We start from the raw sequence: 72,089 nt of genomic DNA, 5'->3' as shown, positions 1-72,089 counted from the left end.
ATAATACATGTTACACTGTTAACTTTTAGCAGACTTTACTTTTGTTGAAAACCTTGTAAGTTTGGGATTTTGATTATCCTTTGCTATTAATAAGACCTTGTTTAGTCCAAATTAACTTAGAATTGGTATAGATGGTTCCTTCCTGGTTCTTTAAGTACTTTAAGGCTTGACTGAGTGCAAACAGCTCACACGTTTGAGCAGACCAATTGTTAGGCAATTTTCCTAACTCTACTTTTATAAGAGTTTCCTTATCAATTACTGAATACTCATTGTGTCTTTTTTCCCTCTATCACAGGGGAGGAACCATCTATCTTCCTGTCCTGAAGGGAGTTCCTCCTAGGTCTGGTCGGACCTTTGTATGGTAATTAATTAAGATTTAGATCCCCTGTTAGGTTAACCTGCTGAGTTAAGGGAATTATCAGTGGCTAATGTTAAATCATCTTTTTCTAACACAATAGCCCCATATTTTAAGATTTTTGTGTTAGTAAGCTACCATTTGACTTTTTTTTTTTTTTTTTTTCTGACTTAGGATAGTTCTGAATTGGTGAGGTGTGCTCACAATGAGGTTTCCTCTAAAAGTTATTTTTCGACTTTCTTTTGCTAGCAAAGCAGTTGCTGCTACAGACTGAATGTATTTGGGCCATCCGCGGGTCACTGGGTTAAGGATTTTTGGTAGGAAGGCTATGGGTTGTCAGTGGCCTGAGTGCTTTCCGGCTACGCCCTTGTTGACACTGACAACAAGGTGGTATTGTAGTGTTAAAGCATCAGGATGACCTTCAATTATCAATTAAAGGTTTTAAATTTACCCTGGCTTTTAAAGGAATAGGGTACATTGTTTTCTCTTTACTACTTCTCTCTCTCTCTCTGTCTCTCTTTCTCTCTCTCTCTCTTTGACTCCCTCTTTGTCTCTGTCTCTTCCTCTCTCTCTCTCTCTTTCCTCTCCACTGGTCTTGCCCTGCCTCTGCCAGCCACTTATGCTGCCATTCTCCCCCATCTCCTTCCCCTTTTACCGTGGAGACTAAAAGTTCCTCTGAGGAGGAGACATTAGACCGGGGGAGGGGGGACAAAACAGAGGAGCAAGCAGCCCCTGAATCAACTAAAAAGGTGATATGCTCATGTTTAGGTCCCACCTCCAAATTTATCGGGGTCTCCTGATAAGACTCAAGATAAAAGATAGATCTCTTGACCGGCCTGTTCTTCCTCGAAAGTCGTGAGTGGACGGGCTCCTTTCTCCTTTCTTAGTTCAAGACATCCTCTCTCGAAGTGACCTGTTTTTCCACATCTATAGCACCTATCATGTCCTTCCTCCCTCTTAGTTCTGGGATTCTTTAACCCTGCTCCCCCATACTCTTTAGGGGGCCTGGTGGATGAGGACCTTGGTCCTCCAGATGGAGGCAGGGGTCCTTTTAGAGAGGGGTCTTTAGGATGGGAGGAAACCGGCTGGTGGGATGGTAATTCCCAAGAGTCAGGGTTATAAGCAGTAGAGATAATGTGAGTAGAAGGGGAATTTGGAATGGGACCTGAGGCGGCAGTGGCTGTCTGAGGGGAAAGATTAGGGACACTGAGTAGGGGAAGATAGTCTAGGGGATCCCATGCACTGGAGTCTTTAGGCATGAGAGCTGTCTCCTCTGACTTTTCATTTTGAGGTGCCAGATTGGGTTCCTCCCTATTTGATTTTAAGGGAAAAAGGAGGGCAGGTCCTTGCCTCCAACAAAGGGTATAGCCTAGTTCTTCTTGAGATACTGGACTTTTTATTAACATATCAGATTAGAAGCTGACACATTACATCCTCATTTAACCCAAACTTTGGCCAGAAGATTGAAAGTTTGAGGATGGGTCCCTGAATCCAAATAAAACAGCAATATTTTATGATTTGTTGATTTTTCCTACGTTTAGTCCTTTCATTAACTTTCCAGTGTTTTAGCATGAGACCTAGAGGCTATCTGGGGGGATATCTTTGTTACCGTCTTTATCCCCCTTGCTCCTTGTCTTGCTTGGGGGTATTTCCCATCTTGATGGTTTTGGGGTAAGGTTCAAGGTTCAATTTCCCTTACTGGAAATTTCTCATCTTTTGGGGTGAGGCTCAATTTCCCCACTGGAAATTTCTCACCTTTTGGTGTGAGGCTCAATTTCCCCCCACTGGAAATTTCTTGCCTTTTGGGGTGAGGCCCAATTTCCCCACTGGAAATGTCTTCCCTTTTGGAGTGAGGTTCAATTTCCCCACTGGAAATTTCTTGCCTTTTAGGGTGAGGCTCAATTTCCCCCACTGAAAATTTCTTGCCTTTTCTACTACTGGAGGTTTGTGTGAGGGTCAATCCCCCACAATGGTGATGTCTCACCTCTCTTTAACCTCTAAGTCACCCTGACCAAGGAGTACTTCACTGGCCCCCCGCCCCCCCATGGCTTCCTTACCTTGGTCCTGACCACCAAGGAAATACTTTACCAGCTCCCAGGGCTTCTCCTTCCTTGATCTGTGCACAGAGTCATTGCCACAGTATGTGACGATTCTTTAGGCTAGATTGCTGGCCAGTTCCCCCTACCTCCCCCGAGCCCCGCATTGCTGAGAGCTTAGGTTATTTCTTGCACTAGGTGGATCTTGACTTCTCACCCCTGAGGCCACCACAAGGGAGCGCGGTGCACCTCCTCATGAGAGAGAACCAGAGACTGTCCCCAGAGGGGAATGTAATCATGAAGGAGCCCCAAAATTGTTATGTATAAAGTTTTGGTGCTGCAAAAAAAATAACACTTGAATATAATGTTTTCTTTTTAACTCTCAGCAAGGCAAGTTACTTCTATAGAAGGGCGCACCCTTACAGATGGAGCAATGGTGAGCACGCAATTGGACTAGGGAAGGGAAGGGGTTCTTATCCATGATGCACATGGCCCCTGCTTCTGTGTCCTTCCCCTATTGGCTAGGATTACACCACACAGGCTAAACTAATTCCGATTGGCTAATTTAAAGAGACTGACAGGGTGAGTGCTTTGGCAGGAGTCAGGGCAGAGCGATAGCAGGTAATCGGAATGCATTAGGGTGGAGCAGGTGATCGGAATGAGTCAGGGTGCTTGCTTTACAATGAAGTGAAGTTTAAAAGTAGAAGGCAAATAATTGAACATACTGACATATTAATTCTTTGAAAAGAAATTTAGAACTCATGTCTAATACCTGCCTGGCATCACAGGGATCCATCAGGAGGGTGGCCAGAGAATCAGAGTGTAAACCTCCACAAGAAAAAGGAATTCTCTAGACGAACTTTGTAACAGTTTGAACAGGGCAAGAAGCCTCTTGGCCAGAACTAGGGGGAGGGGGCAAATAGGGCATGCAGACTTCATGGGCAGGGGAAGAACTAAAGCCCTTTTCTCTTGCAGCTGGGAGGTGGATAACCTTGGATAAATTTTCAAGCCTGTCTCACCCTCTGCCTGGAAATGGACTAGAGGCTCGGTGGGAGCAAGACCAACCCTTCGGTTTGTGTGTGACTGCTGACTTTCCCCCACTTCCCTGACAACCTACATATCTCAGCAGAGGCAGCCATAATCCTCCTAGGTACATAACTCCAGTGGCCTGGGAATCTCACCCCGATCCCCCACAGCAGCTGCAGTGAGACCCACCACAGGAGAGCCTAAGCTCAGACCTGCCAAGCTGGGAACCACCTGATGGTCCTTCCCTACCCACCCTGATGGAAGACAAAGGGCATAAAATCTTGGGAGTTCTAGGGCCCTGCCCACTGCTGGTCCCTCTCCACAGTACTACAACTGATGCTTTCTGGAAAGCGCCACTCCTGGCAGGAGGCCAACCAGCACAAAAATGCAGCATTAAACCACCAAAGCTGAGAACACTCACAGAGTCCATTGCACCCTCTGTCACCTCCACTGAAACAGGTGCTGATAATTTCCGGCTGAGAGACTCATAGAGGGTCCACATCACAGGACTCTGTGCAGAAACCCCTAGTACCAGTCCACAGCTGGGTAGACTCACTGGGTGGCTAGACCCAAAAGAAAGACAATTACTGAAGTTTGTCTCACAGGAAGCCATATCCACTGGAAAAGGGTGGGAGCACTACATCAAGGGAACACCCCATGGACAAAATAATCTGAACAACAGCCTTCAGCCCTAGACCTCCCCTCTGACAGAGCCTACCCAAACGAGAAGGAAACAGAAAACCAACCATGGTAATACGACAAAACAAGGCTCTTCAACACCCCCTAAAAATCACACTAGTTCACCAGCCATGGATCCAAACCAAGAAAAAATCCTGATTTACCTGAAAAAGAATTTAGTAGGTTAGTTATTAAGCTAATCAGGGAGGGACCAGAAAAAGGTGAAACTCAATGCAAGGAAACCCAAAAAATGATACAAGAAGTGAAGAGAGAACTATTCATGGAAATAGATAGCTTAAAGGAAAACAGTAAAATTCAGAAAACTTTGGACACACTTTTAGAAATGCAAAATGCTCTGGAAAGCCTTAGCAATAGAATTGGAGAAGTAGAAGAAAGAAATTCAGAGCTTGAAAACAAGGTCTTCGAATTAACCCAATCCAACAAAAAAAAAAAAAGAGAGAGAGAAAAAAGAATAAGAAAATATGAACAAAACCTCCAAGAAGTCTGGGATTATGTTAAATGACCAAACCTCAAGAAAAAATCAGTGTACCTGAGGAAGAAGAGAATCTAAAATCCTGGAAAATTATTTGGGGAAATAATCGAGGAAAACTTCCCTGGCCTTGTGAGAGACCTAGACAGCCAAATACAAGAAGCACAAAGAACACCTGGGAAATTCATCACACAAAGATCTTCACCTAGACACATTGTCATCAGATTATCCAAAGTTAAGATGAAGGAAAGAATCTTAAGAGCTATGAAACAGAAGCACCAGGTAACCTCTAAAGGAAAACCTATCAGATTAACAGCAGATTTCTCAGCAGAAACCCTACAAGCTAGAAGAGATTGGGGCCCTATCTTCAACCTCTTCAAATTAAACAATTATTAGCCAAGAATTTTATATCCAGTGAAAGTAAGCATCATATATGAAAGAAAGATACAGTCATTTTCAGACAAACAAATGCTGAGGTAATTCGTCATTACCAAACTACCACTACAAGAACTGCTAAAAGGAGTTCTAAATCTTGAACCATATCCTGGAAACACATCAAAACAGAACCTCCTTAAAGCATAAATCACACAGGACCCATGAAACAAAAGTACAAGTTAAAAGGCAAAACAAAAAAGCAAAACCAAAGTACACAGGCAACAAAGAGCACAATTAAAGCAATGGTACCTCACATTTTAATACTAACATTGAATGTAAATGGCCTAAATGTTCCACTTAAGAGATACAGAATGGCACAATGGATAAGAACTCACCAACCAACTATCTGCNCAAAGAACACCTGGGAAATTCATCACACAAAGATCTTCACCTAGACACATTGTCATCAGATTATCCAAAGTTAAGATGAAGGAAAGAATCTTAAGAGCTATGAAACAGAAGCACCAGGTAACCTCTAAAGGAAAACCTATCAGATTAACAGCAGATTTCTCAGCAGAAACCCTACAAGCTAGAAGAGATTGGGGCCCTATCTTCAACCTCTTCAAATTAAACAATTATTAGCCAAGAATTTTATATCCAGTGAAAGTAAGCATCATATATGAAAGAAAGATACAGTCATTTTCAGACAAACAAATGCTGAGGTAATTCGTCATTACCAAACCATCACTACAAGAACTGCTAAAAGGAGCTCTAAATCTTGAAATAAATCCTGGAAACCCATCAAAACAGAACCTCTTTAAAGCATAAATCACACAGGACCTATAAAACAAAATACAAGTTAAAAGCAAAACAAAAAACAAAGTACACATGCAACAAAGAGCATAATGAAAGCAATGGTACCTCACACTTTAATATTAACATTGAAGGTAAATGACCTAAATTCTCCATGTAAAAGATACAGAACTGCAGAATGGATAAGAACTCACCAACCAACTATCTGCTGCCTTCAGGAGACTCACCTAACATATGAGGACTCATAAACTTAAAGTAAAGGGGTGGAGAAAGGCATTTCATGCAAATGGACACCAAAGGTGAGCAGAGGTAGCTTTTCTTATATCAGACAAAACGGACTTTAAGGTAACAGTGGTTAAAAGAGACAAAGAAGGACAACTGGAAAATATCACAATCCTAAACATACATGCACCTAACACTGGAGCTCCCAAATTTATAAAACAATTACTAATAGGCCTAAGAAATGAGATAAACAGCAACACAATAATAGTGGGGGACTTAATACTCCACTGATGGTATTAGGTCATCAAAACAGAAAGTCAACAAAGAAACAATGGATTTAAACTACACCTTGGAACAAATGGACTTAACAGAACATTTCATCCAACAACTGCAGAATACACATTCTATTCAACAACGCATGGAATTTCTTCAAGATAGACCATATGATAGCCCATAAAATGAGCCTCAATAAATTTAAGAAATTTGAAATTATATCAAGCACTCTCTCAGACCACAGTGGAATAAAACTGGAATCCAAATTCAAAAAGAATCTTCAAAACCATTCAAATACATGGAAATAACCTGCTTCTGAATGAGCATTGGGCCAAAAACGAACTCAAGATGGAAATTTAAAAGTTCTTTGAACTGAATGACAATAATGACGCAACCTATCAAAACTTCTGGGATACAGCAAAGGCGGTGCTAAGTGGAAAGTTCATAGCCCTAAACATGTACATCAAAATGTCTGAAAGAGCACAGATAATCTAAGGTCACACCTCAAGGAACTAGAGAAACAAGAACAAACCAAATCCAAACCCAGCAGAAGAAAGGAAACAATCAATATCAGAGCAGAGCTAAAGGAAATTGAAACAAAACAAAAAATACAAAAGATAAATGAAACAAAAAGCTGGTTCTTTGAAAAGATAAATAAAATTGATAGGCCATTACCAAGATTAACCAAGAAAAGAAGAGAAAAAATACAAATAACCTCACTAAGAAACGAAACAGGAGATATTACAACTGACACCACTGAAATACAAAAGATCACTCAAGACTATAACGAATACCTTTAAGCACATAAACTAGAAAACCTAGAAGAGATGGATACATTCCTGGAAAAATACAACCCTCCTAGCTTCAATCAGGAAGAACTAGATACCCTGAGAAGACCAATAACAAGCAGCAAGATTGAAATGGTAATTTAAAAATGACCAACACAAAAAAAAGTCCAGGACCAGACAGATTCACAGCAGAATTCTACCAGACATCCAAAAAAGAATTGGTACCGATCCTATTGACACTATTTCACAAGATAGAGAAATAAGGAACCCCCACCCCGCAATTCATTATATGAAGCCAATATCACCCTAATACCAAAACCAGGAAAGGACATAAACAAAAAGAAAACTACAGATGATATGTTGATGAAGATAGATGCTAAAATCCTTAGCAGAAATACTAGCTAACTGAATCCAACAACATATCAAAAAGATAATCCACTGTGATAAAGTGGGTTTCTTACTGGAATGAAAGGATGGTTTAATATATACAAGTCAATAAATGTAATACACCACATAAACAGAACTAAAAACAAAAATCACATGATCATCTTAATAGATGCCGAAAAAGCATTCAACAAAATCCAGCATCCCTTTGTGATTAAAACTCCCAGCAAAATTAGCATACAAGGGACATACCTTAATGTAACAAAAGCCATCTATGACAAACCCATAGCCAACATAATATGAATGGGAAAATGTTGAAAGCATTTTCATGAGAACTGGAACAAAACAAGGATGCCCATTCTCACCACTCCTCCTCAACACAGTACTGGAAGTCCTAGCCAGACCAATCAGACAAGAGAAAAAAATAAAGGGCATCCAAATCGGTAAAGAGGAAGTCACTGTTTGCTGTCACTGTTTGCTGTCACTATTTGCTGATGATATGATCGTTTACCTTGAAAACCCTAAGGACTCCTCCAGAAAGCTCCTAGAACTGATAAAACAATTCAGCAAAGAGTCTAGATCCAAGATTGATGTACACAAATCAACAGCTCTTCTATACACCAACAGCAACCAAGAAGAGAATCAAATCAAGAACTCAACTGCTTTTACAAAAGATATAAAATACTTAGGAATATGCCTAACAAAGGAGTTGAAAGACCTCTACAAGGGAAACTACAAAACACTGCTAAAAGAAATCACAGATGACACAAACAAATGGAAAAACATCCCATGCTCATGGATGGGTAGAATCAATAACTGTGAAAATAACCATGCTGCCAAAAGCAATCTACAGATTCAACACAGTCTCCATCAGAATACCACCATCATTCTTCACGGAATTAGAAAAAACAATTCTAAAATTCATATGGAACTAAAAATGAGCCTGCATAGCCAAAGCAAGACTAAGCAAGAAAGAACATATCTGGAGGCATCATACTACCTGATTTCAAACTATTCTGTAAGGCCATAGTCACCAAAACAGCGTGGTACTGGTATAAAAATAGGCACATAGACCAATGGGACAGAATAGGGAACCCAGAAACAAACCCACAGCCAACTGATCTTGGACAAAGCAAACAACAACATAAAGTGGGGAAAGAACACCCTTTTCAACAAAAGGTGCTGGGATAATTGGCTAGCCACATGTAGGAGAATGAAACTGGATCCTCATCTCTTAGTTTATATAAAAATCAACTCAAGATGGATTAAGGACTTAAACCTAGGACCTGAAACTATAAAATTTTAGAAGATAATGTTGGAAAACTCTTCTAGACATTGGTTTAGGCAAGGAGTTTATGACCAAGAACCCAAAAGCAAATGCAATAAAACAAAGATAAATAGTTGCAACCTAATTAAAAGTTTTGCACGGCAAAAGGAACAGTCAGCAGAGTAAACAACCCACGGAGTGGAAGAAAATCTTCACAATCTATGCATCTGACAAAGGACAATATCCAGAATCTACAATGAACTCAAACAAATCAATAAGAAAAAAAACAAACAATCCCATCAAAAAGTGTGCTAAAGACATGAATAGACAATTCTCAAAAGAAGATATACAAATGGCTAACAAACATATGAAAAAATGCTCAACATCACTAATGATCAAGGAAATGCAAATCAAAACCACAATGTGATACCACCTTACTCCTGCAAGAATGGCCATAATCAAAAATTTAGAAAACAGATGTTGGCATGGATGTGGTGAACAGGGAATTCTTCTACACTGCTGCTGGAATGTAAACTAGTACAGCCACTATGGAAAACAGTGTGGAGATGCCTTAAAGAACTAAAAGTAGAACTACCATTTGATCCAGCAGTCCTACTACTGGGTATCTACTCAGAGGAAAATAAGTTATTATTCAAAAAAGATACTTGCACACACATGTTTACAGTGGCACAATTCACAATTGCAGAACCATGGAACCAACCCAAATTCCCATCAATCAATGAGTGGATAAAGAAACTGTGGTATATATACATGATGGAATACTATGCAGCCATAAAAAAGGAATGAACTGGCTGGGTGTGGTGACTCATGCCTGTAATCCCAGCATTTTGGGAGCCTGACGAGGGCCAATCACCCAGGTCAGGAGATCAAGACCATCCTGGCTAACATGGTGAAACCCCATCTCCACTAAAAATATAAAAAATTAGCCGGGCATAGTGGCATGCACGTGTAGTCCCAGCTACTCAGGATGCTGAGGCAGGAGAATTGCTTGAACTCGGGAGACAGAGGTTGCAGTGAGCCAAGATCATGCCACGGCACTCCAGCCTGGACAACAGAGCGAGACTCTGTCTCAAAAAAAAAAAAAAAAAAAAAAAGAAGGAATGAACTAACAGCATTTGCAGTGACCTGGATGAAATTGGAGACTATTATTCTAAGTGAAGTAACTCAGGAATGGAAAAACAAACATTGTATGTTCTCACTGATATATGAGAGCTAAGCTATGAAGATGCAAAGACATAGGAATGATATAATGGCCTTTGGGGACTTGGGGGAAAGAATGGGGAAGGGTAAAAGATAAAAGACTACAAATACAGTGCAGTGTATATATGGGTGATGGATGCACCAAAATCTCACAAATCACCACCAAAGAACTTCCTCATGTAACCAAATACAACCTGTACCCCAGAACCTTATGGAAAAATAAAATAAAATAAAAAAGTTTTCAAAAAGTTTTACTTCAGGTTCTCCTGTTCTCCATGTCAGTGTGTTTACAATGACCACTCTACAACAAATAAATCTATCAACAAATATTTGCCCTGTCTTTATTGATGCAGCAGAAATTTGGCCGTTACATGGAAGAATTGCAAATTTTAATTTATCCCAGCTTTATTTAGACTTTACTATATGCCAGGCACTGTGCTAAGCAGTTTACATGCATTCTTTCAGTTAATCCTCACCAATTGCACAAGGTTGAAAGGTACTAGAATTGTCCCTAATTTATATATAAAGAAACTGATGCTGAAGTGGGTTGAGTAAGTTACAGAAGGTCACATGATTTGTGAGCAGCAAAGGCCAGACCTAAACACAAATGATAACCCATGCTTTTAACCACTAAATTCTATGGCCACAAAATGGTTCTTACATTGATTCTATTCATTCCTCAGTAAGAGTTAAGAACCGATTTAAAAAAAAAAAAAAAAACCTTCCAGGATGTGTCGAAGTGCTTGTCTGCCCTGGTTGTGAAATATTTATTGAACATTCCATTTATACTGGATACTGTTCTAGATGCTGGGTGATGAACAAAAAGAATACATTATCTGCCCTCATGGAGCTTATATTGTAATGGGGAGACAGAATAAAACACATTTGTATTAAAATTTCAGCTAGTAATAAGTATTATGAAGGAAAAAAAAGCAGCAGCAAGTGATGGGAGGTGTTAGCCTGGCAGGAGCATCCCACGTGGGGTCATCAGGTGAGATGTGGGAGTGTCCCATATAGGTCTCTAAGGAGACAGCCCTTCATTAGAATCCTCAAGGGACCAAACCCCCAAATGCCTGGAGCAAGATAATTTTGAACAGAGAAATCAGTAAGGGTAAAGTCCTAAGCCAGAAAAAACTTGACTTTTGGAAGGATCAGCTGGAACAGAGTGAGGACGGGGATATCAGCAGAAAAGGCACTGGAGGAGTCAGGTGCCCAGTTCCAGGAATGCAAAGATCACGGAAAAGACGTTTGTGTGTTGTTCAGGGTGTGATGGGAAGCCATTGGAGGTTTCCAAGGAAAGGAATGATATGAACTGATCCTGTGTGTGTGTGTGTGTGTGTGTGTGTCTGTGTGTGTGTGTGTTAAAATACATAACATGGAGTACACCATTTTCACCATTTTTAGGTGTACAGCTTAGTGGCATTAAGTATATTCACATTGCTGTGTAACCATCACCACCATCCATCTCCAGAACCTTTTCATCTTCCCAAAGTAAAACTCCATACCCATTAAACACTAACTCCCTGTTCTTCCTCCTCCCAGTCCGTAGCAACCACCATTCTACTTTCTGATTCTATGGATCTGACTACTCTAGGTAGTCAGATTGCTCAAATTAGTGGAAACATACAACATTGGGTTTTGGGATCTGGCTTATTTCATTCAACCTAGTGTTTCCAAGATTCATCCCTGTTCTAGCATATACCAAAATTGCACTGATTTTAGGGCTGAATAATATTTCACTGTATGTATATGCCACATTTTGTATATCCATTGGATTAAATGAAATATATCATCAAAATTAATTTCACTTGCTTCTTCCTGCTTATAAAAAATCTGGCTCCTAGACAATAAAAAATTACACATGTAGCTCACATTTGTAGCTTGTATTATATGTCTCTTGGACAACATTGTTTTAAAGTTTTTACAGGAGCCTATGAAAAACTACCACAAGAATTTTTTTTACTGTCATCATGAAGAAAAAATGCAAACAGCTTGTAACTGACTATAAGAACCCCAAGAAAAGAATTATACCCTACAATCAGCTCAAAATGCCCCAGAAATAGCATTTTCATATTGAAGGTAAAGAATTTTATAGCCAAAGAAGAAATTTGTTATAGTGGATTGTTCACCAAAGAGGATTTATTGAAATCAAATCAACAACCCATTCTTTAGGGAAGGTGGAAGAATTGAATGGCAGTCAGAAACTATTTGCTCCCTGCCAGCCCAAGTGGACCATGAGGTCAGGAGTTCAAGACCAGTCTAGCCAAGATACTGAAACCCTGTCTTTACTAAAAACACAAAAATTAGCCAGGTTTGTTGGTGGGTGCCTGTAATCCCAGCTACTCAGGAGGCTGAGGCAGAGAATTGCTTGAACCCGGGAGGCAGAGGTTGCAGTGAGCTAAGATCACTCCACTGTACTCCAGCCTGGGTGACAGAGCATGACTCCATCTCAAAAAAAAAAAAAAAAAAAAATTAGCATCTAGTAATCAATAGAACAAAGAGCATCCAGTAATCAGTAGAACAAAATATTGATATTTATCTTTATAAGCAAGATATCGTAAGTAAAATATTTTGCTGAGGAATTTTTTAAGTCACAAATCTGGTTATAAAAAGTCCTGAAAGCTGAACTGAAACACACTAGCAGCTTGGGAAGTACTCGATGTGCCGGAGGCAGCCTCACTGGCCCTCAGGTTTCTATTTGGATGTGTATGGACAGACAAAATGCAGACCCTGAGAGGTTTTGAGCTGAAGTCTTACTAAAAAATGTAGTGGCCTCCAAATACCCAATTTAAAACTGGTGTATGCTTATATGGCAACATGCTGCACAGGTAAAACGCTATTCCATTTCTCTGTTCCAAAATCAATAGAGCTATGTCTGAGCTACTTTACCAGTAGTGATGCAAGTGTGTCATGAACCATCCTTTCCCTCATTTGACATAGGACAGCACAGTCCTCTTGAAGAGAAGTTGAAAAAGCCTGGTGGATAGAGGGCTTGGGAAATTAACCTTCATTTATTATTGTTTATGGCAAGGCCATTCAGGCCATTGGCATGCTTTTGAGATCTGAGTTCAGTAAATTGCATATCTTTGTGTGTGTGTGTGTGTGTGTGTGTGTGTTTACATTTCATGTAACCTCTTCAGTATTGTATCTATCTTTTTAAAAATATTTACAATTCAAAATTACTTAGTTCGTTTTACAACTACTTTCCTTATTTTGACTGCAAGGCATCCTCTCATGATTTCTTCTTTGTGAGTTCCAAGAGCTGGTGTAACCTGAAGACATACGTATCCTCACATCCTCTCCCACTCAACTGTCACTCCCCCAAGAAGAGATATGTGATAGACGATTGATTGATTGATTGATAATAGATAGATGATAGATAGACAGATGATAGATGACAGATAATGGATAGATAGATGATAGATAATAGATGATCGATAGATGGATGGATAATACATAGAGCAAATGCATATATGTAGCATTATAAAAGAAGAACTCTGCTGACAGAGTTTAAAAACAAACATTTTTAAATTCCCCTGAGAAACTTTCTCCAAGCAATTTACTATGTAGGAACGAGAGGACATAAAGGAGAGGAATAATATTATGGTTACGTAACTTGCATACGATCAGGCAACACTTCATGCCACAGAGAGCTAAAACATAATTATCTGAATTTAAGCCAAGCTCTGATGACTAAATTTCATGCTAGATGTGTGTCTCAGAACATTCATGTTCCAGGGTAAGCTACCTTGACCATCTGGACCCCGCCGATTCTCCCCATACGATCTTCTTCCTTACAAAAAGAGTTAGATCCTTTTGCCTTTCAGAAGCATTGCACTCCTTGCAGTGACGGGAGTTGGAGGGCAGGAACTGCTGCCGAAAAGATAGAAACTCCCCATCCTGCCACCCCTCCTGGTGGCGGCATTGATGAACATGTCTATTACTGAGCCTGTCATTCCAGAGAGCCAAAGGCCAAGATGACGAATGCACACAGCGTCTCCTGTGTGACAGGCAGCATGCTCCCACCAGCCCACGCTGGGCCCTGGTGTCACAGAAGAGCTGAGTATTGATAGGGATGCAGTGCTGCCCACCGGCGAGCCGGACTGAGGGACGAGGGAGCGGGCAGAGCACAGTGCCTGCAACAATGGCCTTTATACTTTCATTCCCTTCATGAAGACTCATTCCTCAGCTCTGAGAGCCTGCACATAGTCGGTATTCAGTGCTCAGTGGGTATTTCCTCCTGAATGAATTTCATCTTCTGTTCCTGGAAGGCCACACTTCATTGTGATGTGGAATAATTCTACTACACTTCTATACCCTGTGAAAAGCGGTCCCTGTACAAAGTGCTAGCCATTCCTATCACTCAAAATGGGAGCCCTTTTTCATGGTTGTTCTTGCTTGAGGTACACATTTTAAGGACGAAGCCCCTTTAGTTAGGTTTGTAAATCTCTAGACCAAAATATTAGCATTCAGATTGCACCTAGGAGAAGAGTGAAGACGTGATAAGAATCCAGGACACAACAATAAAATATTTCTCAACTGTCAAACAAATAATTCACCATGTGGAGGATGGGGATAAGGCAGGACTAGGATTTGGATTTTAAATGAAGCAAGTAGGCAACACCAGATTACTGTTTCAAACAGGAAAATCAATGGGAATTTGGAATTTCGAGGTCCCCTCGCAAACTTGTAAATAAAACATCGGTATCACATAGCAGATATTGGGTACGTGGGGGAAACACAAGGTTGGGAAAGTCGACTTTTGCTTTCCATCCACATTTCCTGGAGCTCAGGAGGAAGAACAACAGTGGAACTCTGCCAAGGGAGGAGGAGGGAGGAGGAGGGGGAGAGGTTTATTTCATTAAGATCCATCATCTTTGACCTGAAATCAGAACCCTTACCTCTCAAAAGACAGTAGTATAAATTTTTCTCCTACTGTAAGTAACTTTTACTCATTTCTCTCTAGATTTACGAGCAGTTGGAGCTTTTGAATTTTTTTCAGTTTGATGGGGAAAGGCAAAATGAAAATTTGTCTAAACTTGCTGACTCCTGGCAATTCTATGTAATTTAACAAGGACAATACAATATATCGGTATTTCATCAACCTTATGGCCAAGGCTTCAAGTCCACAGAAACCCATATGCAACCCATATGCATAGAAATGGAAACAAATATCAGTTCCATCATCAAGGCAGCAGCCTGCTGTTAAAATACATAGTATCAATGACACTAGGAGTTCCTGTCCTTCCTTCTTCCTTCCTTCCCCCCTTTCTTCCTTCTTCCTCTTTTCAACCACATATTTATTCTACAAACATTTATTGGACACTTAATACCCTTTACATAACCATTGCCAGCTCATCTTTTCAGATCAGGCACACATTTGCATTTTATTTTCGTATCCAAAAATCTGCCTAAAGTTGGGCAAACTTGGGCTGAAGACACGGGGTCCATTCTCTGCGCCTGGGTGTCCCAGCACCTGCCAGCTGTGCGTCCCTGGAATTGAGGACATCGTGTTTTCAATTTTCTTCAATAAAGCAATGAATCTGGCAATTTGCTGGCCTGCTTCAGCTAAACAGAAAGGACAATTTGAGAAAGATCATAGTTCAGGCCCAGTCAGACGGAAACGATTGAAAACAGAGAGCTGGCCGCTGCGTTTCCCCAATGCAGCTTGCTGTCGCAGTTTGACTGACAAACTGACTTTTTTGAGGTGCTCATGCCCATTTCAGTCAGAGTTTATTGAAGGTGATTTTGATCTTCTCCATGAGGCCACAGCAGTGGCCATGCCATCTGTCACCTTGATTGCATCGTGGATTCTCTGGAGAGAGCGCCATGGCTCCTGATCATTTACAGATTGTGCTGTTCTCCCCTCCATAAGGACCACATGCGCAGAGCCAGATGGTGAACATACACGCTTATTATAAGTCTTTATCTCCGTGCAGGAAGGAGAGGAACCATTAGGTCTCCCTCAGGAGCTCTGCTCCTCTCGACCAGCATGCTGCTCCTCAGCAAATACAGTCTTCTTCAGCTGTCATCGGCCCACCTCTGAAAATTAAAAAAATAAACAATAATTCCATCAGCGGAGGCCGGGAAACCAAGACAGTGCAGCAAAGCAATCCCCTGGCCTTGCCTTCCTTTCTTTTCTCTAACCCCTTGCTTGCCTGACTGTCAGCACTAGGTAAAAACAAGTTTGTTTGCAAATGCATCATTAATGTGTTGATTTTTTTAAGAGATCAAGAGGGGCTGCTGCTTGGAAATAAAGCAACATGATCCTATTTTTCGTCATTGAGATTATGTCTTCCATTGTATTGGCCTCATTCTTTTTCATTTAAGGATTTTCGGTTCATTTTACAAATTTTAAAATTCAGTGTTGTTTTTCTGAAATAATCCCAGGAGCAGGACCACCTGTGTGTCAAAGCATAAGGGTTCAGGGAAGGATTTAAATGCTGGGGACTCTGAAAGAGAATGGAAACACCCAATACAGTGGAACTTTGAAAAATTCCTTTTAGTAAACTCTCTGTTGGGAAAAAAGACATAATGGGGAGGGCTGGGAGTAGGCAGGAGAGCTGAGCACACATGGCTCAGAGCACGGACTGAACAGATCTGGGACTGCTTGTGAAAATGAGTGCTTTCTCCCAAACCACCACTGCCTCTCGCTGTCAGGGATTCATAAAGAGGTCTAAAAGAACCCGAAGTGGAACTGTAACATGTGCAAAAATAAATACTGCCAAAATAATACACATTCGTTGTAAAGAAAGTGATTCTTGACTTTTTGATTTTTAGGTATAATTTATATACAGTAAAGCATATACATTTTAAATACACATTTTGTTTTTTACATATAAATATTTCATCCAGACCAAGATATAGGACATTTCCAGAGCTCCAGCTGACTCATATGCAGACTCACGAAGAGGCCCACCTCCTCTGCCTCCAGGGCTCCATCTCCAAAATTAACAATACATCCAAGCTGAGAATTCGCTTCTCTCTCTCTCTCTCACACACACACACACACACACACACACACACACACACCCTGGCTGTATGGGAAAGCCCCCACCAGTGAGCAGCTGTATGTGGAAACCAGGGAAAGGTTTCCACTGACCCATAACCTTGAAGTCTCGCCTATTTGGGTCATTCATTTAGAATAACTGCCACATTAACCAATGATTGCAGTTACCTAAATCCAGTATCTTTGCTCAGACACTAAATCTGAGTGATCCTGGAACCTGCTAAGACAGTCACACAATCCCTTATGGTTTAGGTTAAAATGGAATAGGATTTCTCAATCCATGAAATGACCACGCCATAACCTCTTGCACACCAGTTCTCAAAGGCCTGACTCTTCAGAAGTATCAGCCTTTATTGAAAATGCAGGATAAGCTACAACAGAGTCGTTGTAAAAAAAAAAAAAAAAAAAGACAACTATGAGAAATCCCACTGTGAACACACACACAGACACACACACAATCACACATGCACATACACACACACACAGGAACAAGCATCTCACATAGCCATGTTTCCTCAAAAGGTTACTGAGCCAAGACACTTCCTAAACACAAGTCCAAAAGTTATTCCACATGTTTTGTGTACACATTAGGGACCTTTCCAGGAGATATTTTGATAGAAGCTAATAATGTGTTTAACAGGCTGATTTCATTTTTTTTTTTCAGTAAACCTCATTTAACTCATCAACTTCCACAATAGTACTGCTTTGTTAACATTTTCTATGAAATAAAACAACCACTCTTAACGGAATGAAAGTCACTACCAAATATTTTTAGAGGAAGAAATTTAGTGTTGCTTTAATCCAACACAAATGTGTTTTCAGAGGACAGATTTATGGTAAACTCCTTTTCTTAAACTTGCTCTTTTGTTCTGTGTTTTGTTTTGTTTTGTTTTGCCTTGCTTTGGGGCATCAGGGAATTTGTAGGGAGGAGAAGGAAATGCACATATTTGATAGGCTGTGTGCTAACTGTACTTAAGATATTTTGCAAATGATATGTAAAGATGCAAACAGGAAAAAATAGTCATGCCTATCTCAATTAACTCTCTGTCCCTGAACATTTGCCTATGATGGATTCCACCTAAGCACACAGATTTTTAAAATATCAACATTCTCCCTTCTGTATATCATTTTTCTACCCAGCACAGATAGGAATCAGTGTGGGATTAGCCCTACCTAGTTAAACAAATGATCCTGACCTTTGTAACTTCACACTGCTCTGTTCTGTTAGAATAAAAAACATCTATAGGGATACACATTGAAACCCAAATCAACAAACACAGCCATCCTCTCAAAAAAGATGAAAGATAATAAGATGTAATATAGTGCATTTGATTAAAAGTAAAATGTGACTTTATAAAATGAAAACAATTACTTAGGTCCAGGGAGAAAAAAAGGGAAACTGGGTTTCATTACTTCATGTTAATGAAATTTGCTAAGACACATGAAGATTTCCAGGCCCCCATATGGGGAGAAGATAATTCAGCAAATATGAAATGCTGAGCATCTTTATTTCCAGTTCTGGTTTGGTCACTTCTAGTGAGGCTAGGACAGGAAGCTTAGTGTAGTCCTCCCCGCCAGCTACCCTCCATGAGGTGTCAAGGTGCAGAGAAAGGCCAAACGGCATGGAATCAGGCTGGGGTTGAATCCAGCCTTTTTACTTGGCCTTGTACTTGGGTAGGTTACTTACTTTCTCTCAGCCTCATATTCTCTATCTGCCAATGAGCAAAACAATATCGGTCTCCCAAGTGAGGATTAACTTCAGCAAATGGGAAAACGTCTCATGTCTATCTGGCACATACTAAGCCCTTAAAGCATGATGAAAATGAAATTAAATCAGAACAAATGTCACCATTTCTGTTAAAAGATAATGCTGCAAATGCACCCACAACGTAATCATTAAGATTATTAGGTTTCAATATAGGAAGCATATTTTGTAAGGCAGCCAGAGTGTTAAACGCAAGCTGGACGGTAGGAAGGCAGGTCTGTAGTGATGGGGAACAAAGGCCCTGCCTTCAGCTCTAGGCTCCACCCACCCCTGGGTAGCGGTGTGACCTTGTGCTTGTTACTTAAAATTCTCTGTTTCAGTTTCTCTACCTGAAAAATGAGAGTGAGACTAAGGAACCTACCTCATAAGATGGCTGTCAAGATTGGATGAGATAATGTAGGTACCATGCCTGGTAAATTGTAAGTGCTATAAAAGTTAGGTAGCATTCAGAGTGCACTAAAGGCTGTGAAATGGCAGCTCGTGATTTCATCCTTTGCTAACTTTTGGCTCTAGTGTAGCAATAAAATCACATTGAAGCTCCAAAGATCAGAAAACTGACCAGACTTCATTGTTCACGTTTGTTTGCTATTTTTGGTTTTCAGTGTCTGCTAGGTGGGAACCATTGTTTATTTTATTTAATTGCTGTAAACCACACCTATAAACTTACTAAGCTATATCATATCTCTCTCTCTCTCTCTCTCTCTCTCTCTCTCTCTCTCTCTCTGACACACACACACAAAACATACACACACATAACTTTTTTTTGGTTATACTTTAAGTTCTAGAGTACATGTGCATAACGTGTAAGTTTGTTACATAGATATACACGTGCTATGGTGGTTTGCTGCACTCATCAACCAGTCACCTACATTAGGTATTTCTCCTAATACTATCCCTCCCCTAGCCCACCATGTGCCCCGGTGTGTGATGTTCCCCTCCCTGTGATCATGTGTTCTCATTGTTCAACTCCCACTTATGAGTGAGAACATGCGGTGTTTGGTTTTCTGTTCTTGACACACACAACTTTTTATGCAGGGTAAGTGTAGCTGGATCTATGCAACCTCACAACTGTAACTGGGAAAATGCCTCAAAGTACAACAGGAAAAGCAGTGTCATTATTTGGACTCAAAGTTAAAAGATTTGGATGCTGGTCCTAACCCTATCACTTAACCTTGAGTAAAGCACTTATTCTTTCTGTATCTATTTCCTCATCTGCAAAATACAAATTGAAATGCCTTTTAATTTCATGTGATTGCTGTAAGGATCAAATCTGCGAAAGGACCTTGAAGAATATAAAACACTAAACAAGTTCAAGTATTAGGTATTGCTCTTATATATTAAAGACAGCATTATTACCAGGCAAACATTAATGACTATATTAAACAGATTAATTAAGATTTTATAATAAATGTGTAACTTCCAGAAATAAATTAGACCCTAGCTGGAAAGCAACAACATCAAAGCCATTGCACTCTGAACCACAAAGCCAATATGGAGACAGATCTAAATTCTGCTCCCAAGGGTCTCAGAAGTTCCTGGATCAAATGATTCTGATTAATAGAGTGGACAAATAGGGCTCACACTTTAATTTTGCTTCTTCCTATCTTTGAGAATATTTTCAATATTACAATGCCTATCCTGCAAATAGCGTAAGACCCAAATAAAAGTAAATCCAACAAAATCTGCTTAACTCAGACTGCTTTAAAATAAGAGTTCATACAATGGGACAGTTGCTTCCAATCCTGATTTAATATGTCTGCAGTACAAAGGGTCTTTGCCGCCTCCTGTTTCTGTAGAAAAAAAGAGCTTATTAAAATAAATGTAGACTAGGATTTAAGCCTCTAATAAGAATGAAAAAGCAATAATTTGAAATAATAATATACATTCAAAAAACATATTTATTATTATTGCATTATAATTTAAATTAGTAATATTAACATGTCAGGGGTTACATCAAATGAATGTAAAAAGCAGAAGTATTTTTTTTTGAAAGTTCCAGAGATTCTGGAATAGTATGCCAACAAAAAGGCAGTTCTAAACATAAATTCAAATTATCTATACTGAACACAGTAGTTTAAATGTAACTTAACAGTAGCCAACATACAGGCACATAGCCTTTTCTTTCTCTGTCACTAGATAAGGTAGGCATTAGAAGGTAGGTCATGATGATATGATTATAATTATTATGAATAATAATATCATAATGCATATAAATCAATGTATGTGTATATGTGTGTGTGAGTGTGTGTGTGTATGTGTGTGGTCAAGTCAAATTCAACTTACAGGCAATGATCACACATCTCATCTTGTGAATGGCATTAGATATCTTGTTCAAAATCTCTGATTAATCTGATTAAGCTAGCAAGTGAATAATCCTTTAATCCTCTCAAGAATACAGTTTGTGTCTGCTGAGTGTCACATTTAAGACTGGTAAGTTGTAAATACGGAAATTTAAGTGAAAGGAAAGAGAAAAAGGCTAGAACCAGAGTCAAACTGTTTTCCTGTCTTTTCCAGATTCTGTCTTTTGTGGGTGACCTTCTCGGCTGAAATAGGAATGAGAAACATTAGGAAAAATAATAAATCATCCTCCGGTGGCGGCTCTGTGGCAGCGAGCATATCAGTCACCGAGGACCAATCTGCTAGCATGTGCTCCCCTTTTCCAAACCAGTTTAATTATAAATTAATGGATATTGCCTTTGCTTCTCATTTCATTTTGGAGCTGAAAATGTTGAAAACCAGATATTATTTATTTTATAGTTGGAAAACTATCTCAAAACCTAAAATTGCTAAATATTTTACAAAATTTACATAAGCAAGAAAATGAACATCTTCCCATTAAAATTTTAGGCAGCGGCTACACTTTAGACAGTGTTATTGCATTTAGAACAACGCAGGGCTTTGGCCAGGTTAAATGAATTGAGGTGCCTCGATGCTGATTTATCTTTATGCATCAGATTTAAATAATGACACTGAGCTAAAGCAATGTGGGGAGGTGGGTAGAGGAGAGTGGTGATGGTGATTTTGCTGTCCAAGAAAAACAAAAAGTTTAAAAAAAAACAACAACAACCTTTTAAACTGATTGGCTTGCTTGCTGGGGGCATTTGACCACCTACTTTGGCTGAAATATGGATATACATCATCCCAATCAGCAGTTTATAATATCTACAGCCCAAAATAGGCTGTGAATATGTTCACCTGAAATGACTCTTGTGTTGTTTGTTTACAAAAATCATCCCGTTCTTCTAAAAACCTTGACTAATATCTGCTATAAGGGTAAAACCATGAGAAGAGATTAATTTGCCACTCAACTACTTTTTTATTTCTTTATGTGGAATGAGTCAGAGAGATCTGAACTAATTAAAATACTGGCCAATCTTTAAAAGCAGAAAGTCGGCATTATCCCTTAATTCCTCAGGATGCGAGGAAACAAGGCAAAGGAGGAATCTTCCAGCCCTGAGCATAGCTCCCCGAGGCAGAGTCACAGCCTGGGAAGTGTAGCAGAGAAGAGCTCAGACCAACCTGCTCTTTGCTGGTTGGGCTGTGGTGTAGCCTCTACTTTTCTGTTACTTTTCCAGTGAAGCCTGAAGAAACTGCATTCCCAGTAACCAGACAATGGAGGAAAGCTCGTGAAGAAACCCCTTTCTTGGCTTTATTTCTGCCTGGATGGAGGTTTTGCACTTCTCAGCGTGCCCCCAAACATATAGGGGTAAAAGGAGGGGTGAGGAGCTTCTGACTAAGCCCCACCCTCAGCCCACTGCATCCCCGACCCCAGAATGTGCCATCCTCGTCAAGTAAACCTTTCAGTGGTACTAACTTGATTGTGTTCCTCTAATGTTCACACATTTGGCACAATCTAGTATTTTCAGTCCTTTATTTTTAATCAGGTTGGCAAACATCTCTCATCTCTGGCTCTTTCTTCCTGTCCACACAGTGGTAACGGCTTGTGTAATTATTACTTGCTACATGATCTGCTATCCCTGTGGATGTTCAGGCTCATATTATCTTTAACCCCATTCACCTTTGACAGTGAACTTTTCCCCCAGCATCCTCAGCTGGGGATCAGCTGGTGCCTGAGTTTGAAGGGCAGGACCATGCTCAGGCCCTGAGGACTATAGACCTCATTACGGCTTCGGGACTAGGAGTGATCAAAGCCTGGAGGGGAGGGTTAGGATTTCCTGCAGGCATTCGTAAGGCTTTACAGAACTGATCAGGGAAATAGAATAGTTTCCAGCCACCTCTGTGAGTAAGTCATCTTCCAGAGGGGTGAGTAAGTGGAGAGAAATCCCAATATTAGTAACAAACCGTGAAGTGACCTTGTTTTGCCTTTGCTCAAGGAGTAAGGACTCTCTTAAAACCCCACAGAGCAGTGTTTACCAACTGTGTAAAATCACTTCTGAAATTACTTTACAATGAACCTAATTCTGAAAGAATTAGAACCTAATTCTAAAAGAATATGTGGATAAATTGTGTCATTTGTAATTTTGTTTTTTTCTGATTATACATATCTACTAATTTGTTGTCTTTGGACTCAGTTCTCTTGTCTTCTCATAACCACTATTACTCACATTACAGAATAGCAGCCTCCCTCTTGTCTTTACATGGCATGAGTCAACATCCCTCTCTTCTGCCATTCATTTACTTATCCATTCATGCAACAAATGTTTGTGAAAGTTTGTTAAGTGCATGGACATAATGATGCTATTATTTAAAATGATGCAGAGATCCCCTTGGTACATTCCATGTAGAGTCCATAAAACAGCTTACACAATCATGGCTGAAGCCTGGCCAAAGAGCAACGTGAAGTCACTTGATCTCTATCCAGCTCATTCCATGAAATTCAAAAGGCCACTACCAAAGTGTACTTGGTCAGGACAATGTATAGGAGTCACAGTCGCCCGCCCCACTCTTCTCTTACTATAGTGGTGCTTGTTCACCTGGTTTTAGGTTCACCTCTTCCTTTTGAGAACCTTTTTAACTGTCTGCTGACTCTAAGAAAAACCCACCAGAAAAACCCACCTATGCAGGGACATGCTGATATAATCTAGAGAGTCCTTGGTGAGAGAAAGGAAAGTTTTAAAATATCAGAACTAACAGAAGTAAACAATGGACCTTTCAGGAAAATCTAAAGACTTTGGAATATATTTGCAAGGATTTTCAGAGCCAAATTGGGAATCCAGACAATGGGGCATTGAAGCTCATTGACTCTGAATCTCAGGAATTTCAATCAGTCTCTGTCTTCTCCAGCCCCTCAACTCTAGGCAATAGGAGTTTAGACCAGCAGGTGCACCCACATCCAGGCTCGCAGCTGCTTTGGCCAAGAGAGGATCTGTATTACTAGGTTTAGCTCTACCAGCCAGTGATGTGTAGTTTGGTAAAATCTTTGTGTTCATCACTCTGGGATCTGGGGTGGGCTCTGAGTCCTCTAAAGGTCTTTGGGTCCCAGATCTTCTCTAAGACCATTCACTTTTTTTCAGATTTTAAAACTAGACCTTACCTCAATTCTAGCAACCAGGTTCTCTGAGATCTAGTCCAATTGGCTGGGCCTTTAAGCCCTGCCTAGCTCTTGCCAGTATTGACTTAGATGGTCTGGAATTCTATTTTATGCCTTTAGTCAACAATTACATCTTCCTTCAAAATAGAAAGATTCCTCAGAGATGGTCATCCCTATGGCTTTTGGAATAGCCATCATCTGGAGAGTCCTACCATGCCTCTGCCACCAGACTAGACCCTCTCGAATATCTACACTGACCTAGATCTTGGTCCAGTCCACAGTGCCCCATTGCACACTGTTGTTTCATGTCGACCACTCTTGCAGTGCCTGAGAGACAGCTTACTATTTAGGTTCTTTCCTCGAGCCCATCAGGTTTCAACATTTTATTGTTTTTCTTTGACTCATCCTATCAATGTACTCATAGACAGTCTTTCCTGAGTTATCTAGGAATCCACGGGAGAAGGAAGAAAGCAAGTTGGTTTTAGACATTTTATCAGTATTGAGGTTCCCCTAGAATTGATTGATCCTCAGAAGTCTCCCAGGTTCCCAAGGCCAACCTAGACCAAGAACAGACTTCCTGGGACTGTTCAAATGTACTTGCTTGTGATGATATATTTCACTCTCTAGGCTGTTGTCCTTCTAAAGTATGACACTAGTGACTTTATTTCCTCTCTTACTATAGCAATCAGCATGAGGTCAAATGTTTTTTAAAGGGAATAGAAAACTTGGCTTTATCACCCAGTTTGGCCTCCCAGTTTTATGCTTTTACCATGTGCTTGAATACGACAGTAAGATAAAGTTCAAGAAACTCATTAGGTTGATTAAAATGGGAAAGCTGAATAATGTCATCATTTGGGGGCATATGAAGATATAGAAACCTTCTGTATGTGTCTGTTGATATATACATAGAATAGGATGGGTGCGGTACTTCATGCCTGTAATCCCAGCACTTTGGGAGGCCGAAGCGGGCAGATCACTTGAATCCAGGAGTTTGAGACCAGCCTGGGCAATGTGGCAAAACCCCATCTCTACTAAAAATACAAAAAATTAGCTGTGTGTGGTGGCATGTGCCAGTAGTCCCAGCTACTTGGGAGGCTGAGGTGGGAGAATCACCTGAGCCCAGGAGGTTGAGGTTGCAGTGAGCTGAGATTGTGCCACTACACTTCAGCATGGACAATGGGAGTGAGACACTGTTTCAGAAAAAAAGAAAGAAAGGAAAAAGAAACAATAAATATACACTGCTGCAGACATTCTGGGAACAACCTGGTAGTACTTAACAGAATTCATTGAATTACCTATTAACTAAGTACTGTGTCATATTCCCTATGCCACAGTAATCTCGTTCCTGGATATGATTCTCAAAAATATTCTTACACACTAGGAGACATGCTCCATAACATTTATCAGTTTGTGTTGCTGGGAAGTGGGAGGTGATCATGTTGTCTGTCACTTGTGAATAGGTAAAACATGGTAGATGCCACTATAAAGTATTCTTCAGCAACTGGAAACAAAGGACTGGATGTTCATACTGCTACGTGGATAGCACTTAGAAACAACAGGTCAGAACAATAAAAGAAAATAGAGCTTTCTTTTCCAAAATGGGCCAAGCAGAATGGCTCCCACAAAGAAACGTTGTGAGAAGGGCCATTCCACCATCAGAGGTGGTGACCCAAGAATACACCATCAACATTCACAAGTACATACAGGAAGTGGACTTCAAGAAGTGTGCCCCTTGGGCACTCAAAGAGATATGGAAATTTTCCATGAAAGAGATGGGGAACTCCAGATGTGTGCACTGATACCAGGCTCAACAAAGCTGCCTGAGCCAAAGGAATAAGGAATCTCCCATACCATATCCATGTTGGGTTCCCCAGAAAACTTAATGAGGATGAAGATTCACTAAACAAGCTCTGCACTTTAGTTATCTACATGCCTGTTATCACTTTCAAAATGTACAGAAAGTCAATGTGAATGAGAACTAGCCACTGATCATCAAATAAAGTTATAAAACTGCCAAAAAATAGAATGAGCTATCCAGCATAATTATAATTGTGGAAGTTAAAATACATGATCAAATGTTTTACAAGAACACATGAAAACAGAAGGATATCATCAAATAGATTAAAATGATGATGGTGGGAGGAAGAATGGAAATGGTAGTGAGAAATTGAGAAATGGGGATCAAATGAGATATGTAGAAAGATGGATGGATGGAAGAAATAATGGACAATGGAGATAGATGATAGATAGATAGATAGATAGATAGATAGATAGATAGATAGATACATAGATACATAGATACATAGATGATACATAGCTAGATGATAGAGAGTTATAGATAGATGATAGAGAGAGAGAGATAGATGATAGATAGTTATAGATAGACGATAGATATAGATAGGTAGATAGATAGATAGATAGATAGACATTAGGTACATAGATCCATAGATGATAGACAGATAGATAGATGGCATATAAATGAGCCAGTCAGTTAGTTGGTCAAGAAAGAAGTCTGTGCAGACCAATGATATGGTTCCATAAACTAGGAAGTATGATTAACAAATTTTTGCATTTGAAATCCAGAAGTAAAATTAAATTGTCCAAGAAAGCTGGTAAGTTTCTAGGGCAATAAGACAATATTGATGTGGCATATTCCAGATTGAGGTGAAAAACTGAAAACTGAGCTGTGTGGCTCAACCTACACTCTGTCTGTGAAACTTGAATTTGTCATGTCACATCTTGCTCCTTGAGATGTCTCTCTATTTACCAATCAACACAGAGAGCTGGGAATGGGACTACAATGGCTCAGCATCTTTGACCGGGAAGGCATAAGCAGCTGCTAAATGGCAAGCTGAATTGAGACAGTCACAAGCAAAGAGGGATGAACATCCTGTAAAGACATCTTAAAGTACCATCCAGTGGTCCAAAAGTACAGCAGAGCCTAGAACAAGGCAAACTTCTGTGTCTGACAACTCCACTTGGTAAAATGCAGCAACTGGACAAGTAATAACCACTCTGGAAGGGTTCAACCTTTGCAGTCTGGGCAAACCCAAGGGCACCCTTAACAAACATCAGTGGAGAGCAGGCTTCCCCATGCTCACTTCTGTTTCCAGACACTCATCACCTGCCAGACTGGCAGCGCCAAGCCCCAAAATCACAACATAAATGACAACGGTGCACTGCCTTTGAAAAAATTCATCCTTCAGAAGAGCTCCTCTTAAGGAACTCACATGCTGATGAAAGACTGATAGTCCAGGGTTATGTTGTCTAATATGGCAGCCACATGTGGCTACGGTGCACCTGAAATGTGACTAATTCAAATTGAGATGTGAAGATCTAATACAATAAAAAAGGACATTAAATATCTTGTTAATAATTTTTACATCGGTTACATGTTCAAATGATATTTTGGAAATATTAGGTAAAATAAAATATATTAAGTTGTTTTCATCTATTTCTTTTTATTTTTTTAAAAAATAGCTGGTACAATATTTAAAATTATGTCTGTGACTCACCTTCTATTTCTACTAGACAGTGTTGGTCTGGGGCTTTATATGTTGATTTGCAGCTTCTCTCTCAATTAGTAATGTAAAAGTGAAAGCTATTTTCCTATAAAGGTGGAAGATACTCTCTTCTCATATGGCTGTTCAACAGAAAGTTAAAATCATGTCCAGTCCTCTAGCATTTTTTGTTGGTGGTGATTCCCTCTAGAAGCTTCTGGCCTTTTCTATGTTCTCAATTCTACATTTTAGTCTAAATAGAGCATGACCAAATCACAACAGACTGAGAGGTCCATGCAGGCTGGAGACAGCCTGCAGATAACCCAACAAAGATCTGAATTACACTGGGGTCGTTTGGGTCTGTTGTGCCAACACATCCTGTAGCATCCAGAAGTCTCTTCTGGGCTTCTGCTTCTAATCCTGGTGTGAAATGTCCCTAACAATCTAGGCAGGAAAAGAAATCAAAATAATTCATACCTACATATTCACTTTTTGCTGAAAAAAGAAGCTGGAAATGAAAAAATGGAACACTCATTCACCTCTTATGTCCAGGAGTTAAAGTGATATGAATTCAAGATTTTTTGAAAAACAATATGCTCCTTTGAAATTAGAAAAAAAAATTCTTAGTTATAAAAAGCTATCTAAGTTACATTATAGCTTATATAATTTGGATATTGAAATGTCACCAAAGAGCTTTATAAACTTGGAGAAAGAGCATTTGTTAGTTTGAATATTACCACACAAATATATTACTGTTTTTTTTTCTTTGTTTGAGCCTGATCCCTGGAGTCAAACCCTAAGTATCCGGGGACTTGTTGTAAGTAATGGTCATTTGTGTTTCATAATTATCTTGAATCAACACAATTAGTTCCACATTCTGCTGTTTTCTTCCTAAGGCATCTGTAAACATTTTTACACAATTCCAGCAAATAGCTTTTGGCAACAATTAATTTTTTCATTAAAAAAGAGAAAATAATCCAGGATAACTATTTTATAAGTGTTTTACAGACCCCTCCAAGAGTATAAGAAAATATTCTTCAAGACGCCAGACAAGAGATTTTTTTTTCTTTCAAGTATCAGCCACTGTTCCACAGGATAGAATGTCTCTGGTCACAGTTTTAACAGTTTTAACATGGTTAAATCAACATAAAGCCTGAAGGACATTTAATAATAAAATAATGTACTTTATTTGATTTAATAATTTCATTTTATTCCCTTGGCTTTTTGTTCACTCAAAAAAATGTATTGAACACAGTACATTTAATGTGGCGGCTTCAGTTTTTTCATGTGTATTAGAACCACCCAGATTAAGCTTGTCCAAACTGCACCCCATGGGCCACCTGCAGCCCAGGACAGCTTTGAATGCAGCCCCACCCAAATTTTCTTGAAACATGAGTTTTTTTGTGAATTTTTTTTTTTTTTTTTTAGCTCATCAGCTATCATTAGTGTTAGTGTATTTTATGTGTGGCCCAAGACAATTCTTCTTCTTCCAATGTGGCTCAGGGAAGATAAAAGATTGGACCCCGGACCTAGATTGTACCTTAATGACTCTAATTCAGTGAGTTCAAAGTAGATCTCACAAATGTGCATTTATAATAACTATCCAAGACGTTTCTGAAGTAAGTGAGGCTCAGGCCCCAACTTTTGAGCAATACTGTGACAGAAGCTTCGGATTCTGTCTCTTAATCTTGAGACAGAGTTGTGGCATATAAACTCCCCCATCCCACCTTAAAAATAAGAGGTTGTGATATGTCTCACATACTTAATTCCAGTAAAACTGAAATGATCCAAATTCAGGGATCCTTACCTACCTGCAGCCAGGAAAGCACATCTGAGAAGGAGACAGAAAGTTCTGGCAACATCTCTGCAATGTCCACCTTGTACTTCAACGTTTCTGAGAAGGATTTCTTCAAAAACTGCTCCTGAAATATAATACTAGGTTCTTCAGAGACAGGTAAATCCCCTACCGTGTGGTAAAATCTGTAGGCAGGAGCAAAGCATGGAAAATGCCTTCTCCTCAGGTCACTTACCCTGAAGCACCTAGAAGTGTGGCCACCAAGATAGGGACTCTGAGCACACAGTCATTATGTTTTCCTCTGCCCAGATCCCCAAGTCCCTACACAGACGCCATATTCTGATACGGGTTTTGTTACGACTTGTTTTGTTGTGTTGCTTTCCCTGAGGACAAAGCTTGACAAATTTTGAGCAAGTATGATGACATGCTGACAAGGGAGGATTTCCTGGAGTCCTGAGGTGTGGAGACCAAGGTGGTGCTGCCTGCCTGTGTGGTACAAACATAACGAGAGAGAGAGAACCCAGCCTCCTCCCAAAGAAGTGGGCAAAGGGCTGTGACATTGAAGGCTCATCCTTGGGACATTGAATTTTGGAATTTCTATACTTGTTATGTCTTCTATACTTCTATACTTTTCTATGTTTTCGATTCTACATTTTAGTCTAAATACAGCATGACCAAATCACAACAGACTGAGAGGTCCATGCGGGCTGTCTCTAGCCCGCAGATAACCCAACAAAGATCTGAATGACATTGGGGTCATTTGGGTCTGTTGTGCTAACACATCTTGTAGCAAGTAGAAGTGTCCTAACTGGAGAGATGAAAATCAGAACATATCGATACATCAGTAAAATATCAAAGTATATCAATTCCCCTAATGGGATGCCACTAAGAAGGGTATATCAATAGAGTATATCAGTAAAATTTATAAGACTAAAATTGGTGAGCCCCACCCTTGTCATGATGGAGAACAGCACCAATTCCCCTCGGAAATAGATATTGGTGGCCTCAGTCCTATCCAAACACTTCTCCCACAGTGACTTTAGCATCCTATATTAAGTTACAGTATTTGCTCCCAAATTAATATGTAATAAAGGGTAATTTTCCTGCCCACACTGAACCATTGTAAGAACATTTAGCCACTTTAAAGTCAACTGGTAGCACTGCAAGGAAAAGGCACGAGGTAGTTAAAAATTTGAAGAATATGTCAATTGGTAAAATTAGATAAAAAGTTACGCTGTGTTCTGCCCTACATTTGGACTATCGCAAGTGAGGCAAACTTTTCTAGGCAAACTGCTGAGGACTGCCAATTTAACAAGCTGTTCCATGCTGCAAGGGACATATTTATGGACATACTTTCAACAAGACGTACCTAGTGCTACCAAGCTGTGCTGTACTAAAGAGCAGAAAGAATCAGAACGATAGATTAAAAAAAAATAAAGGATTTCACACATGGGTCCTATTAAAATCAGATCAAGTATTCTGCAATTTACAGGCAAAAATATTTAAAATAATGACAGGGTTGTTGCATGATCTAAGAAGAAAACACCCGGGAAATGTAAAAAAAAAAAAAATGAGATTGACACAGCATGTTTAGCTCAGGCTGTTGTACAACAAGGCTTTCGAAGGGAGAGAGGAAAAGCCAAACTATATTGTGAATATTCTCATTTTCAATCAGTTAGGTCAACACGAATCTAACACTATTTAAAACCCAGCCTTGTCTCACAAATGGTCTTCAATATAATGATTAGTGTCCACGGAACCATTCAAGAAGGACTGATTTCATTCTCTTTATCTTTTGAGAGTCCAAAAAGTCACCTGAAGTCACTACTAGTACTATTATTTATTATAAGAGGCCTTACGATTGGGTGTGCCCTATTATAGAGCTTCCTATCCTTGGGAGTGTGTTTTGGGATACTGGTGAGTCAGAACTCTTTTCTATTTAAAACTTGCTACCTATTTATATTTCTGGGAGTGAAGACATCAGGCCAACTTAGAGCTCATCCTTGCTCTAGAGGGAAAAAAAAAATCATTGCTCTAGGAAAAGAGTATAAAAGAATCTTTGTTGTTGGTTTGACAAGAACCCGGAGCATGGTTGCTTTTGATGATTGGAGTCACCCCTCCCACCTGCATTCATTTACATCTTTCCATTTATTTGACTATGGAATCTTTTAGGAGGAAGAGAAATAGGAACAAGAGGAACAAGAATATTTATCTTTGATAAGCAATATCATCATAGCATTTTTAAGGGCCATAGACATCTATTAATATACAAACATAAATGTTTTAGGCTTTGTGGGCCACAGGTACTCAACTCTGCTGTAAGAAAGCAGCCACAGACAATATGTAAAGCAATGAGCGTGGCTATGTTCTGATAAAACTTTATTTACCAAAACAGGTAGTAGGCTGGATGTGGCCCTCTGGCCATAGATTAATCCTGGACTAGTGAATCCAACAGATGCTGCCTGCAGGAGAGATGAAAGGACTCTCTAGAGGGAAAGTCATTTGAGGGAAAGCAGAGTCCAAAACCAGGCACACAACTCCAGGATCTGGGTTGTTGGAGAGGAGGACTGGCCCTAGGCCAGGTGGCTGAGGCTCAATCACCTTCTGACAGTCACTCCAGAATGAGGGCATGGCAGCAGGTGTGAGAACTGAGTCAGCTGCTCACCTGGGGAATCTAATGCTGCAGGTTCAGGCCTCCTGGAATATAGAGAACCTCAGATAAGTTGTCTTGCTTTCTTCCCCAAAGCACATGTTGAGAAACTACCACTGATTCCATAGAGTCTTGACAGAGCAGTCTGTCAATCAATGGGACTTCAGCTCCTAAACTTCTAGTGTTTACTGTTGATAGCAGCAACGGCAGCAGAGAAAGCGGCTCTTCTGCAGTCTGAACAAATGTTCCAGTTTCTTCCTCTGTAAGATAATATATATCTCGGATGACTAAGCACTTTGGGCTTCAGTTCCTGAGAGGCTTGGGTTTTTCATGGAACACCACAGGGAAGGAAGAAATTGGATGAAAATGTAGTTATTGTAATTTGGACACTGAAATCAATGTGACCTCATTCTATACCTTAACTTGATAGGGGAAGATATTGACCTCAAAATTAAACGAATGCCACAGAGAAAAATGTCTCCTCTTTGTTGCTTGGACAAATGTAAGAAGCTGATGACATCCATGGGTTAAGATTCTCTCCTAAGTCTAGGGTTGTGATACAGTCATTAAAACTCACTACTCAGGTGTTGGTGCAGATAACTCAATGGATTAAAAAGTTAATGTTGGTTAAAAGAAAGTTGGTCTCTAGAGATCTGGTCTGGGTTCAGTTATAGAAACAAATTATTCCCACTAGCCACTCTAGCCAATTAGGCAAATCAGGATTTATATTTCACATTAAAAATAGTTTGAGTCCTCTGGGTGACTCATATTTGTATATCCTTTAAAGTCTCCAAACTGCATATTTGCTCACTGCTTTATTTTATTCTTAGGACAATGTGTGAGGCAGGTGAAAAAAAATGTTGATATTGCCCCTATTTTTTCAGCTATTGTACCTAAAACCAAAAAGTTGCAGTGATTTGCTGTAGGTTCCAAAGGAGCAAGTGCCCAGCCCTACATGGTCTCCACCCTGGTCTGCTTATTGCAAATCTCACATTCCCCCCACCCTACCTGCCCCAGCACCTTAACTCCTGCAGCCTCTCAGCCACATCACTCCTGATCAGAGGGAGCCTGGGAATATGCTACAGTGTAGCAGCGAGTTGCCCTCTCCTTGCCAAGGGGAGCTTCCCAGTGTTGCAAGGACCTATTGACGACCTATCTGCCTCAGGCTGGTTCTTACTCAGTTTGGAACAAGGCAGAAGCCATCATATAAGGGAAACTGTAGAACACAGAGCAGAGCATACCCCGAGAGACATGCAATTTCGTGGGAAGAGTCTATCAGTGGTCCCACATGTGGGCTCCAGAGCCAGCCTAGCTGGGGTGGAATCCAGCTCTGCCTCTCACTGCTATGAAAACTTGTGCAAGTTACTTACCTTCTCTGTGCCTCAGTTCCCTCACTTGCAGGATAATGATTGGACTGACTTCAAGGAGATGCATGAGGATTAAATATCTTAACATTTACAAAGTGTTTGGAGCAATGCTTGGTACACTGTTAGTGCTAGATAAACATAAGTGACACAAAATGGGCTCAAGGAAAGAAGTCTTGAGCAGGAATGAGAAAAAAGAATGTAGCATGGCTACTAAGAGTATAATCAAGAGCAAGTTCTTTCATCTCTCAGGGCTCCTATTTTCTCTCCTATTCAGAGAAGATAACAACAACCTTCCAAGCCATCATAGAGAGACTTAAATGAAAAAATGACAGTGCTTTGTAAAATGCACCTGGTAGGGGAAATTAACTATCTTGGTTAAGGATCTTAACCCATGGATGTCGTCAGCGTAATACATTTGTCCAAACAACGAAGAGGAGACATTTTTCCCTGTTTGTGGCATTAGTTTAATTTTGAGGCCAATATCCTCCCCTGCCAGGTGTATTTTACAAAGTCAAATTAACTATCTTGGTAATGACCTGGTTTGCAAGAGGACTTGTATCACAATGCATTTTTAGAATATGAAGCTTAAATAGTTGGGTCTTCCCTTATCAGAATGCCATCTGTCCTATTTCTAGCAGTCAAAGTCCTCATGCATGGAGAGTCTTCCAATAATTGCTACCATTCATTGAGTGCTCACTCTGTGTTAGGCTCAGTAAGCTACACACATTATCTCATTTAATCCCCATGGAAATGCTGTATGTCTAACACACCTGTTTACAGATGAGGAATCTAAATCTCAAGGAAGTTAAATAACTTGTCCCAAGTCAGTAGCCAACAGATAGTGAGGCTGATTCAGCCCAGGTATCTGTGATGTAAAAGGCCACCTTTGGCCAACCACTCAAACATATTTCTTCCACCAAAAATAATCTCTCTTCTCTGAAATAATATAATGATTTGCTCATATTCTTTTCATAGGAATGCAATTCTACCTTTAATTATATTTTTTGTGTAGATATCATAGCTTATCTGTTGGTTTACAGGCTTCATAGAAACAGAAAACAGGTCTTATGCATCTGTGAACAAGCCCCACTTGCCAGCCAAATGCCTGGGGGTGGTGGAGAAGCAGGACTACCAAGAAGAAAGTAAAGTTCCAGTTGCCTGAGTAAAGCTGCCTTACCTGAGAACGATGCTGAGAATCCCTACCTCACAGGATTGCTGTGAGGTTCAATTAAGAGAACAAAGTTTAAATCTGAAACCAGTACTCTGAAAACCAGTGTACTGCCAAAGAGGTGACAGTTCAGTTTTACTAAGTTGTACTGAAATCAGAGTGGTTTGTGGAAAGATTGGCTCTTAATCAAGAAGAAGAGAGAGAGTCAGTGAGGATATGAGCACAGCCGGGTGAAAAGCTTGAATTTCCTGCTGAATTTCACCGGAAAGTGGAATTTTAAAAAAATGATTAGCAAATGAGTAATACGAATCAAGAGAGAAATGTGCAAAAGCAAGATAGAGAAGTTCAGAGAGAGGTGGATACAGGCTCAGTCCTGTACTTGAAATCTTAGCAGGGCAGCGGACTGGCTGCCTCCCACCTTATCTTCTTGTGCCTCCCCTGTGCTCTGCGTGCCCAAGCTACTGTCAGGGTTTTTGGTGAACCACTTGTGGTGGTTTGTGCAGAAGGACTTATGAACTACCCAATGCCACACAGTCGCAAGGTTTTGGGGCTTAGAACAGGATAGCCCAAAGTATGGCTCTTCAGTCTGCTGAGTACTCTACAAGGGGATCAGCAGGGCCTCAGAAGCACAAAATTCTCTCTGAACTTCTCTTGCCCTCCTTTCTCCTTCTCCCATTTTCCCCCCAAAGCAGATCATACAAACTAGAACTTCTCTCCCCCATAGCAAGCTGCAAAACCTACAGAGGTCACTCTCTAACCTACCTCCCATGAAAGTAGGCCATAAGACCCTCATTCCAAAAGGGTCTTACCCCATACCTTAGGGTAAGGGGTGGAGTGGCGGAGGAAGGCCACACAGGAAGGCCAAGATGAATCTGAACACACAGGCCTCGCTAAGTTCCCTCCAATGTGTCACCATCAGGTAAGACCCTTTTTTGTCCAATCACATTTCTTCATGGTCGTCCATCCTTCATGAAACCTAAGCATAAAAATATAGTTTTTTCTAGGCCTTGGGTCTTCATGTGTAAAGTCTCTTGTGTCACATAAAACTTTGATTAAACAAATTTGTTATGCTTTTCCCTTTTTCATCTGTCTTTTTTTTTTTGTTACAGAGATAGCAGCCATGGACCTTGAAATGGATGAGGAAAGGTGTCCTGCCTTTTCGCCCCTGTGGATGTCTGTGTTGTCCTCCTCCTGGAGAGACACAGTGGCATCCTCGCGTGGAGACGCGGCTTTGGTCAGTCCCCCTTGCCAGGCCTTTCAGAAAACCAGGGTCACTCACTAGAGCCGGCACTCACAATCACAGATTCAGCAAGCTCTCCCCTCAGCGTGTTGTTCTAGAAATGACTCCAGGTGACTTTTGTGAGAGACTGAATGTATTCATCAATTCTTAATAAAGTTTTCACCAGGCTTACCAAGGGAGTCTTAAATGGGGAGAACAGCTTGTTTCCTTGACAGCAGAAAATCGACAGTTTTTTTTTTATTTTAATTCTTTGTTGTCTGTCAAGAATTCCATAGAAATAATAGATGCCTGAAAACACAAGGAAAAGTGCATTTTTTCCCCACTTCAGAGGTGTGCCTCCAAGGAGACTGACATGAGGGAGAAGGAGGGATTCTGAAATGTAGATGGTGGGTGATAAAGTCCCTCAGAGTGAGTGGGGAACAAGGTTAGAACTCACAAATTGCCTGCTTCAAGAGTCAAGGACATCTTTGCAGCCTTGGGACCAGCAGGCTGCTTGGGAAGCAGGAAGGCAACATTTCAACAAACAAAAACAAACAGTAAACAGACAAACACTGTAAAAAGGGACGACTCCCTTTGCATAGCCAACTCAGGCCCAGGCAGAGCTACCAAAGACCAGGCCTGGTTTCTACCGGCCTTGGAATATAGGGCAGCTTCTCAGAGCAGTGCCCCAGCGTGCCCATCCAGAGCTGGGCAGAGGGGCTTCCTCCTCGCTGGCAACTTCCAAAGGTCTGCAGTGCCAGGCCCCCTCCAGGTCATGAACCCCTGCTATCTCCTGCCATGCCTGCCCCATCGAATATTAATGAACCATTGTTACAAAAAAAAGCCTTGCCAAAGGTGGCTGCGACAGCCTTCTTACTCTACAGAGAGGAAAAGAAAGGATGGGGGTGTTGCGGGGGAAGACACTGGGGGAGGAGGTGAACATGAGACTTTCAAGTTCAAAAGCTTATTTTGCATGAGAAAACACAGGAGGCTTGAGGATTGCTGGTAGGCATCCCTCATCCTCTATCTTCTCTGCAAAAAATCCGGATTAAAGCCGTTGGTCTCTGGGACACCTTAAAAAAAATCTTCCTTCTGTGTCCTTATGTACAAGGGTAAAGACCAGCTTTCTACATCCAAGTCGCGAGTGCTGAAGGGAGGACGAGCCGTGGGGCGCCCAGCCGGAGCCTCTGTCCTCTGCCTGTTCCCGATTCCATGGCCCGAGGCAATGGTTTGCATTTTTAGGACAACAGCCTGCTATCTGCAAGCAGGAGACCTCTCGTCAGGCTTCATTACTGCACACAAAATGACACGAGCGACTCTGCGGCCCACAACTACACTTATGGTGTGTAGCAAAGCCATTGTGTCTTCCTGCAACACCAGTCCCCTCCTTCCCACTGACCCACGCACCGAACTGCTCCAAACCTGAGCTTTGCTTATGTATGTGCCCTTCCTGTGACGCATGGCTTCTGCTGGAAACTGGCCTTTTCCACCTTGCTTGTTGTTTGGCTTATGAATTTCCGGGGAGACCAAGAAAAGAACTGTATTTGCCAGCTAACGAAGTTCAGATCCACCCTTTCTCTTCCTTCCCCGTATGCTCCCCAAGACTGAGTCTCCAGTGCACCATCTCCTGATCTAGACATGGTGATTTACACCATACTGGGAGGACAGATAGCTGGGAATACAGACCCCATGCCATACAAGGTAATTTAAACTTTTTAATTCACCTCCCTAATTGCAATAGTCTTACACTTCTGGCCTAAATTATAACTACTCTCTTAAAAAGAAATTTCACAGCCAACAGCTGCAGACATTGCCATCATCAAATCCTATCTATTATGAACTGTTGTCACACAATGCACCTTTCCAAACGAGGGTGCATCTGCTTGCATCAGCCAGAATAAGAGGGATTGTGCCTGTGTTTGCTCAATGCTGTTGAGCAAACCAATCATTCCGATTCAGTCTTTCAGAGTAAGGATATGTAAGTACAAGATTACTGAACAAATGTGTTTAGAAATTACTGGGCCGGGTGCGGTGGCTCATGCCTGTAATCCCAGCACTTTGGAAGGCCAATGGGGGCAGATCACCTTAGGTCAGGAGTTCAAGACCAGCCTGGCCAACATAGTGAAACCCCGTCTCTACTAAAAAAAAATTACAAAAATTAGCTGGGTGTGATGGCCCACACCTGTAATCCCAGCTACTCAGGAGGCTGAGGCAGGAGAATTGCTTGAACCCATGAGGCAGAGGTCGCAGTGAGCCGAGATCACGCCACTGCACTCCAGCCTAGGCGGCAGAGTGAGACTCCACCTCAAAATAAAAAATAATAAAAGAAATTATTTGGGTGGAAAACATAGAAGTGTAGTAGTCAGCTAGATAGATTCAATTTACCTTGAAGTTCCAGTAAGTGTTCTAAAACCTCTAGGGCTCAAAACGTATGGAGGACTATTAGATGAATCCAATATCTGTACCTTTAAAGAGAGTAATCAGGAGATACGTGATGCTGGAAACTAAAAGCAAACTTCAGACCATGAGCTGACAATAAGGTGTAGGAAGAGAGATCAACGTGTTGTAGAGCAGCTCCTTAACCTCTTACATTGGTCAGGATTTGGGCTCAGCTGCCATAACAGAGACCCCGTGTATGGAGGCTTACATAGGCTAGAAATTTATTTTTCTCTCCCTTAGCAGTTTTGGAGTGAGCAGGCCAAACTGACAGAACAGTTCTGCTCCACAGTTATTCATGTAATCACATACATTCTGTCTCTTTTGCTTCATTCATTCTATTGGCTAGACATAAGCTAAAGGTCTAGTAACACTTCAGTGGAGGACATAACACGAGGGCATGAACACTGGGATGTGGGGTTATGGAGGCCACCTGAAGAATCTGTCTACTACGATATATGTTTAACACTTTTGATTAAATACTACCATGCTTAACACTTTTGATTAAATACTACCAAAAGACAAATATATCTCTATTAGCACAGAATTTGTGGGCCCTCTTTCATATAAAATCTTGAAAAATTTGTGTATTACCATTTAATCTGCTAACTTAATAGGAAGAAAATCATACATTTTAATTTGAATTTATTTGTTTATTGACATATATGTATTCTTATTTATGCAAATTTATCTTTATTTTTTATTTCAATAGGTTTTGAGGGCATAGGTGGTGTTTGGTTACATGGATAAGAGGTTTAGCAGTGATTTCTTGAGAATTTACAATGTGCCAAGCACATGTGAAGAATTTGGAGTTCATTCATTCATTTAATCATGGGTTAAAGGAGCGTTAGATTTACCCCCTAGGTTTAGAGAGCAGCCTGTACTCCTAGGCATTCTACTATAGTACCTCCACTTTTATCCCTTGCTATCAGGCAGATGACCAGAGAGATACATCACGAGCAAGGAGCATGGTACTCACAGGTCACTGGTCTCAAATCCATCAACTGGTTTTCTATTGCACAATAACTCTCAAAATCTTGCAGTTTATGTTCCAAGAAGCCACCCTTGGGCTTCCCAGAGAGACTTTCTTTATTTGTTGTGGAGTCTACCACAAAAATAGAAGAGGCACTTACCGCACACTTTCTACTTGAATGACTGAAAACAACAGTTGCTCTTACAGATGCAGGAAAGAGCAAAGATATTTCAGTAGGCCTGAGGACAAGCTAAAAATTACCAGCTCCTCATAGTAATTACTCATTCCCCTGGAGAACAATTGAAGGTTAGCTTTTTCCAAAATCTAACTCACTTTGCAAATCCAACTTAATCTTGATGTAGTGGCCTTGAGCGAGTTGTATAATATCTTGGACCTTTGTTGTCTTTCCCTGTAAAGTGGTCTTGTTACCTTCTCTAAGTGGAAGCCACTCAGTGTGATCTCTTGAGATTCCCATCAAGTTGAAGGTATGTGATTCTGAAACAGGTTCCCTCCTCCAGGTGTTTTGTTAGGCAAAACTTTTAAAAAAGAAGTCCAAAGGACATATCTATAATACTGAATCATGAATGAGTAAAGCTTTCAGAAAGAGATGAATATAGAAACCTTGAGCTTACAAAAAGTCTCTCCAGAGGATTTTCTTTTAATTAACTCTACACACTTCTTGCAGATTACCCTCAACTGACCTTCTGGTAGAGTTCCATAGTCTTATGACATAAGGGAAGTGCCCTGCTTCTCCTTGAAAAGTAAGAGAACCACAAACACCTGTTCTTTGGTAGATTCACCACAGAGAATCACTTCTTGAAGGTCAATTATATTGCTAACTCAGTCTAAAGATTTTCCGTCTGGGAAAGTACAGCAATGGCATCTGTTCATTCTTCAATGGAGATCAGCCCTTTACCCATGATTTTTCAATATTTAAACCAACAGCTCAAACAAAGCTGTGCTTCACTGTTAACCTTGTGAACTTAAAAGCCTGCACCTGTACAATTAGTAATTAACATGTTCAGTAGCAAAGCTGGAAGGTAACGAGTGACATTCACACCTCTTAATTGGTGCGATTAGCAGTCCCTTTGTTGTCAACCATTAGCAGCTCTCCCCAAGTGTGAAATGCCACAGGTAGAAGGACATTGGCAATGGGTGGGGTAAAGGAGGGAAGGTGAGAGTGAAAAAAAGTTTATAAAGCAGGTTAGACTTATCTAGAGGAAAGAAAACAGATGGTTACTTCAAAAAACTGGCTAAAACTGTCGAAGGAGTAGAAGCATCAGTGATTGTATCTCTTTTTATTCTTTGCTGCTGCTGCGAATGAGTCTTAAAGTTTTAAAACTCCAGTATCCCCATTGCATTGCAATATGGGGAGACCCCACTTTCAGCAAAATTAATTATGAATGTGAAAGTCTATATCAATGTTTTTAAAAATGAAGGTATGCCTGTGAAGTTTTGCTTTCTTGACAATGTACCATAAGGGTTACTATGATATTCTAGATGACAAATATACTTGGGCTTTAAAAACAGATTCCAATTATATAGGAATTTTCAGGAATATATGAAGCAAGATGCACTTCTTGTTTTTTTCTTGTTTATTTCTTGTTTGATCCTCTTCTTTAAACCTCTTTTCTCTTTTTCAAAAAAGCAGTAGCAGGCTCCCCTCCATATGGATGAGAAACTTTCTTCTGTATCCAGTGTTGCAACCTCTCATCAATCGATAACAAACCTCTCAGAAGGCATGACCCTGTGTTAGCATCCTTTCATTTTTTTCAGATTTTAGCTTCCACACTTGGCTTTTCTATGTTTTCCTGACATATTTGTCTTCTTTTCTTAAAGATATGGCTTCATATTGACAATGTAGAGATGTTGCTATTCCTGTACAAACTAGAGGTGTCAGTATTTCTTTATAATGGGAGAGGTCATTGAGTTACCATTCTAGGACAAAAATTAGATAGAACATATTTGTGAGCTCCATGATAGCAGAATTATGTCTCCTCTATCAATATATTACCAACTTCTAGACCAAACATATGTTCAATAAATAGTTATTACATATGAAATGCGAATGCTAATGTCAATGAGATTTTCCTCCCCAAGTTTCTGTTAACGTTACTTTGGTTTTTACACAATTCTTCTGGGGTATTTGCAATGCTATTTGAGTTTTCTTTATTGCTGAGATTATTATTTTCATTTTGGGAGAGGCTGTCTTTATGTTGATATATTATTTCCTTAGACATGTTTTCCATTTTTACTTGATGGATTGACTCCCTATCACCTGGCTTTTTCATTCATTGAAATTCAGCTTTATACTGATGACTTCATAGTTTTACAGATCATTTTGAATCCTTCAACCCTATCTTACCTCTTGCTTATCTTTCATCCATATTTCCTACATTACATTCTCGTTCTAAACTACTTTTTTTATTATCTATGTATGCCAGACCTTAGGAGCTTAACGCCTATTTTATTTTACCCTTCATGTTTTGTAGGTTAGGAATTTGAGAAGGGGTCATCTTGATCCACATGGCCTCACCTGGAATGGGTGGGACAAAGGATCCATTTCTAAGATGGCTTCCTCATATATGTGGTCTCTCACTCGCCACATTGAATCTCTTCCTCCAGGGTCTCTGCACATGGCTTGGGCTTCCCATAGCATGGTGTTCACAGGATAGTTGCATTTCCTACAGAGCAGCTGGTTTCTCCCAGGTAAGCCTTCCAAAAGCAAGCATTACAAGAGACCCAAGTGGAAACTGCAAGACTTCATACTCATTGCTTAAGGAAATCCCTAATGCCATCTTGGATTCAAGAGGGAGGAGAGGACTAGACTCCACATCTCCATGGGGAAATGGTAGGTCCATATGAGGAGGGAAGGACTCGGTGGCAATTATCTTGATGACAAACTGCCATACCTACCATTTTCATTTTAATATTTTCTTTTTCTTCCCTATCTAAAATTTTTACAGTTGCCTACCTAATATATAGGTTGTTAATACACACAAGTTTGTGCCAAGACTATGTTCAGGCATGATAAGTGCCCCCACTAGGTCATCTCCATGTAAAACTATTTAAAGAGCACTAGGAGTCCCTGATGTTCCAAAGTCATCTCCCTTAACTAGCCTCTCCATTCACTCATTTGAGTCACTAAAAGCTTTCTAGGGGAAACAAGCTCTCATGTGACTTGGGAGAGAGGCATGACCAATCAACCATGAGTATTTCTCAATCCAGAACTGCAGGTTGGTTTATTAAGATTAGTTTTTGTTTTCCCCCGTGGGTAAATAGAGCATGAAGTGGGAAAAATGGTGCTGGAGCAGTGAGTGCCCCTTGGAGTGGACAAAGCTGGGTGTGACACTGAACCCCTGGGATGGCAGCAGAGTGCTATATGCATCAGTCTGGAAGGGGAAGAGAATTGGAGAGGGTCATAGTTAGGGGTCAGTATAGGTGAAGATGCATGGGTGATACAATAATATAAAATGTTTTCCTGCCTGATGCAAAGAACATATATCACCTATTATCTCTATTTTCTCCAAAGAACACATGTGATTTCAGAGCTTCCCCTCTGTATATGTAAAGAGAGAAGCTATCCTGGAGATAAACTACCACGCCTACCTTTCTAATTTTTTTTTTTTTTTTTGCACTATATACATGATACATGTGTATGTATATATGCGTGTGTGTGTATATGTATACACACATACACATACACACACACACACATTACATAAGAAACTAGAGTAGTCAAACTATTCCACTCCCATACTCCTAGTTGATATATCTCCTAGGCAGTTCACACCCGAGCTGCTGAGAATTGGTTTTAAATTGTGAAGCTGGTCACTGACCAGTCATTTAGATTACTATAGCAATTAATTTTGACCCCACTATCATTACCATACTTTGTCTAGTTCCTCCTCCTAGCAAAGACATCCAGTTTAGTTATCTTTTGATAGACATTCAGCTCTTCTTTGTTAGTTATAGATGCTCCCGTTATTAGCTAAAGTAATGCCACCTAGAATAATGAGTCTATTTTTCAGCCTCCCTTGCTGCCATGTAAATAGATTATTTCTACTTGTATGCAAGCAGAAATGTCACATATGAATTCCAAGAAGCCCTTAAAGAGGTGCAGCTGTCTGCATTCTTTCTTCTTTCCCCTCATATGTGAAGAAATGATGTCTTGGGCTGTCCCCGCCATCTTGAATCATGAGGTGGAAATTACGGCGTGGACAGCAGAGCTGCAAGATAGAAGGAGCCTCAGTTTCTGATGACGAGGACTTTCTGAATCTGCTTTACCAACTCCCAGCTCTGTGCTACAGATCATATTTATTTACCCAGGAGATAAACTTCTATTTTTATAGACATTGTTATTTGGATTTTTTATCACTTTTAGTGAAATCTAATTCTGACACACCTCTCTGCTGGTGAGGTTGGAGAATTTAGTCGGGTTAAAACAACCAGCTTGGTTTAAACCACCCTTCCAACACGCACAATATATAAACTTGCAAAGGCTAATTAAATTTCACTAGGGCAGATCTTTATAAAAAGAATAAGTAACATATGTATATATCACATCTGAATTTAAATACAGTATTTAACTGTCCTAGATTTTGCAATGTATTCATAGCTGTGAGAGGGGATAAGAAACTACTTCATAATCCGTTGGATCCTTGTAAATTCTGTTTAAATATGTTTTTAAAATGTGATTTTTTTTTGTGTGCTACCAGTGGTGATGATGGGGAGTTCTGTATTGTAAAATATGCCTCATTGCTCTTGAGAATGAGCTGAGACACAGTCAGTGCCATGGCAGCCCCTCCTGGGTTAGAGGGTGGTGCTTTGAGAAAGGATACTCAGTTATAAAAGCCAATGGATTCCTTTTCGGAAATGGCTGCAAACACCACTGCTTTTGTTTAGTGTTCATTATGTCTCAAAGTTTCCTCTCTCTTTTCCTTCCACCAAGCCTACCCAGCCCAGTCTGTATCCTTCCAGTACCTTTCAGGGCTAACTCTTCAAAAATAGCATCCAATCATGCTGTGTCACTGGGTAGAAACTTCAGTGGATTCCTTCTTGCTTAAATGGCCTTCACTTTTTCTTCCATGTACTTTCCCAGTCCTTTTTATCTCACTTGCTTTCTGTTTATATGTGATGAAATTCCCACCTTTTCCCAAACATGCCGTGCCTTTTACAACTCTGCATTTGGAACAGGCTGTGCTCTCTGCTTGGAATGCTTCCCTGACCCTGAACTTCCTCTTCAGAACTTTCAGGATGTATCTAATGGGTCACCAGCATTCAAAAGCATTTGCCATTACTACAGTGGCAGTTAATCACTTCCTCCTATGTGTGGATTCTACTTTTAATCTGTCACAGCACTTACCAGGTGATACTATGATTGATCTATTTTCAAGTCTGATTTGTCCTAATGTGTGAGACACTGCAGCCCACCCTGCTGCTGTTCAATGTCCGTAACCGAGTGGAAACTCCCTGTGTCTTGTGGGATGGAGAGCTAAATCCATGACTGAGACAAGTCTACCTTGACAAAAAGTAATTTGTATCTAAATTTAGTCCTTAGAGTTGTATGAAAAACTGTAGGACCTAGACACTTCCAGTTCTCTGGAGAAGCTATTCATGGGAGTATACAGGAATCTGCATAGCTATCCTATTTAGCCATCATAGCTTTCTTCCCACCTTGAAGAGAAATACATTTATCAGAACTGGATTTTCTTAGAATCAGAATTATGGAATCATAGAATTGTAGAGCTAAAAGGGACCTTAAAGATTACTGACTCCAACTTCATAATGAGAAGCTAAAAGATTTGTCAAAGAACACCCACCTAGTTAGTGTCAATCAGATCTGAAATCCTGGTCTCCTGACTCCAGCGTTCTTCAAATATTTGAGCCTTAAGTCCTTGGTTAAGGGGCATCCAACAGCTGTGAAGCACAGAATTTTTAATATTAAGTTAAATCAGTGCTGAACCACACATACACCTAAGGGTTTCAGCTGCAAGTTAAACAGATGAGAGAAGTCAAATTATTTGATGAAAATATTAAAATCAGAGACCTTGAGAGTTTAAAAGTCCCTTATATAGTAACCAGTCCAAGCACCTAGTTTTCATAAATAAAATTACTAAGAAGTGAAATAATTTTCTCCACCTGAGTCATAAAGCCAAAGAGAGAGACAAAAGTAAAACCTTGACTACAACTGTGAAATGGACTCCACAGGACTCCTGTGGATAAAATAGGATCCTAGAGAGAGCAGTAACTCTTGTTTGAAGCATATAAAGCCATAGTTGGTCAAAGAATTAAAAAGTCAGCTCAGTAGAAAATGATTTTTTAAAGGATGTATACATACTACAATTTTTTTAAAATTTTAATCTTAAACACATAAATGTATAGTTATTTTCCACATGGATAATCCAGGATTTTCTCCCCATCTCAATATCTTTTGCTTAATCACATCTGCAAAGTCATTTTTGCCATGCAGGCAATATGTTTATAGGATAAGGACATAAACATCTTTGGGGTCAGGCGCAATGGCTCACACCTGTAAGCCCAGCATTTTGGGAGACCAAGGCAGGTGGATCATTTGAGGTCAGGAGTTCAAGACCAGCCTGGCCAACATGGTGAAACCCCGTCTCCACTAAAAATACAAAAAATTAGCTGGACGTAGTGGCAAGAGCATGGTTACTCAGGAGGTTGAGGTACAAGAATTGCTTGAACCCAGGAGGTAGATGTTGCAGTGAGCCAAGATTATGTCATATACTTTAGCCTGGGCAACAGAGCAAGACTCTGTCTCAAAAAAAAAAAAAAAAATCTTTGGGCATGGAAGTGGAGGGGGGCATTACTCTGCCTACCATGCATGGTGGAAGATGAGGAAACACACACAAACTGTATTGTTTATGATTTATAGTTTGTGCCTTTAAAGTAAAATAACATTTTATAGACATTTAGAAAGCAACCCATGTGAATTCTTCCAAATTTGTTTCTCAGTTCTTTTTATAATGTCTGCCTTGCAACCAATTTGAAATTAATTTTTTTTGTGGTTCACCTTTTCTGATTCTTCTGAAATATTGGTGTTAGGTTTTATAGATACGATTCTCTTTCTTTTTGTACTCCAATGTTACTGGCTTACATGACATTTATTTAAATTACACAATTACAATAACAAGGACTTTAAACAACTTTAAGGACAAACATGACTTTGCAGAAATCTCTCCGTTGTTGGACACAAAGGTGACCAGGTTGTTGACAAAGGGCCTGAGAGCCGCTGGTCCTCATCGTGGCATGCAACAAATGAGAAGTTGCCATATCTGGTAGAGTGTGTTAGTTAGTAAATTTGGTTTAGGGGAGATTCTGCTGTTTAAAGTGCCGTGTGTACTCGAAGGCACTATACAGATATAAGGCATTGCTATTTTTGTTTGTATAATAGTTCAAGGCCTGGGGATAAGAATTATGCGAATAGACATTCATGATGGTATAGGGGAGATGCATGGCAGAAAACAAGCAGCCTATAAACTAGCCTGATGACAAGGGAAAGTCAGAAAAATTTGAAAAAAATGTTCTGCTGAAGCCTAGATAAAATCTAAAAGTATATTAAGTTGGTTAATAATAAAAGTTTCAATCAAAAAAGTTTTCAATTATAGTCAAGGACTTGCTTCCTTTATTAATCTGCTTTTAAGCACATCCAATGCATCTCTAAAATTTTGGTTTAGTTGTCCAACGAAAAGCTATTTTTTTAAATATTTAATTGTCTGGAAAAAGTATATTGATCCCTTTTCAAATGATCTCTCTTTAGGAAACTTGGCTGCTTGGCTTATTAAACTGTAAATGTATCCTTGTGAAAGCTTTTTTTTTTTTTTTTTTGAGACAGAGTCTCGCTCTGTTGTCAAGCCAGAGTGCAGTGGTGCAATCTTGGCTCACTGCAACTTCCACCTCTGGGGTTCAAGCAACTGTCAAGCCTCAGCCTCCCAAGTAGCTGAGACTACAGGCGTGCATGACCACACACAGCTAATTTTTGTATTTTTAGTGGAGATGGGGTTTCACCGTGTTGGTCAGGATGGTCTCAATCTCTTGACCTTGTGATCCGCCCACCTTGGCCTCCCGAAGTGCTGGAATTACAGGCGTGAGCCACTGTACCCGGCCATGAAAGCATATTTTTACTCAGGCTGAGTAGTATAGGGTAAAGGACACTTGCTAATATTCTGAGATTGCAAACACACGTGTAAAATGTGCCAGAACATGCAACACAAGAAAAGTGCTACATCTTGACTTGCAGGGCCTTCCCATATCTGTTATTTTGCCCTGAATAATAATAATAACTATTATTATTATCATTATTAAGACAGGGGTCTTGCTCTGTTGCTCAGGCTGGAGTGCAATGGCACAATTATAGCTCACTGTAACTTTTAACTCCTGGGCTCAAATGATCCTTCCACCTCAGCCTCCTGAGTAGCTGGGAGTACAGGCATGCACCACCATGCCCAGTTAATTTTTAAAATTTTTTGTAGCAACAGAGCCTTGCTGTGTTGCTTAGGCTGGTCTCAAACTACTTTGCCCTTGAATTCTGCTGTCTTTGACTACTTAGTCAGTAACTGTCTGTGTATACTAGCTTGTTGAAGGAGGGTAAGGGAGGTTAAATGTTCAGTATCAACTTCTGAACATAGAATGTACTTGTGGCCAAAGTCATGGATTTCCTTATCCCTGCCCAAAGGGGAAGCAAGTGAATACTCTGTCTGTTAGTTCCCTTGGGCTACCATAGCAAAGTACCATATAGTGGGTGGCTTAAACAACAGAAACTTACGTTCTGGAAGCTAGAAGCCCAAGATGAAGGTGTTGGCGGAGCCACGCTCCCTCTGAATGCAAGGGAAGAAATCTGTTCCAGGCCTGTCTCTTAACTTCTGGTCATCCCTTAATTACGGCAGCCAACTCCAAACTTCTTATGATGTTCTCCCTCTGTGTGTGTATGTAGGTCCACATTTCCCCCTTTTTATAAGGGCAACGGTCAAATTGGATTAAGGGCACACACTGCTCCTGTATGACCTCATCGGGTTTTGTTTGTTTTGTTTTGTTTTGTTTTGAGATGGAGTTTTGCACTTGTCACCCAGGCTGGGAGAGTGCAATGGCATGATCTCTGCTCACTGCAACCTCCACCTCCCAGGTTCAAGCAATTCTTTTGCCTCAGCCTCCCAAGTAGATGGGATTATAGGCACCTACCACCATACCTGGATAATTTTTGTATTTTTAGTAGAGACGAGCTTTCACCATGTTGGCCAGCCTGGTCTCAAACTCCTGACCTCAGGTGATCTTCCTGTCTTGGCCTGCCAAAGTGTTTATCTTAGTTATATCTGCAATGACCCTGTTTCCAAGTAAGCTCATATTCTGAGATACTGGGTGTTCAAATTTTAGCATCTAAAATTTTGGTGGACACAGTTCAACCCATTCAACCCATTACAATCTTTCTGGAGGAAGGCATAAACATTCTATGCCTCATACTAATCCTCCAAATATTTTTTAAGCATAATAACCAGTATATAGTCAAAGTTAACCAGGTACTTGATAATAGTCATAAAAATCATGGGGAGTGACAGAAGATATAACAAGCAAAGAAAATTAATAAAAATTGGTGAAGTTTGTTATTAGCTATGACTAGAAGCAGCATCACCAGTAAAAATAAACGGTCATCTGTAACTGTGAACAAGGAGAGAAGGGAAGCAGAGGAAAGATTTAAAAAAAAAAAAAAAAAAAAAACAAAGAAAGAAAGACAAAAGCAGAGAGGTGTACAGAAGTATAAAGAGCACATGCAGTCCCCTGTAGGTAAGCATGTTTATTAGGTAAGAAGAAATTTGTCCAAAAAGTCAGACCTCCAAAGAATGGTTTTCTATCATACCTCAAACATCTGAGCACCCTTAAGCTTATCTTTGGTGCTAGGAATGAACCAAATTGTAGCCTATTGTGGTGCTAGTTTAGAGAGAAAGTTGGGCATAGAAAACAAATTTCATTTGTCCAGTAGGATGTCTGTTTTATTGTAAACATTTAAATAAAGTACAAGTACCTACTTCATTCAATGATACCTGTGTCAAGAAAAAAACTGGACTAAAATGTTGAATACCTTTGCCCCGTGTATGAGATAAATACTAAACAAGAAGTAAAGTGCCTATAAAAGTTCCAAGGATTCCACAATTCTTCTTTCACGTCAGGTTTCCTTTTTCTTGCTTGAGAATCATTAAAAGTTATCTTTCCACAAGGTCTCAGTTATATGGAATTATTCAATAATTTTATGGATAGTTTAATTCACCAAAGTTTTTAATTTCCTGTTTTTACAGCAATATTTCCCAGATGCATAGTATACAGTTCCATGTATTAGCAAATGGAACTTACTGGACTTAAGATCAGCTGTGTTAGATAGGCAGATGGTTTGGGACATCAAGTTGACTAGTAAATATCCATGGCGAATCTTAGAGTGAATTCTGCTCATTTATCTTTTTCTTTGTAGAATATGCTGTTGCAGAGCCTCCTATGTCCTATAATTACAAAATCATTATTAATTTAAAGATGTGAAAATATTGTTTATTATTTTGCCTTCAGTGAAACTGTCATCAGCTCGAACCTATTTTTTTTTTAACTTTTATTTTAAATTCAGGGATACACATGCAAGTTTACTACATAGGTAAATTTGTGTCTCATGTTACTTGCTATATAGGTAAACTTGAGGGTTTGCTGTACAGATTATTTTGTCACCCAGATATTAAGCCTAGCATCATTAGTTATTTTTCCTGCTTCTCTTCCACTTCCTACACTCTACCCTCCAATAGCCCCAGTGTTTTAGGAATACATGTTGTTTCCCTCTATGTGTCCATGTGTTCTCATCATTTAGCTCCCATGTAGAAGTGAGAACATATGGTATTTGGTTTTCTGTTCCTGTGAGCTCTAACCTATTTTCTAATTCAATAGCTTTATATTCATAAGGAAATACTATCATCTTATCAAACTTTATAATATCACTGCTTAAGAGCATGAATATAAACAACATAATGTGGCTGGGCACAGTGGCTCATGCCTGTAATCACAGCATTTTGGGAGGCTGAGGTGGGCAGATCACTTGAGTCCAAGAGTTCAAGACCAGCCTGGGCAACATGGTGAAACCCTGTCTCTACTAAAAATATAAACATTAGCCAGGCATGGTGATGCACACCTGTAATCCCAGCTACTCAGGTAGCCGAGGCACAAGAATTGCTTGAGCCTGGGAGGCAGCAGTTGCAGTGAGCTGAGATCATGCCACCACACTCCAGCCTGGGCGACAGAACGAGACTCTGTTTCAAAAAATTAAATTAAATAAATAAATAACATAATGTTATGTTTTTATTCTCTCATAATCACAAAAATAATTCTGCATCATTGGTCGGTTTTTTCTTTTTTTTCTTTTTTGAGACGGAGTCTCCCTCTGTCGCCCAGGATGGAGTGCAGTGGTGTGATCTCCGCTCACTGCAAGCTCTGCCTCCCAGGTTCACGCCATTCTCCCGCCTCAGCCTCCCGACTAGCTGAGACTACAGGCGCCCACTACCATACCCGGCTAATTTTTTTGTATTTTTAGTAGACACAGGGTTTCACCGTGTTAGCCAGGATGGTCTTGATCTCCTAACCTCGTGATCCACCCTTCTCGGCCTTCCAAAGTGCTGGGATTACAAGCGTGAGCCACCGTGCCCACCCTCCATCATTGGTACTTTTCTTTAACATTTGATATATCAGGCAGGATTGGAGTAACTTAAATTTTTAAAAAGGAGTTTATGACTCATAAATTTGAAGAATTCAAAATTGAATATAGCATGGCTGGACCAGGAATTCAAATGATGTTATCAGGTCTCTGTCTCACCACTTTGTAATTAAGTCTTCTTTTCACTCATTGGCTTCATCCTTTCCTGCCTTAGACAAATAGTGTACTACCTAAGCACCCCCCAAATACCCAGTACTCATAAGTAGACAATGGTTTTGTTTTGCTTTTTACTTTTTTCCCAGGGGTTTTCCTTCTAAGAATCGCATCTTATCATGTTGATACTGTAGCATCTAACCCAGATATTATTCAGACAAAAGACTGTTAAACAAGGAAGAGAAGTGTGTTCATTTGCTTAGTAAAAGGGATTTTCTATGGCTATATCTTTTTGATGCAAAACATCTAAAAGAAAAGCAAAGAAACAAAACAAAAACCCTCAAGATAACCAAACAACCCAGCAATCTCAGTATTTTCAAGTGGCTAGGCTTTGAAACCAAAATATCCATTCGTTGATTGAGTTTTCAATTTTACTAAAGATATTGCAGTTTCATGTGGGCAGAACTCAAAATGCACTTATGAAAAACAAGTAACTAACTGTGTGAAAAGAAGACTCAGCTTAATGGTGATTGGGATCCCAGTCCAAAAATGCAAACTCAACCGAGTAACAAGTACTTTACAATGCATAGACATATAGAGTTGTGCTTTTAAGATGCTAGAAAATTATGGCAATATTGATCAATGTAATTCAGTCTCAAAGAGTTATTTTATAAATTTGATAGTTTTCTAAAATCCTGTCAAAATTAAATAATATATTACATAACAAGCCACTTGAGAAGAAAGCAAGAAATGGATTTACAAGAATAACGGAATCTTAAAATCCTGGCTGTTAGTGACATGAAAACTTTTCCATAGTGGACTATCAACCTGAAATGAAAATAACATAGATATTCAGCTAAATGCTATAAAGAATCACCTTATTGTTTTTATTCTATTGCCTTTGACATAGCATTTTTTACTAGACAGTATTTTAATCTCATCAGTTGAATTGATAAAATTCTAGTTTCTATACCAGCTTGGGAGCTGAAAGGATATCCAGTAAGACAAAACATTTTATTTCTGCTCTGTTATTTGAATCAACAAATCTCAGGCAGGACCGTGGTATTTAAAATGAAAATCTGTGACATATTTCAACAATAATTCTCATTTATAAGAGAAGCATTATAATGGCACTGTTTTACTAAATATTAAATCATCACACTGAAACAGTAATAATAGAAAACAAATAGAATAGAATCGATTCCTGTGAATGTAAGTGACAGAATATTTCCTGCATTGATCTATTCAAATTTTACATGAGAGAAATGACACAGGAAATCTTGAACTATTTGACTAAATTGCCATGGTCTGAAAGGCCTGTTCCAAACACGTAGCATCAACATTCATATCTACCTACATGATCTTGATGTTTGCCTTGGTAATTGCTGAAGAAAGCAAAATCAACAATCCCTTAGTTCTAGGAATTTGGTCTTTGATACCAGGAAATAGCTTCAGCTCTGTTTAAATAAACATTAGGGAGATCCGTAAAAGATAAACACAAGGGATGAGAATGTTACCCTTTCTCTTTCCACAGATTTCTTAAATGTACAGTTTATTTCCCTAGTCATGCTGTAATGAAGTATGGTCTATCTTAGACTAACCCTAAATTTTGTCACCTAGTACTGGAGGTTCGATTGTATCACATGCTTGGACAGACAAATGAATAAGCCCTCAAGGCTTTTCTGATGAGGCTAGGTCTTCTAATCACTCTCTCAGCATCCTACACATCTCCTTTGTAGTAAATATCATAGTTGTAATCATATGTCTAGATATTTCTTGTTTATTAACTGTATCCCTTATTACATCATAAATTTCTTGAATCCAGGTGCCATATGTGACTATTCTTCTCTGTATATTTACTGCCTGGAAGTAGGTTCTAAATCAGAATAAAAATAAAAGAAATATTAGTTAAATGGGTGAATAAGCAATTCTGAGTGACAGTTTCCCAATTCTGCATAAATTTATGTGACTTTTACAGTAGACAAGTAGGAATGCAGAGAAAGTCAATGTATGTTGCCTGTTGTTATAGTATAGGTTATTAGGCTCTTCCCACGAACATACTGATTAAGGAGGTTTGAAGTAGAACGTCAGCATCTTTGTTTTTCAAAAACTTCTTTGGTGATATTTACAATGGAGCAAGTTTGGGAGCTACCATATTAAGGGTTTGTATCACTTTAGATCCCTGATTCTAGAATGTTCCTCACTCTTCAGTGGTTCAGGGAATCCTCATAATGCCCATGTTTTTTAAAAGAAAGGTCAATATTATTGTATTTCTTTGTTCTGCCCACTTGGACTTTCCTAATTTCACATTCATAATTTTGACTACTTATGAGTGAACTTGTGTCTCTCTGGGCAGCACTTTGTATGAGGCATGAAATTTCATCTCATGAGCTGTGTGTTTGATCTTGGAGAAAGAAACTTTCAGCTAATGCGTGAGTCAACTCTAGCTGGCCACTCAACATCAACATCTACGTGATATGACTGTTTTTACACTGCAGGCACTTTTATTCTAGGAAATTGTGTGTGTGTTTACAATATGCTCAAACACAGAGACTTGTAGTGAACATTTGTTGTTTTATTATTTCCAGCATCCTCCCATAGCCTGATAACAGAACTCAAATTTTGCTTTGGAGGAACCATTTTTAATCACCTTTCATGATATAAATAAGATTGACCTCATCCCCAAATTTTAAAGTGGGAATTGATTAGTTTAAGTCCACTTGTGATCTCTCCAGCCAAATAATTGGTTGAAGACAGGACACAGAACCTAAACAGAGCCAGTGAAACAGAGGAAATGTGTGTTTTGGCTTCTAGAAATAAAAGGCTTCTCTCTTCCATGGAGGCTACCTGAAGAAATCTTTTTCTTTTCCTTGCCAGTGAGATGTGAAGATGCAAGATCTAGAACTGCTTGAGCCATTTTGAAACGCTGATGGCACCTGGAAGACTGTCAGGGGTCCCTGTGTAGAGTCTAAGGATGAAATAAACACAAAAGATAAGAGTAACTGGGATAAAAACCAACCCTTGATGACATCACATGAGTTTTCAGGTTAAGTTTCAACTACAGCCAGTCTTGATTGCCCTTCCCAGCTGTGTGATCTAGTAAATCTCCTCTGTTGTTTATGTCCATTTGAGCTGGGGTCTCTGTGATTTAAAACTTAAAGATTCTTAACACATGTAAGATCCATGACTACATCAGGATGTAACTTTCAGTGTGCCTTGAAAGATGAGACAGAGGAGCTGGGAAGTCATCAATGGAGTCAAAGATGTCCATAGATGCTAGCACACCTTCCTGAAATATCACGGTTTTGTGCAAAACCATGCACACATCAAAAAAAAGTTTAATAAAATCTATGGGGCCTACCCAGTAGCCACATTTTCCAAACCAGAAATTCATAAACATAATCTAGCAAAATATTTTTTTCTGACTTGACAATTCATTATATAAAATCTCAGAATAGCATAAAACATTGAAATCACATTTCATTATGTATTTCACTCATTGCCTTTATTGGAATGAAAACAAAATTACATAAAATCAGGATTATCTCAGAAAATTCCGGGCATATGGTGGCCATATCTAGGGAACATCCACCTTGTTTTATTGGAATAAATTATTGTTAAAATGAACATACTGCTAGAAAGGCTGTTACCAGTCTGCAGGTCATAAAGATAAAAAAGCTAAACCAACCTCTCAGTGCTGAATTGGCAAGTGAAAAGATGCATTCTGCACACAATAGGTATGCAGTGAATATATTTGACTGACAAGAACCCTGCTAGGACTAGCAGTGAGCTATTTAAGCCCTGCTGTTTCTTGTTGACTTTGCCAGCCTTGGCTGCAGTGTGAGGATTCTGTAACCATTAACAAGAGCCCCAAGCTACGTCTCCTCTTCCTCCATTTCGAACTTTCGTAAACCATAGTGTCAGGTGCTGGGCTCTCATCAGTGGCTGGTAGGTACACAGGATCTGAAGAAAACATTTTTGCTTTGGATTATTTGCTGAGAATAAAAATTTCATTGTGCCTGTGTCAACGGGCTTGTAACTGTGGAATTTTTAAATATAGTCATTAAACTGTAAAATGATAGTCTCGTATTGAAATCAACCTGCTTTTAACCTATGTGTTTTAGGCATCTGGTATCTAAAAATTCTGCCATACAACACAAATCAAAGTAGATGAAACCAGTTAGCCGAAAATAACAATGAAAGCGATCAAGTCTTTCAATTTCTGGAAGAGATGAAGAGAAATGAAATAGAGACCACCTTTGAAAACTGAAATTACAAAAGATTTAAAAAATACATGAATAGGTGTATATGCCTACAATCTATATACATAATATGTAACACCAACCACAAACACAGTTAGTCCTACACATTTCAACCTGACCTCAAGCATTAATCAACAAAAGTAGCAAGGGCTTATCCTTCATGAGATAAAACAGTTTAATTTGGGAGAGAGAAAATTGTATTTCCAGAAATGGAGTGATGTACCACCGTTCTATAGAATATCTGCCAAAGAATCAGTGGCATGAATGATCCTTATATTTAAGTGCCACCATCATGTGATGACAAAATATGATCACATTTTCTTGAATGACCAAATTTAACATCTTACGTCCTTGCCTGCCCATGAAAAAACTAATGCCCCATGCACCACAAATGTCCTTCGTCATTTCTCAGCATCTCTCTTCTCCATCTCCATGAAGCTTTTTCTCAGAGGAGTAACTATCATTTACTGAGCATTTATTATGTGCTGAGCACTGTGCTAGGTTACTTATGTATACTGTCTCATTTTGGCCTAACAACAGTAAAATAGGTGCTATTTTCAATTGTCTTATAGACAAAGGAACTGAGGGTCAAGTCTATAACCTAATAAATGGCAGAGTCAAAACTCCAGCTTACTTTTAACCCAGCCTGTCTGATTTCAAAGCCCATGTTCTCAATTCATCATTAACAATTACTTTGGGATTTCCTAAAAGAATTTTAAAATTATTTCAATAGTTGCAAGCTATACAATCTGGTTGCGTATATCCCAGCTATACAATCTGCTTCTGATATATTTATACTGAAATTCATCTGATAATCCACCTAAATTTAAAGGTAAAATGCAACAGATAATGTTTGCATGACTTGTGGCTTTTAGAATTGATCGATTATAATTAGATAGAATCTGGCAGTTCAGACTCCAAGAGAACACACTGAACTTGTATTTTGCCCATTTTAGTAATGATTCACCAGGCTTTATATTTGATTCCATCTGAAACTCATCAGAACTATATCCAGGATGTTTCTTTTTTCTTTATCTGCCAATTTCATTTGATGTTCTCACTTTGTGCTTTTCCTGAGGAAACACTAATGCTTTTGGAAGACAGAGACTATGATGGCAGTCTTCTGAATATAAATGTAACAGTATTACTTAAGATTTCTCTTGCATTCTTCTGTATACATTTCCAGTTTTTTCTTCTTTCTCATCTCCGCTTACTTTTTTCTCTCCTTCTTGTCCCATAAATCTCCCCTACCATATTCTTCTTGTGGTCCCAAGGCCATTTTTCTATTTATTGTTATGATTAGACACAACCATGGTATGAAAGATCTATACACCACACTTTGATCAATTTGGAGATGAAAAATGTGTGTGTGTGTGTGTGTGCGCGCGCGCGTGCGCCTGTGGCTTCTCACTAATTTTAAGACATCACTTTTTCACATTTCAGCATTCATAAGATCAGGTCTGATACAATTAATAGTGCCTGTGATTAGGTGAAGTGCAATATTATTACTTTCAGGACAGTAAGATATTTTCTAGTAAGTTCTGCACTCTTTTGTTCAATGTCCCTCCCAAACACAAATACACAAATGCATGGTCTCTCTTTAAAAATTCTCAGAAACCTTTCTCTGTTTTCTCTTTTCACACTCTATGCAAAAACATACAAGAGCTGAGCTCTGTTATTACAGAGGCTCTTTCTCCTACCTTCTAATTCAATAATTTTTAGGAAATATAAATCAACCCTCCTTTTCAAGTCAAACTCCAAAATGTGTTGTTGATTTCTTGTTAGGCATTTTCAAATATGCTCGCCTCCCTCTTCCGTCTTCCTCTCCCCCCTCTCCCTCTGGTGTGTGACAAGGTGCTACATACTGTAAGTCTAGGTTGCTGGAGCAGTACTGTGGGCTCTAGCGTTGGCATGTGCACTGGATGTACATATTTTATTATTACCTTTCCTCCACAGCCAAGACTGTCAGAGGAAACATGGCATTTTTTACAGCTTTCTGCTAAGTGTCAGGCTTTGCACTTCAGAAATATTTGATAAGTGAAGCCTAAGTGGCAGGAGCACATCCATGCGAAAGGCAGATACACAATGTAACTTTAACTCTCCTATTAACTTTTTCATTTCCCTGCAGAAGTTGTTTCTGTCCATATTTTTACTTCAGCTGGGCTGAGTGGGAGAAAGAACTCAAAGGGAGGTCGAAGCAGATGGTTGTCACAAACTGCATACGGCAATTGAGAATTAGTGTACAAGCATATGCAACCTGGTACAGTATGAAGCATTCCAGCATATGAGTGCCGAAATAAATCAAGCCTGGAGAAGATTGGGATGATAAAAAGATGAGCTCTTCCTTCCCTGTTACATGTATATATTTAGGCCTGCTGAATTCATTAGGATATGTTCTCTGTTTTCAGTAGGCAAGTTAACACCTAAATTGAGCAGATTCGTGTAGATTCTGGTATCTCGCCTTTTTCTCTCATCCACTGTGCTTTCTGAAAAGAAATATTTCTGAAGAGAGACGCATCTTTTTCATAGAAGGAGGATTGGAGATTATGACGTCAACTTGCTGGACAAGTTTAATCATCGTAATAATTACTAATAGGATATAACAATTTACCTTTACTCTTCAATTTATTAACAACAACTGTGCACCAGGGGCATAAAGGTTCACATACAATTTCCATGCACATTTTTTGACTGCTCGTGACCTTATTGGTGCCCAATCTGTTGAAAGCAATTCATCCACAGACATAGGCACTTTCAAGTGTTTTTTCAGTAAGAACAGTCCTAAAGAGAAATGTGCACCAACAGTAGTTAACAGCAAGAAGTGCCAAACTCACAGCCTGGAGGTCCTTTCGGTAGGCATCAGGAGATGTAGCTCTGCCACATTGCCTTTTATAATTATAAATAACTCATAATCATCTTCATTAGCACTCTTATGAGTCCCAGGAAGGGAGGGGAAATTAGTCATTCCCCCATTTATAAAATACAGAGCAAGAGAGTTTAATCGTGATCACCCCACTTCTCAGGAGAGCAATGCCATTTCTGCAATTGCGTTTGGTCCCCAGGCCCACGTGTGGCTCTGCCCCGTGGCTGTACCTAGGGTCAGGGTGGTGCCGAGAGGACCATGTGCCTCAGCTTCTGCTGTCCACCCTCTCCCTAAACTCGCTCCCTGAGTTTTAAAGAAGCTTCAGTTGTTTCCAACGAAGTCCTTCTTGCTATTGCGTTTTCGTTTTGTTCACCTCCCCATCTGTCCTTTGTAAGAGGTGAAAGAAAGGTAAGACATGAAAGAGGAAAGGGGGAAAGTGATAGGCATTGGCTCAAGAATAAATATCGAATTTCATATTGGTAGACCAAAACACAAATCAACTCTGAACTACAGGAGTCGACCAACATGCACATAAATCATTTATAACGATAATCCAAGACTAGGTCCAAATCTCATTAAAGTATATGAATCCTTAATCTATTTTGGCAAAAAAGCGCCAATACACATTTTTTCTTTTTATCATAAATTACAGTTCTGTGGCACTGTGCAAATATTACCAAGCTGTAAGACAGCTGTGCTCCATTAAAATGTGTAATGGTCGCTGATTTCTTACAGCACATGGTCATCAGGCTGAATCTACAGCCAGTAATTAGGAAGATGAAATGTTTAATTGTGCCTTAATTTTGATAAAATTTATCTGTCACACATCCCGCAGCCGAGCATTATGCTCACAAATCAATGTCATCGGGCCGAGCAGGAACTCGAGCACCAGACTCTTGTCCCTGACAGATTCATTTGAATATGTAACTGCTCGTGATAACTAACCAGGCTAAGGAAGAAAGTGAAAACTTTCCCCATTGTCACAGTTCTGGTGATGTATGTCCTAGTACTTCCTTTAAGAAAAAGTCCGGAAGTTCAAAGGTAATTCCACTCTTACCTCTTAAATGCCGTGTCTGCCTCCAGCTCTGATTATGTAAAGAAGGACAACTCTTCAGAATCTGTTTGTTTTATTTTTTAAAGTCTATTAGTGCAAGGAGAAAAGACAGATGGAAGGAGAAGGAGAGAGGAGAAAAAAAGTAGAAAGATAGAGAAGAGAATTTATGAAAGCCCGTTTAGTATTATGTTTTAATATTCTTATTTAGGGGTAGATCTGTGAAATGGGCAAGAGACATCCCTTTTAGCTAAAAATTCATAGATTCATAAAATGTTAGAGATGAAACTCATCTTGTTTTATGCAGATGACAACTGAGGGCCAGAGAGATTGCCCAAGGACTCAGGCATCATCAGAAAGAGTCCAGGTTCTCACTCCGCAGACACAGTGGGGATAACCTACTTCTTACAGAAAATTTCATAATCTTTATAAGCAATATTTACAAATCATAATGTTGAATTCATTTTTCAACTGGCAAGAAATATTTTTTAAGCATGGGGAAGTGTAAGTACAAATACCTGCCAATACTGAAAATTAATTTCTGTCATGTTTTCCCTACAAAATGAATCAGTGAGCATTCTTTCTCACCCACAATAACTATGGCTCGTTATCCAAGAGAACTTAACGAGCATATGTCGGAATGTACTTTACATTTTTATTTTACATAGCTCTGGAAATAAAAATAATTGAGGCGGGGCATAGCAAAGATCATGGGGAGGGAATAGATGGTAGGCGAGAAGAAAGGAAAGCTGGAAATCAAGATGGACCATCATCTGGGCATGAGACATCCCTACACCACTGGAAAATGGTTAGCGTCCATAGGGCGGGTCAGTTTCCCCAGGCGGGCAAGTTAGATTATGAATGTAGTTTTCAAATTTTTTCTTAATAGGCCAAAACTTTGCCAAAGGACACCAGTAAGTTTTCTAAGGTAACTAATTTCTCACCAGGTGATTAATGAACCAGCTGAAGACTCACAGTGTGCCAGCTTACTTTAAAGTAAAATAAGTCTCAAGATCAGGAATAGTTTTAGAATAGTCTTCAAGGAGAGCCAAATGGCATTAAGCTGTAGCCTGCTAACAAGAAGACTCATTAAAACACTTTTCTAAACATAGCCATGGAAATAAGTCCAAGCTAAAGATATCATACTCCCCAGTCCCTTTTGTACTATTTTCATGGGCAGATATATTCAGGGATTGGATAAAAGGGTGGTACTGTATTCTGGTAAGATCGTTGTGTTTTATCCACTGGCACACCACACAGGCTAAACAGAAGCCGGAATAGCTAGAAGGGTACAAATGGCATGGAGAGTAATACCAAATAACTAGCATTTGTAAATCTCTTTACAATAAATTGTTTTATTTGAGGTTTTAGAGAGGTTCAATTTGTCCCAAGATCACACGACCATCCAAGAAGGATTAAAACTAGTGTGTGTGATACTGGGGATTGAATCACTCATGAGCCATTCTAACCCTCTTCTATTGGGCCTCTCTCTTATGCTAAAAATACCACTTGCCAGTCTGATTTGAAGGGAAGATTCTGCGTAGAGGTAGGTACTGCTATTCAAATCCACTTACATAAGACTTTCATTCAGATCGAAGTTGCATGGAGCGAGAGACAGGGTGCAGGGCATCCATTTTGGGGCCCCATATTGTGACAGAAGCAGTAGAATTTGGAAGCCAGCAGTCACAGTGTCTACTTTACAATTCATCAGTTTTCTAGTTCAGCCACTTCTTGTTCAGGGCACAGGCAGCTTCCTGACTCTGCAGCTCCCATCCATGGTGGGAGCAGCTGCTGTCTTAGTGGTGCCAGGATAGGCAGTGGTTTGGGGACTTCCTCCCTTTCTGCTTAGTGAACTACAGGGAATTCCATGGGCTGCAACTAAGAACCTCAGTCAATATTACCCATGTTCTGTGATCTCAATCTACTGTTCTTCTCACCACTTTTCACCACAAGGTGGAGAATAATGCAAATTATTTTTGAAATTTTGCATTATTTTGAAAGGCCTAATAACTTTTGAAATTTTGAAAGGCCTAATAACTTTTGAAAGCTATGTTTAAATTACTTTATCATGGTATAGTGGAGACAGCAATAGAATAATTAGGCAGAAGGACTACCTGCTAGTCCCATATGTGATTCTTTAATTTGGGGCAAATTACTACCTCTATAGGGGAAAGTGTCCATATCTTAAAAATAACACATATTTCTGCATGATACATGCATGTAGTATGCATGTATCAAAATATCACATGTACCTTATAAATATGTACTATTATTATGTATTACTGAAAAGTAAAGTAAAATAAAAAATTTAAAACTATACACAGTAAAATCAATGATTTCTATGGTCCCTCTCAGTCCCAGTATTCTGAAATTCTATAAGGAAAAAATACATCTATTGGGTCTTTTAGGCACTTAGAGATGCCCATTTCTCAAATTAACTGGTCTTTCTATTTGTTTTTGAAGTTGTAGTTCCATTAACAAAAATTCTCGTTAATCTCTGTATTAAAAAAATTAAAAATTTAATATCAGAATCCAGGTCCCAACCTGTTAGAACTGGACCTCAGAGAGCACCATGAGCTCAAGTCCTCACTTTTGCAAAATGAGGAATCTGGAAGTCAGCAGAGGCAAAGTCATGCTGGGAGTGTGTGGCCCTGCTTGTATAAGCCATGCATCCACTTTGCCAGGGCATTTACTTTAACACAATGAAGTGATCGAGACGCTGGGGACCCTTGGCAGGAAGTGTGGAATTTGGATAGTATATCCTGCTGCCAGCCTCTATTTTCCATGGTTGGCAGGTTCCACTATAAACCTGAAGTTTAGTAAATAAGTATTATTTATACACAGTTGAAATGGATGTTCATGTATCGTTGTTGCATAGTTTCTCAATTGACCCAGGAAATGTGATTAGCAGTAAAAACAAATAAATAAAAAGACCAATATTACCTTCAGGAAAAAAAGTGAGAACTTGTATGTGACTGTTGATGGTCATTGATTTTTCAACAAGGAAATGATTGATATATGAATGGATAGTTGACACTTGAGCCCAGCAGGTCAAGACTAAAGTGAGCCATGTTAATGCCACTGCACTCCAGCCTGGGTAAAGAAGCAAGACCTGTTTCAAAAAAAAAAAAAAAAAATTGATAGTTGAAAGGCAGGCATTTTTTCAAGATTTCTACTTTAACTATAAAATTCTACCTCTATAAAACTGACTGAGGAAAATAATTCTCATCTCAACTCAAACTTGTGTTTTTTTCAGATATTTGAAATGACGTGTACTTCATGCAGAGTAACTGACTTCTTAATCTTTAAGTGACTTTACATTACATATATATATAATGTAAATATATAAAATGTGGATATATATGCAGTTTTTATGGTGAAATCAATTAATACATTCACAATTCTTATTTTACATTGTAAAATAAATAAAAATAAATGATAAAACACATGTATAGGTTCAGCTACCAAAGCATTAAACAATAGTATTCTTACTGAAAGTATAATTTTATTTAGTTATTGTGGTAACAGATATAACTCCAGTACCCTTATGTAAAAATGGCTGCTTCATCAGAGTTCTTGTGTAGAACCTAATATCGTTTCAAAGAGATAGTGACACATACTTGTTTCATCTTGACTGGTCCATTTGTCCAGAACCACAAATTCATGTGCCAACGTATGATCCTATCCATATGATCCCACCCCCAAATATATAAAATATTTTGCATATAAACATGTTTATAATATCATTATGGATAAGTAAAAAAGCTTTAGTCATTTTCTTAGGATACTTCAGACTCTACTTAATGTGCATGTGTCAAAAATTGCAATAGTAGAGAAGTCAGTGACATAAGTCAACTCGCTAGTAAGTGATACTTCATTTATTCATTCAGGACATAATTATTGAACAAGCGTTTACTTATTCACAAACAATCTGAAGAGCACAACCCCTACCTTTATGGAGCACACAACTTAGAGGAGGAGAGAGACCAATAAATACCTAGTCACAATCCAGGATGATGAGTGATCTGACAGCTCAGGGCTGGTGTGTTGAGGTCATATAAGAGGGTCTCACTGGGGTTTCCTGGTGGAATCAGAAGCAGTGAGTCCCAAGCTGAGTTCTGAAGGGCAATTGCTCTCAGTAAAGAAGAAAATTGCAATAGCTTTTCAGAAAACAGGAGTCAGCCTATGAAAAAGTACTGATGGACACTTTAGAGGGTGTGACATATTTGGAACAATGCATCAGTCCAAGCAGGAATCTGAAATTGAGTAAACATGTGTTTTCTGTAACCACTCCTGAATAAAAAGATAATAGGAGGGGAGAAGTGTCAGAACAGAAGGAAATAAAGTCAATTTCAGCTGTTGTCTTTTGGAGAGTGAGGAGCCCACTGACCAAACTTTCTTTCTAACCCATTGACCTTCCAATCTTTCACAGCCACCAAGAACAGATTTAGGATATCTTGGAAATGACAACTTGAGAAAATTTTGTATTTTATATGGAAATATAATTTATCATGTTCTTATATCAAAATTATTAAACTCTTTAAAAGACAAAGTAGTGAATAGCATCAATAAAATAAATGTTTTAATACACATCATAAAATGTTTTTATTAGTTTTAATTTGAATTAGTAGAGGAGGGTATGGTAGGCTGGATAATGACATTACAAAAATATCAGCTCCAAATCCCTGGAACCTGTGAATGTTGCCTTATATGGCAAAAAGGACCTCACAGATGTATTTAAGTTAAGGATCTTGAGTTGGTGAGATTACCCTAGGCATCTGAGTATAACATACATAATCTGGATACTATAATCACAAGTTTCCTTAAAAGAGGAGGCAGAGGGAGATTTGACTACAGAAGACAGTGGGACAGGAGAAGTGAAATGCTTTGAAAATGAATGAAGAAGACCATGAGCCAGTGTCTAGAAGTGGGAAGTGTCAAGGAGCACATTCTCCCCTTGAGACACTAGAAGAACCAGCCCTGCTGATACCTTGCCTTTAGCTCAGTGAAACTGACTTTGGACTTCTGCCCTCCAGAATTGTAATAGAATAAATTTGTGTTGTTTTAAGTAACTAAGTTTGTGCTATCTTTTTTAAGTTCCAAGGTACATGTGCAGGATGTGCAGGTTTGTTACATAGGTAAACGTGTGCCATGGTGGTTTGCTGCACCTACCAACCCATCACCTAGGCATTAAGCCCAGTATGCATTAGTTCTTTTCCCTAATGCAATTTTTTATAGTGGCAACAGAAAACTAGTATAAAGGGCAAATAAACATTTTTATAAAATTTCCAAACATTAGAACTGACACTCATGTATTGTAGGAAAATTACTATTCCTAGGCTGGGATTCTTAAAGTACATTCTATGATTAAAATTGTAACCAGGCACTGTATTTTTTTAACTAAAATTAATTAACAAAATGTTTAAGTTTGTGGAAAAGCATACCAAATCAGTGCACAAAGTTCCAAAAAGAAGACAGAGAACCAGGAATGGGAAAATTAAAGTTAAATACTGTAATTTATTCAACAAACTTGTCTCATTCACTAAATCTGTTGAAACATTACATTAAAAGCTAGCAATAAGGTATTGTTTAGATATTTATAATCACTTGCCTTGTAAGAAGATTCCTTTAAAGTGATTTATTCAATGAACATTTATTGAGTTAGTCTTTGGGGATAAAGCAGTGATCTAAACACACTCTTGAACTTCTTTAAAGTGTTTGTGTTCTAGACAACTAGATTAAAAAAGCAATAAATTTCAACAAAGTTATGAATGCTATGTAGAAGTATATACAGTGAGTATAAAAGAGAACCACAGGAGAGTGGCATATTTATATTATACCCAGATATTCAAATATTTAATTCCATATTACAATGGAAAATTTTGATCCTGGAGAAATGACCCATCCAGAATATTTTTAATAAAATAATTTAACCAATGATACAGAATATGGGATAGAATATTACACAAATTAATCTAAAGTCATAAACTAGTACTAAACACATTAATCAGCAAATATTTATTTATCGAAGTATTAACAAAGGACTTTTCACTTTCTTGAATAGTCTTGATATCTTCCAGTTGTCATTTTCTCTATCCACTTAATTGATGAAAAGTAATAATATCTTGGAGAAAAGTTCTAAATGAAGTTTTCTGTAAATTACCAACATAAGAGACTTATCAATCTACCCGGGGTAGTAAAACAACTAGCATTTGAGTAAAGTTGGATACTTAATGGTCACCAGATGACATCAGCGCTGGTGCACTTGTATAGAAGTGATGTGTGATATAATAATGACAAGTTTTTGAATACCTACAGCTGATAATCTAGAGTTAAAGACAAAATAGACTAAACAAACACATAAAAGTAAAAGAGATGAGTGAAGGAGTAATTTAAAAGAAAACAAAATAGAAACAAATCAATTTTTATTTCTGAACTCATGGATATGTCTTCAAACATAGCAATGAGAGAAGAAGATATAAGTAAGTTCCCATTCCAAGAGTCCTCCTAATTGATACCTTTAGTGAGGTTTTGTTATTACAAATGCACTTTCAAAATTCACAGTCTCAATGAGTTCTCTTCACATAACAATGCCTATTTCTCTTCATATTCTTGGAAATGACTTAGCAAGTGAAAAATGGCTTAAAATTCACACAGGAAAGATGATATTGGGAACTTTTCAGCCCTGTCTCCCTCCCAGCTCTTGGATCTTGTTATGTAATGCAATGTCAGGCAGACATTGAGAGTGTTCTGTAGGTGCTTGTGCCATGGTTGATATGTTTTAGGTGAGGAGGAGTAGAGACTGAATAATAATGATGCCTTTCCTGCAAGATGAAATTTTAAACTGAATTCTTCTTTCTTCTTACACAGCAAATAGCACTAAGTCAAGTTGTTTAGTTAGGTAATGTTACATTTAAGTAGTGCCTAAGGATAATTCTTGTGGTGCTGTGTTACTTATTGTCCGGAAGTTCTGCTTGCTAGTAGTCAGTGGGTTCTGGAGCTGGTTAAGCCATGTGGCTGTGGCATTGGAGCAAAGAACCCCAGCCCAAGCAAGGGCAGGACTGGCCATCATGAGGCACCCAGCTGAGTTCCTACCTATATCAAAGGCACAACCAGAGAACCTCCTTCGTTCAACATGTTTTCTAGCTCAACCTTTGAATTCACTTTTTTGACCTTTATATTTGAAGTTTGAAAGAAAATTTTTATAGGACAAACTTCTGCTCCAAGAAAGAAACATCGTTGTCAGAATCAACAATCACTAGCTCTCACTGTCATGTAATTCTAGATACAAAATGTAATTGCCAGGACAAGTATTTGACCCTTCAGAAGCTCCAATTGTAGTATTTGAACAGAGATCTTGAAGAGTCACAGATTTTATACAAAAGCCCTGTGAGATCTGAGAATCTGTATTATAAATACACTGCAATGTAGAACACCATTCTGTTTTAAATTACAATCTATTTACTAATAAAATTAAACATATTTCATCTTATATCCACAGAATGTGCTTTAATGTCTCTGTACATAACTTTCTTCATGATTCATGTGGGACTACATGCAAAGCTTTCAGGAACCCCAAAGCCAATGAAGAGTGGAGAAAGGAAAGCAAGTTATACTGGGTTGTATTTGTATTATTGAGAGAACTAAGAGAGTAGTGAATGGAAGAAAAACAGATCAGCACTCAAAAGAAAGTCCATGAAATGACAATACCTTAACATAGTCACCCAAGACCCAGTGTCTAAACTTCAGCTCTAGTGGTTCTCAAATACAGTTTTTCAAAATATCTAAAGTCAATCAGTTTCCTAGGATTCATGTATATTCACCAAATTCATGTATAGTGACGTCTGTATGCATCAGAACACCTATTTATAAATGTCAAGTAGAAGAAGTACCCTTCTATTGGCTGTAAAATTTGCCTTCTCTAGAATACTTATTTCTCCTTTTTCAACACTGTTGAGAGATTGATTTCATAAGCAGAAAGTTTATTATATAACTGGAATGGAGTAAAAGAAGTTTCCTAGTCATCAGGGTTATTTTTTCAAGGCCACGGTAAATCCTGATGAACTGTCTCTGATCTTCAATTCAATGATCATATATTCTTGTTTTCAAGATTCAGGGCCTTTCTCCTTCTGATAATGCTAGATAAACAGACAAATTCCTGTTCATTAGATTTTCTTTTTGTTCTAGAAACCTTGTAGATTATCCTTTTCTCTCTTTTGCAGTGCATCATTTCATTTGTTTCATTTTACAAATAATTTAATTTTCCTAGGACCAGTCATCCTCATGAACCTACTGACAAGTAACATCTATGTGTATTTCTGCTCTAAATGACTTTTGGCTTCGTTGTCAGTAGTCATTCTCTAAGGTAATTTTATCTTCAAATTATCAGGAAAACTTATTTCACTCACATACACTGACTCCATGGAGAAAAAAGGCAGGGAGCCTCAACTTGGCCATTCAGATGAATCATCAAATGGCATGATAGGCAAGCTACCAAGGAAAAAATGGACGACTACTCTACAATGGACGTAAGGAAGAATAAGTCTGGAATATAGGAGATCCCTTAGAATATCTGTTAGTATTACCATGCTCTGTAACTAAAGTCAATGAAAAACTATATTGGATTGGATAAAGAAACTGTGGCACATATACACCGTGGAATACTATGCAGCCATAAATAAGAATGGAATCACGTTATTTGCAGAAACATGGACGGATCTGGAGGCCATTATCCTATGCAAATTAACGTAAGTGAATTAACACTGGAAGAGAAAGCCAAATGTTGCATATTCTTACTTAGAAGTGGGCAGTAAACACTGGATACTCATGGACACAAAGATGGCAACAACAGAAACTATAAACTACTAAACGGAACAGGGAGGAAGAGGGGAAAAGTTTGAAAACTGCTTGAGTTATGAATGATTCCATCACACAATATACCCGGGCAACAAACATGCATATGTACCCCCTTAACCTAATATGAAAGTGGGAAAAAAAAAAAAAGTAAATCAGAATTTCAGACATGAAAAAATGACTATTAGTTCTAAAAGGAAGACTGTGTTGTTTAGATTTTCTCTTTCTTAACGATTTTTGTCTAATTATACCAATTGCCAAGAAAAGGTGTTAAAATATCCTACCATTTCTCTTTTAATTCTGTTGATTTTGTTTGAGGCTAAGTTTTAGACGTATACACATTTACAACTGTACGATTTCCTAATGAATGATCCCTTTATCATTAGGAAATATCCCTCTTATCTCTGGGATCATCCTTCTTATCATCTTGAAGTCTGTTTTATTTAATATTAAAAACAGCCACTCCAATCTTATTATTCTTATTGTGTACGTGGCATGTCTTTTTCATTTACTTTATCATTCTATCTGTATCTTTATTCTTTTCATTCACTTTCAGTCTATCTGTATCTTTATATTTAAAATATGCCTCTTGCAAGCAACAAATAATATAGTCTTGGTTTTTGTTTTGGTTTCTGTTTACTTTTTGAGACGGAGCCTTGCTCTATCACCAGGCTAGAGTGCAGTGGTGCAATCTCGGCTCACTGTAAGCTCCACCTCCCAGGATGGAGCAATTCTCCTGCCTCAGCCTCCTGAGTAGCTGGGACTACAGGCACACGCTACCACGCCCAGCTAATTTTTTTTTTAGTAGAGACAGGATTTCCCCATGTTAGCCAGGATGGTCTCAATCTCCCGACCTTGTGGTTGCCCCCCTCAGCCTCCCAAAGTGCTGGGATTACAGGCATGAGCCACTGTGCCCAGCCTATAGTCTTGTTTTTAATCCACTCTGTCAAACTGTCTTTGAATAGGAATATATAGACTATTAACATTTAATGTAATTATTGATATGCTTGAACTTGGTTCTATTACCTCATTCTTTGTGTTCTGTTTGTTCTCTCTGTTTTTTGTTCCTCTCTTCTCTATTCTCTATCTCCTTTTGGATTATTTGAAACATTTTAGTATCCCATTTTCATTTATCCACATCTTTTTTACTACATCTCTTTGTAGTTTTCTTTCAGTGGTTATCATAGGGATTATGCTTTGCAATTTAATCTTTTATACTCTACTTAGGTATAAAATGTAGAAACTTTGAAGCCATATAGGTACCTTTATTCTACATTCTTTTCCCAGGCAATCAATTTAGTTAAGTTTAGACCATGATTTTTGCCTTACCTTCTGTAGGTTCTGGTTCAAATTTCAGTCCAATTCTCTAAACATTTGCTTCTTCGTTTGGGTCTAACTCATGCAAGCATTATTCAGGGACTAATCTGAGACTCATGCAAATGGCTCAAATGTCAGTTTCACTCATTAAGCATTAGCTGTATTGCTTTGGTCCTGTATCCTGCTTGCATCACTCAGGATTTAGGGTAAACATTTATGTTTATGTGGTTTTATATGTAGAACTTGGTAAGCCCATTCTTTAGTCTTCTTCTCTCCCACATACTCCTCCACTCTCCTTCCTGGTTTCACTGGCCAGAAGGATGGGTATCTCTTAAAGTTTTAGCAGCTTGTGCACTGTACTAATCCATGTCTAGGACATGTCCTCTTCTGATAAAGAGGAAACTCACTCCTTTGCAGTTTGCTTCTCTATGTTTGATTTCTATTCACAATCCTCCTACATGTGTTTACTTTACAGAGTCCACACATTGGTTGGTTTTGTATTTTCTTCTGGGTTTTAGTTATAATCAGCTAGAGGAGTGGGTTGGGGGTGGTTTATGCCACCATAGTGAAACCAGAACCAAGAACATTTTGAAAACTTTGTAAGTAGCACTAACAGAATTCGGGAAAGAGTTGTTACCTAATTAAATCATTACAGAACAACAACAAAGACATAATTGGTACAGCAAAGGATGAATTTTTTAAAATGTATGAAAAACATAATATAAAATGACTGAACTTAGATCAAGTGGAAAACTATGAAAACCAATGGAAATTAAAATTTCTCTAAAAATAAATGGTTAGAGAAAGAAATTCAATAACAGATGAGCAATAACATCTAATCAGGAGCAGTAATGCTAATGTTAGCAAAGTAAAATTTATTTTTAGCAGCTTTATTGATGTACAATTCATAGACCCTACAATTCACCCATTTAAAGTGTTCAGTTTAGTAGTTTATTTTTCTGTATTCACAAATATAGACAACCGTCACCACAATCAATTTTAGACAGCTTTTATCACCTCAAAAAGAAATTCCATATCCTTTATCTGTAACCCCATTAAGCCTCTAACCCCCCACTATTCCTAAGCACCGTTAATCTACTTTCTGCCTCTATAGATTTCTATGTTTTATAAATTTAATATGAAGAAAATCATATAACATGTGATCCTTTGTAACTGACTTATTTTACTTAGCATCATGTTTTCAAGGTTTATCCGGGCTGTAGCATGTATATCTAGGAGTGGAATTGCTAGGCTTTATGGTAACTCTATGTTTAATTTGCGAAACTGTCAGTGTTTTCCAAAGCAGCTGCAAAATTTAAAATTCCCACCAGCAATGTGGGAGGGTTCGATTTTCCAAATCATCACTAACACTTGTTGTTATCTGACTTTTTGATTACAGCAATCCTAGTGCATGTGAAGCGGTTCTGATTTGCCTTTGCCTGATGACTAATGATTTGAGTGTCTTTGTATGTGCTTCTTGGTTATTTTTATGTATGTGCTTCTTGGTCATTTCCTTGGAGAAATATCTATTCAGATTCTTTGTCTATTTTTTGAATTGGGTTATTTGTCTTTATACTCTGGTAAGAGTTCTTTATATATGTAAGGGATACAGGTTCATTACCAATATATATGATTTGCAAATATTTTCTCCCATTTTACGAGTTATCTTTTCACTTTCTTGATGATGTCCTTTAAAGTAAAAAAAAAAATGTTGAAATTTGGATAAAGTTCAATTTATTTATTTTTTGTTGTTGCTCATGCTTTTGATGTCACAAGAATCCTTTGACAATTCCAAGGTCATAAAGATTTACCCCTATGTTTCCTTCTAAGAGTTCAATAGTTTTAGCTCTTATATTCAGGTCTTCGATGAATTTTGAGTTAGTCATTGTATAAGTCAAGTACAATTAAAGCAAAAGTATTGCATGAGATAAACAGTCCATTGAAAATATTCTAAAAGTTAATAAAGACATATCAATGTTGAGTGTTGTAGAATTTTGGCCAAATTCTACAGCGACTAAATGCGTCTTTTAAAAGGTTAAAACTGCACAGACAAATTTACAGAAATCTAATTCTATTGATAAATTTTAGCATATAAATATTACTTTATGTACATCTGACACGGGATTGATATCCAAAACATATTAGAAACTCAAACAACTCAATAGTAAGAAAACAACCTTATTCTAAAATGGGCTAAATAATGGGAAAAGGGGCTCTTTGTTTGATACATAATGCTGGAATAGCTGGCTAGCCATATGCAGAAGAATGGAACTGGACCCCTACCTTTTACCATATACAAAAATTAATTTGAGATGAATTAAAGGTTTAATGTAAGACCTCGAACTATAAGAATTCTAGAAGAATACCTAGGAAACACCATTCTGGACACTGGCCTTTGGGAAGAATTTTTGACTAAGTACTCAACAGCAATTGCAATAAAAACAAAAGGGGACCTAATTAAACTAGCTTCTGCATAGGTAAAGAAACTATCCCAGCCTGGGCAGCATGACAAAACCCTGTCTCTACAAAACATTTAATGGCAGGAAGCTGAGGTAGGAGAGTCACTTGAGCCCAGAAAGTTGAAACTGCAG

General features: G+C 38.9%; 1 long non-coding RNA gene across 2 annotated transcripts; it reads right to left on the bottom strand.

Annotated features, from left to right (window-relative positions):
* Nucleotides 1-15,175: 15,175 nt before the first annotated feature.
* On the bottom strand, nt 15,176-49,803 carry LOC108528799 (uncharacterized). 2 transcript variants are annotated; one of them, XR_001885300.1, is made up of 4 exons: nt 49,667-49,803; nt 45,124-45,220; nt 29,505-29,615; nt 15,176-15,970 (listed from the first exon to the last, which is right to left on the bottom strand). It is a non-coding gene; the product is annotated as an uncharacterized LOC108528799 (long non-coding RNA). The 2 variants fall into 2 exon arrangements; XR_001885299.1 differs by lacking the exon at nt 49,667-49,803 and adding an exon at nt 48,090-48,228.
* Between the last annotated feature and the right edge of the window lie 22,286 nt (nt 49,804-72,089).

This window comes from Rhinopithecus bieti, unplaced genomic scaffold, assembly GCF_001698545.2.
Source record: "Rhinopithecus bieti isolate Rb0 unplaced genomic scaffold, ASM169854v2 scaffold_5022, whole genome shotgun sequence".
Classification (NCBI taxonomy): domain Eukaryota; kingdom Metazoa; phylum Chordata; class Mammalia; order Primates; family Cercopithecidae; genus Rhinopithecus; species Rhinopithecus bieti.
Note: the sequence above shows the minus strand (reverse complement) of the source record. Positions and strands in the feature narration are given on the sequence as shown.